This window comes from Pelecanus crispus, chromosome 5, assembly GCF_030463565.1.
Source record: "Pelecanus crispus isolate bPelCri1 chromosome 5, bPelCri1.pri, whole genome shotgun sequence".
Taxonomy (NCBI): domain Eukaryota; kingdom Metazoa; phylum Chordata; class Aves; order Pelecaniformes; family Pelecanidae; genus Pelecanus; species Pelecanus crispus.
In genome coordinates, this window is record NC_134647.1 from 32,426,728 (window position 1) to 32,498,816 (window position 72,089).

Consider the following 72,089-nt stretch of genomic DNA (forward strand, 5'->3'; position numbering starts at 1 on the left):
GCTGGTGGGTTCCTCCTGTGGGGGAGGGAGCAGTCTCAGACTCCCGAGTGTAAATGACCAACTGGAAAGTCAAGCAAGTCTGAGGAAGTGCTCTGGTTACAGTCCGTACTTGCATACATGACTGTACCAGGTGTTATTTTAGGGAATGGCAATATTTTCCATTAAACAGATTAAATAGAGGAGGGAAAAAGAATAAGAAAGACCAAAACCACTTTTGCAGGGTTTCCAGTGAAAGAAAAAGAGGTCCAGGGCAACCTTCAGGGAACTGGGGTTGTTTAGCCTGGAGAAGAGGAGGCTGAGGGGAGACCTTATCACTCTCTACAACTACCTAAAAGGAGGTTGTAGTGAGGTGGGGGTTGGTCTCTTCTCCCATGTAGTTAGCGATAGGATGAGAGGAAATGGGCTCAAGCTGCACCAGGGGAGGTTTAGGCTGGAAATTAGGAGAAATTTCTTCACGGAAAGGGTGGTCAAGCATTGGAACATGCTGCCCAGAGAGGTGGTGGAGTCACCATCCCTGCAAGTGTTCAAAAAACGGGTAGATGTGGCACTTCGGGACATGGTTTAGTCTAGTCTACCCTTGATTGGTTTAGTGTGGATTTGGTAGTGTAGGTTAATGGTTGGACTGGATGATCTTAAAGGTCTTTTCCAACCTAAACGATCCTATGATTCTATGATTCAGATGGATGTAAGTATGCCTGGGAGGGTGATGCTGTCCTTGTTGGCAAGTTGCAGGTGACAGGCGTCCCATAGCCCTTCCCCTCACCAGCTACCACTCCAAGTGAAGTACATTGCCTTTTTGGGGCAGATGTGCACACCACTGGGGCACGTGCAAGGATCAGTCCAGCAATTAAATGCAACAGCCTCTGTTGCATCCTGGTCAAAAGGCAGCATCTCCTACTGGCATTGAACCTGCTCCCCTTTCAGAGGGACCCGTATGCTTTGAAGAAAAATGTCTTTAATAAACCACAGGTTCTATTTAAATAAACCTTGCTTAGATTGTTATTTTTAACTGGGGGGAGGTGTGGGGCACAACAAAAACAACCTGACATAATACAAGTTAAAGGATTGGGCAAGCCCTGCTCTGAAGAAGGGGCACAGGGGAGGGAGGAAAGAAGTCCATGGTTTTGAAATCCAGCTTGCAATGCAGTGCTGGATGCAGAATGTAAATAGACTTTGTGTGGGTGCAGGCCTAATAGGAAATGGGTGTGCCTGCCCACACTTGGCTGCCTGGAGAGCGGTGGCTGTGCTGGGCTCACCCTGCCCCGGCTCGGCCACAGCTGCCTGATTGTACGTGGCATTTGGAGCTGAAGCTGCGCCTCAGGCTTCGACACTGCCCAAACATTTCTGCCTTTGCTTTCTGCTTCTCTTCTTTCAGGAGCCTGCAGGCTGCTTTGTTGCTCTTTTTCCTAGGCGGGGGGTTGGGGCTGCCAGCAGCATGGTTCAAACCTGTTTATTAACAGTGGAAGGAGAGTTGCGCTCCAGAGCGGCAGTAGCTTCTGCTCTTTTCTGATGACAGTATTTGCAGTCTAGGGCCATGCAGGGTCATATGGTATCACTTAACAGTACGCCTATATGGTTTTCAAGAGTATGCTCATGGTCTTATTTCCCGCACTCATTCTTTCGAAGATCAAGTAAGCTTAATTATCTCTTGGCACCTCTGCCCTTCCTGCCTTTAAAGCTAAATTGTGAGCCATTTTCATCTCCATGGGTGGATCTGACAACTTATCCTTCTATTTATCTGTTTTGATATTTTATGGAATCTGTTATGGTTAAATGTTATGGTTCATAAAACCAGTTTAAAAATAAAATATGGATTTGGTGATTCAAATACAGTCTGTTTTGTGCTTTAGAAATTCTTCTTGAAACAAGTCTCTTCCTCTCTCTGTCACTAGAGATCACGAGGATTTGTGGTCTAGAGTTCATTAATATTGCCCGCCCGTTTCCCCAAGCACTCAATCCTAACTGGTGGTAGAGGCTGCCTGCGGGGCAGAGAGGTTGCTTAGAAGAGAAAAATGAACAGAAACGCCTCCAAATATGAGCGGGCTGGGAGAGGTGTTCCCTTTCCCCATCACTGGCTGGGCCACTAGGTGTAGAGAGGTGCTGTGGGAAGGGAAAGGAGCTGGGTGCCTCAGGGGGGCGGATTTGGAGATTTGCAGATTTGCAGGGAAGACTTGGTGTGGACCTGGGGAGGGCCAGAACATGACTGGCCTGCGGTAGCATGGCTGCCTCTGAACTTCTTTTTACACCTCCCCTTTTGCAGGCACGATGCTGCCCAAAGAGACATTTTAGGTGGCTGTGCCCCGCATCCCAAGGCAGGGCCTGCAGTGATCCCTGCAGCCAGCTCCAGCGGTGGGAGGTTGGCGTGGGTCTTGTATCCCTCATGTCTTCCACAGCAGGTTAGCAGGATGGAGCCAAGAGGCAAGTGGACAGGCCCCAGCTGGCTTAGTCCGATACAGCTTGGAAAGGGATGAAACCAGCCTGGCTTGTGCTAAAGGAGTCACTGGCCTTGGGCCACGATTGTTTTGCTCTGATCTCTGAGTATAGATGGGCAGAACCTCCTTAAATTGATATGTAATTGGTCTCAATGTTAGTAAGCCAAACTCAAGAAATCATGATCTCTTCTTACTGGCCTTCAACTTATTTCTTTTGTTTTCAGCTAAGCGTTTCTTTGACGCTGCTTAAAAACAAGTGGGAACCGTTTTGTTCTACTTCTTCCCACCACCTTATAATTTACGCTTTAGCAGTGTTGTTCCTACCAGTCATTTTTTGAAAGATCTTTTTCTGTTAACTGTTGTTCTTTTTTGAGAAGAAAACTCATTGGGAGACTTCCCAAGCCCCATTTATTTAAATCACAAATCTTGGTCACTACTGGGAGCTGCATCTATTTCTTTGATGAAATGGTAAACTAGGATTGTAGCCAACACCTATAAAAGTGGCATTAGTAGAGTTGTAAGAGTCTAATGGCTGTGAGTTTAAACTCCACGTATAATGTAGTAAATTTTACAATCCACATTTTCAATGTAAAAATGGAAATGAGATACAATAAGCGGCTCCCCTGAGGTAGCAGTATAAAATCTACAGTAATTCTTACAGCACTAAAGAAAAAAAAGAATAATCACAGCTAGTTGCCAGCTACTGTAATAGGAGGAGTTTCCTGTTCACCTTACTCTCGGTTATCTCTGTGTATTTCTGGCCCTTCTGCTTTGTAGGTAGTTGTTAAACACAGCTTTGCTAGTTTTGCATAAAAATGCACAGTCCAGAAGCGTGTCTGCTCTGAAGAGCTGGCGTTGGGTCTTCCAGGCAGAAAGAGGAGGGGTGCTATGCAACAGAGCAGAGTAGAGAATCGCCCCTCAGCTTAGGCACCGACAGAGATGGTGTGAGTCAGTGATCCGAGCAATGACCTGCGGCGGTAGCTTTCGGGAGCTGTGTACCCCAGGGGAAGATGAGACTAGGCTTGGCCAAATGCTGTAAAAACAGTACTGGGAGATCCTGTTCTAGATTTGCCTTTGTGTGGCTACCCTTGCACAGGGGGAGTTTCTGTCTGTTTTGCTGAACTCACAAGTAAAACAGGCTAGTGTGGGTTGGTTTTTTTCTCTGCAAAATGGAAAGCTGTTTTTTCCTTAGAGATGGGGATGCTTTACTAGCTATATAGGAGGTAGTACTGTACTGATTGTCTGTTCAGAGAAGCCTTGTCTGGGAATGACAACCTGACTGTATTTGTGAACTAATGTGTTAAAATATTCTGCAGGAAAGTTAGCATGCTCTATTGGCAGCTCTAAAGGAAAGTTGATTCTGCTTGGTTTTGCCTCTGGGAAAGAAGTCATTCTGCATGGGATGCTTTTCCTTTGCACCTGCCCTGCCTGGCCCCCAGGGCTTCTGAGGAATTGCTTGTAGGTACGTAGACCTGAGAAGGACCCGTGTGGGTCTGTTCCCCACCCACCAAGAAGCGGGGACCCGGAGGCTGCAGGTGCCCCCTCTGCAGCCAGCATAGCCTTTGGTGCAGCCAGCTTTTCCCACCTGCTGCCCTGTCCCCCGCCAGGGTAGGGTAGCGCAAGGTGCCTGCCCAGACTGTCAGCAGAGATGTCCGTGCTTTCTGTGTCCCAGTCTTGCATGGGCATGACAGACAGTGCAACATCTACTCCCAAATAGCTAGATGAATGATTATTAAAAGTGCTATTTTTGAAGACATAGCAGTCGATTATGCATTTGACAGAAGGTTTTAGGAAATAGGCAATGTGGGATGTACTGGGAGGAAAAAAAAATCAATCTGTGTATTTGTCTTTTAACTAGTTGGAGACACATTGGCACATATTTTTGGCACGTTAATGAATTCTGCCTTATTTAATCTCTGCTACTCTTATAATATGAATTTGTGTTCCATTTGGGTGTTAAAAATCAGAAAGTCAGGGAGTTAAGTTTCCAGAGGAAGTTATAATCACTTCAAGCTCCTGAGCCGGAATGAGGCGGCAGCTATAGTTGCTCTAAGGAGAGCAACCAGACAAAAGGCTTCATAATGCAGTTCGTAGCACATCCCTATAGCTGTACATCGGTGAGAGGCAGGGCTCCGTGTAGCAGCGTGGCTCCCCGCAACCTCCTGGCAAACACCATCGCTCAGCCCGAGCTGCTGGCTGTGCTGGAGTGCACAGGGCAGGGAGTGCTGAAAGCCTCGGTGAGCACACTGCGGGCTGGAGGTTGCCCTTTTTCAGAATAAACTTTGCCAGTTTATTTGCATCTGACTCCATCCTGCTGTAAACTTGCAAGTGCTCGGTGCTTCTTATCAATGACTTATTTTCAGTAAATGTTATGTAATTCTTTTTCCTTCTTTCCTCATTTTACGCCCACTTAATTTTTTTTTTTTATTATTTGAATGAGTAGAGAACTGACATGTACAAAACGTCTTATAGTTTGGCAAAAAATGGCTTACCACTGTATCTTCTGTGGAATAAGGATCAGTTAGATTTTTTACTTCCTGCCCCGTGAATATTTAGGAAGACAAAAGGGGAAGATTTAGAGAACACAGCACTGTTTTGAGCACGAGGAACAGCATGGGAGCTGGCATCAACAGCAGTGGTATGAGCAGCAACGGAGAAGTTGGAGAACTAGCTCATTTGTACGGTGCTAAACTTGCTTCCGTGGTGTGTTGGGGAGCACAGCCGGGGTTGAAGCTGACTGCACTGGGCTAGCCTGGGGAGTAGAGGCTAGCGGCACATCTTGGAGTTTCAACTAGAGGTGGCCTACGTTTTTCCATAGCGCAGTTTCATTGAAATCAAAACATTTCACAAGAGCAGGTAAATTGTTGATATTTGTGAGATGAAAAAATGGTGATTTTTTTTTTCCCCCCATGCTTGACAAAACAATTTTGTTTTGACAGCGTCAAAATAACAGGCTTTCAGAGAATTGTTTAGAAAACTAAAAAAAGTGCTTTTGTCACAACCAATTTTTTCTGTGTGAAATTGTCACTTTGATTAAATGTTTGATCTAAAGTTTCTAGAAAAACTAGAGGTAGATGGAGTGTTTAATTCTGAATAATTTTGTCTGATTTCCAATATTCCTTGTATTGTTCTTTCATCTCACAACTCCCCTCCTCTACCTGTTCATCCTCAATAAGGTTGGCTCATAAAAGCACATTAAATTTATTTTACAGGAAACACTGAAAATTTGGTATTTATTTTGCCACTTTTGAGACAAAATATTTTGAAAACATCATCAACAGCAGTGTTAGACACAGGAATTGTTTTTATTTTTATATTTTATTTCTGACTGACAACAAAGCCAAATTCCAAAATCAGATCAAATTTTTCATGAAATGTAAATGTTGAGGTCTGGTCTGCCTTAGGGTTTTTGGGTTTTTTCCCCTATATTTCTGAAAGAAAGAGATATAGGAATATAGTTATGAATGATTTCATTAGTGCTAAGCTGAAGTGAAAATAGTTTTTAATCTACAAGAAAATCCAAATTTTTCTGAGGCTTGGAAGGGAGTAGAGGAAGGTGTGAATTCCAGTTCCCAGCTACATGCAGTGTCAAATACAGACATTCAGCTGATCCCCAGGCTGCACAGTTTTTCATGAATGAGGAGGAAGGAGGGGAGGAGACCAAGTTTACACCACAGAAGGTGGAAATGGGGAAAATTTAAATACTGTCCAGGCAGACGCTGAAGCCCCCGGAAGCACTCCCCTGGGTAGAGCAGAGCAGCTGGGGGTTTGCAGGTCTGATGTGAGAAGGGCTTGTGCTGCTCTCCCTGCCAAGTCACCTTGTCCACGGCAGGGTGGATCCATTTCTGGTCCAGCTATCGGGAGCCCGCGTGCCCCACTTGCAGCCTCACGCATAAGCACTTAGCGATTTCGTTTTATGTGAAGTCCAGCTGTCCTCATTCTTTGAAGTACCTTCTCTAGCATTAACAGATGTTCAGTATCACTTTGCTGCTGTAATCAGGATGTCCTTGATCTTCATTATGATTCACTGTACCTCTGCGAGCGACTCTGTGAGTGTGCGTCCGTGTGTGTATTTTCTCCCTGGTCCTCTGGAAGATCGCAGGTATGGAGGAAGCTCTCTCCAGGCCTGGGCAGATTCGGACATCTGAACACCGCGGTCAGCTGGGGCAGAACAGCAGGTGGCTGCTCAAGTTCACCACCAACGTACCCTAGACAAAAGTTAATTTTACTTGCAGAGCTATTTGGAAAAGCCTGAGTGTCTGTATGGGTTTGTTCCATCTGATGTCTGATTTGCTGTGCTTTCTGTTTCTCGCTGTTATGTCATTTAAATTCCTCCTTATTTTGTGATTTTGTTTTAAAGAAGGATTGATACTTCTGGAGGTTGGTGAAGTGGCACAGATCAGCTTGTTTTCAAGATGCTGGTTTTAATCTCTTCTAGGTCACCAGAAACAATCGTGCCATTTAATGACTATTCAGTGTATTTAAAATGAGCAAATACTCTCATCCCATTTCCCAGTGGAAAAGCATTTTATCAGAACTCCCTGGGAGGAAGCTCCACTCTGTAACAGCATCCTTTGGCAATGGGAGCAGTGCCTGCCTACCAGTGCTGTTGCCATCTCCACTGGCACCTTATTGACAGTCTAATCACTTCTGCACCTCAAGCGCCCTGTTCCTCCCGCAGCAGTAGTCTTCCCATTAAATGAGAGATGTACCTTTTGGCTTTTGTTTGCCTTTTCACTGACGTAGATTGTGCTACTACTAAATAATGATAGATGTCCTGCTGCTGATAATGATGGGGAGGGTAACGCTTTAGTGCAAACCTGGTAATAAGAAAACTATGTATTTAATTTACTGTAGTTTATTACCTATTAAACTAATGTCCCATGCATGTGGAACGTGGTAAGAGTTTGTCCGAGTTGCTTGGTAGGCAGGTTTTCCTGAGTTCACCTCCTATATCGCATTAGTTTAATATGGATAATGGACACTCTAACACCAGTGGAAGCTGTCCTTGTCTTCCTTCATTACTTCAGTTCTTTGTTACACCCTTTCCTACGTGGCAGCTGCTGTGATGGGTGCTGGAGGGGCCTGTGGTGGCTGCAGGCCTAACTCCTGGCACAGCCTCAGCCCTTTTCTGCATCAAACCAAGATGGTGAGCATTTGCTTTTTCTATGAAAATAGAGGCTTCTTCTAAATGTGCTGGTTTTTTTAGGATATAGGATGAATTTTGTGAGTTTTACAGGTGAATCTGTTAGGCTGTTAAAACCAATCAAAAATGTGTTCCTTGCTAAATCCCAGCCCATCATTCTGTTCTGGGTGACACTAGTGAACCAGAGCAAACACTTCAAACTATCTGTGTTGTCAGATGGCCAGTGTTGACTGTATTGAAGAAACTCATGGTGGTGGTATATTGATGACTGTTATCTAATTCCTACTACGTATTTGTTGAGGACAACAGTGTCCCTCCAAACTGTTTAGCTGTTGCCTGAAGGAGCTGTGGTACTGGGACTGCAGCAGCTATTGTCCCACCTAAGTTCAGGACTGGCACTGAGACAGAGGCACAAAGGGACATCATACCTCTATGAAGGGTTCCTGTCAGGAGATTTTTACCCAGCTCTTGTTCTTGAAATGCTCTGTGGCCTGCAGCTGCCAGCGTCTGGAAGATTTGCAGGGAAGCCACTTGCTTCCTTGGCACAGGGTAGGGCAAAGTATTGTGGGAAGAAGTGGGGTAGCCTTAAAGCTGCTGGTCGCTGAGATTTTGGCTGGTGTTCTCAACTTGGGCAATGCCAGCCTTGCTAATGCAACTTGGTAATGCAGCTTGTCAACAACAGGAAAAGAAGGGGCAAATCTGCTACTAGAGAAGCCATGACTTTTTGAATGTGTCCTTTGCCCTTGGCTAACAAGGCAAACCCACTCCGGCAAAAGAGCATTTAGATGCTATGCAGTGTGCTGCGCGTTAGGGTGACTAAGCCTGCGACCCAAGGCACACCAGTAAAATGAGGTCTCGCCCACAGCCATGGAAAGGGGACAGTTGCCTCACCTGGAAGCCTGGCTAGGCTGATGTTACCTTTTTGACTCATTTGGGTCTGGGATGAAGCTCTTGGTTCCAAGACAATTATGAAGAGAAGCCTGTCCAATTGCTAAGGTTTTTGGTAATTCCTTTGGAGATTAGTTATACATGGAAGACTCCATGTTCTTGCTCAGCGGGCATGAGCTGAGACTCCTACAGCCATGAGGTTACCTTTAGATTTGTGGTCTGAACAGGTATGTTGCTTGTTGTCGTCTTTTGCGGTTTCCCTCCCCTGCTTAAAATCTTTGCCATCTTTTTTGTGTAGAATTCAGGAATGTTTTCTGAGACACAGGAGCATGCAAATGAAGCAAATCTGGTTAATTCAGGGCAAAAAATGAAGGGGAGGATGGGATCAAGCAATAAAACCCCAATGAACACCAAGCTAATAGATCTTTAAAATCAATATTCATCTACTGAATGATCACAACTACTAATTGTGTGGTTATTGCTTGGCATGAGGACTGGACAGCTTTACAGTTCTGGGTTGGAGCAGGGTGTGCCCAGAGCTTTTGGAGACCCGCGTTACTTTCATTTGCCATTTTAACTCTGCGCTTGCTGAGTCTGTGAACTCCTGCAAGCAGTACGAAATGCTCATGTGTTCAGTTAATGCTCACATGCTCAGAGTTCTAAAATAATTGCTGGTGGGCCAGGACAGGATTTTTCACCTGGGTCAGATTTTCATTTTTTATACTCTCTGTAGAGTAGGACCTACGTTCATCCAGTACCCACATAGGGAACATCTTTAATTATTTTTCTCCCTCAGGGCTTGGTATAGTTAGGTGCTTTAGTCCTTTTGCTACATGATTTTAAGTTTGTTGCAGGGTGGTTTGCTGCCCACAGCAGGTGGGGACGTTGGAGAGTCCCTTGTAATAGCTATATAAAGAATAGCTGATGGAATAGGTGGCTGTAGTTGCCAATCTCCACAATGCTTTCTGGACTGACGTTCGTAACATCCTTGTAAGGTTTTTATCTGTATATTACTGATATGTACTTTCATTCTTCATTTCCAATGTATATATCATACATATCTATGTACGTGTAATGTCTTGAAGCATTTAAGGCACTTTGCTTGTTGATCAGGCATCAGAGATTTTCTTGTATCAAGGAATCGCCTCCAAAATAAAACATAGCTTTTAAAATACTTCCTCTGGGGCTTAATTATTCAGTTTTCATGCACGATTTGTGCTAATGTTGGTGGGAATTGCTATCATAGAATAATGAAAACCAAAACCATAGACCCTGAAGTAGGAAAATGGTTTGTCCTGTGCAAGATGTCAGTCAGAAAGGCTGTTCTTGCCTTATTTCACGGTGGTCAAAATGAAAACACTGGTCAGATTTTATGTGGGCTGCAAAAAATTATTAGTCACTCAAGTATAAGTCCAGCTTATCCTGGCAGCTGAGTTTGGTACAGTACCATTTCCCTGGGTACATTGAAGTCTTGGGGTGTCAGTGAAGGTGGGAGGGGGATTTGCTCCTTGTGCATTACTCCTCTAAACCATCATATCTGCGAGCTGCAGCTGTGAGAGAAACACAGACCCAGCTTCTGAAACTCTGGAATGGTGATCTCTTTGTGAGATGCAAGGTTTGTCCTCTGTCACTTTGCAATCTAACCCCAACAGTTGATTTAGAGAGTTGCTATATATTAATGTAGGTATGCATTTGTGGAGAGAGTGAATTTCAAAATAGGCAGCTTGGCCTGGTAAACGTAAAGAGCTGCCTCCGGTAGGCTGGAGCCTTGCTCTGGTAGCACAGCTTGTGCCGGGAATGGAGTTACTCATTTTTAAAAATAAAAATTCACATAAGAATATGCCATGTGGAGTCAGATCCATAACAGTGATGAGGAGCTATGGGGTGTGCTCATGCAGTGGTAAGAGGCCAGTGCTTGGGACTGGAAATGTATTTAGGCTCATCTCAAGTAGACCATTGTGTCAGTTCATGCTACAGCAATCTTTTAAACAGTTGTTACTTATTATTATTATCCAGATTGAATTAGATGCTGTACAAGCACAGAACATAAAGACAGGCCCTGCCCAGAAAAACTTAATATGGATGTGACTGCTTAAGCTATTTTTTTTTTTATTTGAAAATAAATACATAACAGCTGCTGCCATTCCAGAGGAAGTACTAAGCCTATGAAATATCTGGCTTATATAAAAGTTAACAGTTCTTTTAAGTTAGAGTCAAGTGATGGAGTGGGTGTGAAGGGGTGGGAAAGTACTCAAATTACCCACAACCCTGGATGAGCTGGGTTTTCCTGCTAATCAGATCAGCAGTGAAACTGTTAACAATGTTGACATTCACATTGTCATCATTAAACTGCAGCCTAAACACTCCTTTTTGATTAAAGGCAGCATCTTAAATCTCTCCTCACTATTGTTGGAGCATTCCAGTGCCTGGAGCCAGCAGTCTGGCCTTATGTCCCTGCTTGGAAGGTTTCCCCCATAACCAGAGGACTAAGAAACTTCACTGTCACTGAAAATAGCTGAGAACTTGCTTTCCTTTGTATGGGGCGGGGCACATCTTGCCAGCTGTACCTGCAATATTTTTTTCCTTCTGTTGAGAAAATGATGAGGATGTAGCTGCCTATTCTGTGACTTGGCTGCACAGAAAGGCAATGACAGACACAGGATACTTGACTTTTGCCCACAGTTCAAACGTGGGTTTTAAATTACAGGTGCAAGTTTTGTGGTTATAAATTGCTGTTGCAAAAAGGGGAGGTGGCCTTGGAATAAACTGTGCCATCCGCTTTAGCAGTGGGAAACTGAACATGCATAAGGGATGTTGCTGAAGAAAAGTTAGCATCTTGTAACCACCTGTCCCACTGTAGTGGGACCCCTGGAGATAATTAAAGACAAATACGTGTTCAAACAAAAGGCAGACGTTCTCCCTCTCCACTCGTTCCTCTTCATTTAATCAAAATAAGGCAATATGTTTTTGTTGGTGATTTTTTTTTTTTCCTTAAATAATGTGGAGGGAAGTGAATTTGCCCCACTGTGTGAAACAAAGCCCAGCTAAATTCAAAGCCATGTCCTGGGACACCCATCCAAAAAAGGGTTTGAATGGAAACATTGACATGGCCTGACCTGCAGTGGCACTGCCGTGCCTCATTACAATAATCGCAGAATGCACGAGAAGCTGGAGCGCAGCCCTGGGTGGGGTGCGGCAATGATAGGTTTTATAGGGTGCCACTGTATTGGAAACGTGGTCATAAATGTGCATAAAAATTATCGTCTTCAACTTAATAAAATGAGTCAGAGTAAATAGGGAAACGTGAAAATGCATTCTCTCCTTGTTTTATTGAATAGGGGTTTGGCTCTAGAGCTATAGTCATTCTTTTTGTGGAAGGCTTTTTCTTTCTTTTTCTCAGTATATGTGTGTGAGAGGGAGGATATGTTAAAAAAGACGAAGAAGGAAAAAAACCTCATTCCATTTATGTCCTTCCTAAACAGCTTAGCTTTATTGCTCTGTGGAGTCCTACAGAGCCTCCCTCTTCACTGGGCAAGAGTTTGCAAATGTTTTTCCCCTCTTGTAAGCTAATCTTCCTGCTTGGGGCAGCCAAGAGCCTCCTGCCAGGCTGCTCGCTGCGCGGTCACTTCTGGAAGGCTACGGATGTGGGTGGATGCAGCTCACATCTACCTGCAAAATCCTGTGCGGACGCATGGGCTTGGATGCTTGACAACGTTGGAGACAGTTTCTCTCTCCACTTAGTGCTGTGCTAAATCTGAGTGCCAGAGGAAAGGAAAGTAAGCATATTTAGAGAAAGTTAGAATGGAGAAAGTTAGAAAATCTTCATAGCAAACTGCTGGATCCACTCGCCTCACAGTATCTTGCTTGGTTGTGTGGAGGTGTCTCGGGCCTGCTGGCTACTAGCAGTCCCCAGAAGTTGTAAATGAGCTTCTGTGCACAGCAGTGCACGCTGTACTAGGGAAACGACAAGGGCCAAATCCTGGCCTCTGCAACCCCATGGTAGGTGGTGAGGGCTCTTCTCGGGCCAGGTGCTGGAGCCCTGGCGCTGTGACCGCACATGGTTCCCACGCTGGTTGTGCCCTCCTTTGCTCTTTGAAGCCCAAAATAACACCTTCTTCTAAGGGGAAAAATTGGGGAAACACTTTTTTTTTTATTTTTCCCTTTGTTCAAAAGTAGCATAGTCCCTGTGGTGTCCCGGGGAGGTTTGCCACTCCATATGCTACTCCTGCCTTCTGTGGTGTGACAGATGCAAAAGGTCCTTTCACGTTTACCATGGTGGCATGACAACAATGTGTGTCCCTGATTACTGGCAGCATGTCACTCCCAAGGTTATGGAGTGCAAATGATTCTGTAGCCATAAAAAATTAATCTCGATGTTCTCTGGTTTGTCAGTCTATACATAATTGGCCACATTCAAATTTCGGTCAGGCTGGTGAAAATTAAGAATAATCCAGCTGAGTTTATAATTGCTCAATCTGGTATAATGGTTAGCCAAATACAGTGTCTGCCTTTTTCTCTCTATGTACATATATATTTGTTTATACACATATATAAAAATAGATGTCTGTGTATATATATATATATATATATATATATAAATGTGTGTGTATGTATATATATGTGTGTGTGTATAAAAATGCTCTGTACTCCAAAACACCTTTTTTCAAAGATGGAAAGATACCAAGAGGATCATAGTGGAGGGGCAATAACCACAGCGGATGGGGGAGAAGAGGATTATTATGGACAGTATGGAAGGAAGGGGGGGATAAATAAGATTTTCATCTTTCTGATTCCAGTTTTTGTGTGTGCCTCTACCATTTTATTTGGAGTATATTGTCATGGCAGAAATAAAAGCAAAGTTCATTTACTCAGAGGAAATGAAATAAAACCATGAAGACTTAAACAAGTAAAATGTAAAACATGCTGGCGGCATTGACCTCCTCCTGCTTTACCTTGACAAAAAAATAAATAAAAAAGGTAATGTTCCTGGAAGGCAACTAGTGCTGTGACCTGCACTAATTAATCTGCCCATCAGATCCGATTAAGCACTTCCAAATTTGGCAAATTGCCACTCTTCTTGAGACACAAATGTAAATAAATATGAAGGTGGTAAATCACAGCCCTCCAGTGATGCCTCTGTCAGCAGCCACGAGCAAAGAGCAGCAGATATTGAGCCTCCAAACACTCTGTGCCTGATAATAAAAATGTTTTTGTGCGCAGGGACGAAGCAGAGCACATCACCATCTGCTCAAGCCTCTCTGACGTCGGGCAGCTTATGCACCTGCCGAAAGGCCGTCTCTCCTGGACGCGGCCCCAGTCAAGCAACAGGTACAGAGCCCGAGGGCAGGGCAGTGTCCGCCACGGGTGCAGGTTTTCCCACAGGTGTTAGCGCGGAGGTTTGAGACCCGCTTCGCAGACAGCGGTTGATTGCTGCTTGGACTCTGTCTCTGCTGGAAGAGCAGATGACCTGCAAAGCCACCCGAAGGGGCTATCCTTGCACTGGGAGGGGATCTGCAGGTGTTTTCCAGAGCTGCTTTCGCAGCTGACTGTCAGTTCCTTTGCACCGTTTGGTGAACGAGGGCAAATCCCTGCGAGGGCAGTGGCGGAGCTCCTTCCCCACGCTCGCAGCAGCGTGCTGCTGCTTCCCGTGCTCGGGCGGCTGGGCTGGCCCGTCCTGACCTGACCCTGCACCAACCCTGAGCCGGAGCTACGCTTCAGAACAAAGTGGTTACAGTGGCCCTAGTGTTACCGCTCGGTTTATGACCCCCTCCCTGCTTTGGGACTCTCTGGTGCAGCAAAGCCTTCTAAATAACATGTATTCAAATTGGTGAAATGCTTTGGTTTGATCCTTTGGTCTGAACCATAAAATTATTTGCCTGGATTGTTGGCCTTGGTGTGCCATTAAGCATTTAAGAGTTTGAATGTCTTTATGGGAAAGGACTGAAGTTATTCCGGGTAAGGTGGTATTACCTTCAGTTACCCACAGTGGACTGCAGGTGTTGATAGATCAGTCCCGCCTACTCTACTTGTGTACATACAATAAAAAAATAACAAAATACAGATGAAAGTGGGGTCTGACTGTTCAGGAGCTCTGACCATGCCTATAAAACAGTGGAGTCCTAAAAGTTTATAAATAACTTGAACCAGCTTTACTTTGGATCACTTTGTTAAGGACAGTTAATTATAACAAAGGGCTATAAAGTATGTAAAAAAGGAGAAGGTTAATGAAACTGAAGGGGGGGCAGCAGTATGTCGAAGGCCCCCTTTCTGAGTGTTCAGATTCCTGAAAGCCGTAACTTCCAGTGTCAGAGCTGTAAGATGGCTGTAAGTAACAGCAACCCCTGTAGCCCCTGGTGCAGTTGGTACAGTGAAAGCTGGCTGGCTCGTGCATAGATGGTGGGATTTCCCTTTTCGCAGGGAAGTCACACAGACTTTGAAAGGAAAGGTGATCTGGCGATGCTGAGAAGTGGTAGTCTTGGCCCACAGAGAGGCTAATACTGAAATCCAAGCTCTTTTTAAGGCATTTAGGTCACAGTTTTCTGAGACTTGAGTGAAACAGGTTGGGGGTGGTTTAAATAAAGATCTCATATCTTCATGTACCTGAGAAACAGTTTTCAGAGGTGCTGAACCCACACTTGACGAATGATTGATTGATATCTTTACAGAAATCGTTTTCTTTGTGTAACTGCCTCTGAAGTTTAATCCTGTGTTGTAGGTGGTGCGAAAGCCTGTTTAGGGGAAAAGAAAAAGTTTTTTTTTTTTCTCCCTCTGTATTATTCAATAGCATTGAAATTACTTTGAGAGAGAGAAGCGATTTACTGTTTTAAAAGACTATCCTAGTCTGGAGTACTTTTCTCTGCCCTGCTATCCACACGGAGCATTGCTGGTATGGAGGCAGGGGGTGCCCCACAGCTTGGGGGGGGCTCCCTGGGGTCAGCAGGACTCTGTGTTTCCTTGAGCATAGCCAGGCTTGCAGGTCTGTGTGTTTCTCTTCCCCCAAAAAGTCTGTCCTCCTGTAGGAAGGAGTCTGATTGCTGGGCACCCTGCTGCCATCGCATGGTCCTTTTTGCAGGCAATCTGTGCTTGTTACCATTCGCGTACGCATATGTTTTCTGCATCCCCTGTCACCAGAATAGAGATCACATGACCTGCTCTTCCTTCCACTGCCCCCTTTGAGCAAACAGCCGAAGACTAAAATAGGGCAGTGCTGAAATAGGGAGAGCTAAGAAGCTTACAGCAAATGTAGCTGGGTGAGCCTGCTGCAGTATTTTACCTGCACGTCTCGTTCAAGCCAACACAGTCCCTTACCCGTTTTAAGGCAGCAAGTGCAGACAGAGGCCACTGGAAGGAGGGAGGGGCAGTGTGCCTCCAGAGAAGTGGGTGGTTAGGCCATGAAGGGTGCCTTCTGCCGAGATGAGGCTGAATTGGGAAGTGTACTCCTGAGCCTCCATATGTGGTCGCCATGATCCATATCCCTGTGTGACTGCCAGCTGCAGGGTGAATGGAGTGCAGAGTCACAGGTGATGCACACACCTGGCAGATACCAAATTCATTTGTGGAAACAAGTCAGTTGAGATGATCTGCTCAGAGACATGCAGATCAGGTTTGGATGAAAGCTTGACAGTGCATTTTCTCCTAGACATTGCTGTCTCACCTGCAGGCTGCTGGGTTTCCAGGGAGTCAGCCCTGCTGTATAGGTCAGAGCAAAACCAGGTAACCACAGGGGCTTCCAATATCTGTGCCATGGTAGTAGAAGGGCTGGCAGCCTGGCATGATGTGCAGTTCAGCTTTCGTTAGTATGGTAGAGAGCCCTGAGGCTTAAGAACAGCACAGCATGAGGGATTTCGGACAAGAGCTACAAGCCCCGCCTTTGTGTCTCCCTACTCACCCAAGGCAAGTACAGCATGATGCAGCCATTAAACTGTTAATTCAAGGGCTTATGTTTCTAGGCTGAGTTTGATTCATAGAAGTAGAAAAGGCCTCTGTCCTTCAAACTACTCTGTGCTTTGCAAATGCTCCTGTTCTGCATTGCATTCTGTGTGGGAGATGACTTGAAGTGCACTGCAGGCTCCGAACCAATGACCTGTGAACTTGTCCATGCCGTGGCAAGTCTTTGGTCTGCTGATTGTCTGTTTTCATGAATCGTTGCAAAAGGATTCCTTGGCTAGTGCACCTCCTCCTCCCACAAGTCCACAATGCTCTGAGCAAATAATCTTTTCTTAAATACAACCAAACAATAGTATCTGACACAATAGGGACATGTTTGTTGATTCATTGATTCATGGGGAAAGCAAGCCTTGAATACGTCTTACATCCTCTTTATAAAATATGTGCTGTGGAATGCAGTCTCTGGCAAAATATGTTATAATCCATTAGCCTTGTAGGAATAATTTTAAAAAAAAAAAAAAATCCACACCAATCTCAGCCAAACCACATAAAACTGACACCTCATGTTTCATAGATGAATTAAGCATAGTAGAGCAATTGTCCTTGGCTGTAGGTCCATGTTCTTATGTGACAGTGCCTTCCACACAATTATTTCATCATAAAGGTGTTTACTAACATTATTTTCCTTGCAACAGTTTTTAATAACATTCTTTGGGGAACAGTTCCACTTAAGAGTCTTAAATTACTAGCTTTTTTCAGACACATACGTATTGGCACTTGTGTTTGTGAATGTATTTTACCATTTCTTTGTGACTGATACGTTGTGGATTAGTAAATTATGTGAGACTCAGAAGAGTATAAGTATGGGGTTTTTTCCTCTAGAGCTGATAGTAAATGAAAATCTATTTTCATGAATATCTACAATGGTTTTGAAGTTTTTTTTTTCTATGAAAGTTAAAAATGAACCAGTTCCCTGTCTGTTTGCCCTATTTGTTTTTAAATGATATGGATATGTTCAAGAATTTTCTCTGTCTTCCCCCAGTTTAACAAGTACTACTACAATGACAGTTTAAATAGCATTTTTGATTTATGAAAGGAAATGTTTCTTTTCACCCATGAAACCCACATTTTGGTGAAGTTCATCACCGTTTTGTGTAAAAGCTTTTTTTTTTTCCTAAAGGCTGTATTTAGTTAAAGGAAAAAACAGCTATAAATATGAAGGGTTCCACAGATTTCAAGAGAAGGGATGGGAAAGAGGAACAGAGGAGGAAACTAGGAACAGAGACCTCTCAACCTTTCTCCTAAACCTTAAGTGTTCCATAAATCATAGAATCATAGAATTGTTTAGGTTGGAAAAGACCTTTAAGATCATCCAGTCCAACCATTAACCTACCATTACCAAGTCCACCACTAAACCAGTTAAGTGTAGAGTAGCAATTGCTAACATACCTGGAAAAGGGGAGGGCAGAGTATCTGCTCTGCTACTAGGTTAGCTTCAGCCCGCTACCTGTAAGCTTTTGTGCAGCTACCTTGATGAGAAGTGCTGCTTCTTCTCCTACTCCTCCCTCTGTCGAGGCTGCTTCCTTAGGTTGGCAAGAGGGCTAGCACTGCCATGTCCATAAGTCACGCCAGTCTGCGTGTAGAATAATTTATTGCATTTACTCTTGCCTGAACCTAGCTCTTCCAGAGAGACAGAGAGCAATAGCTCAGCTTCAGCAGGGACAAACTTGAAGCTTTCATTGGCCCTTGAGAATTAATTTATTTTGTCTCAGGGCTAAGAAGAAATGCAGCAAGTGCCATTTGTGCATGTGCCCAAGTTGTCTTCCACAAATTTCCCACCTCCTGGGTTCAGCTCTCCAGAGAACACCACAGAGAATTTCATATTCAAGTGAGCAGACAACAGCATTTGTGTTTAATCTTGCTTGGAGTTGTCAGCTACCATTAAAATGTATTTTCTATCTCTTTCTTTGCTCTTTCTACTTCTCCTTTTATACCATCCTCACAAATTCACATTGTTACCAAAAAACTGGCACCAGGAAAAAACTATCCAGACTCAGTGCCAGTGATGTCAAAGTTAAAAAGGTATTTAAAAATCAAACAAAATATTACCAGTGGGTACAAATATTACGTTATAAAGCACAAAAAGCCATACTAGAGATCAATTATTAATTACAAAGTTTCAGCATATTATTTACCTAAGTCATTTGCATAGTGGTTGAATAAAGTTTTTTCCTCTCTCTAAATGTGTGTGTTCTTCTTGGTCTAAAACAACAACAAGAAAGCTTTAGGAACTAAAGAAATAAAAAGCAAGAGCTACACTCTCTTCTTGATTGCACCTGCCAAGCCACCCTGAAGTCAGCAAGCTGGTACAGGTGTAAACCCAGACAGAATGTCAATCTTTGCATTTTCTGCTGTAGAGCTCACACTTGGTGCTTAAGAGGTGGACTGATGGATCTTAAGCCACAAAAGTCTGAATCCAGATTTCTAGGTCTAAATGCTCTGGACTGTCAGACAAGGTGAGCACTTGGCAGGTCTGAGTTTGACGAGAGCCCCAGAACGTTTTGGAATTTAGAGAAGGATTTTGATGGCTAAATATTAATTTTGAGCCTAAAGTGTTCTTCTGCTTGTGTAGAACTTGGTCATATGCCCTCGATGTTTGGATAGCCATTTCTGATTTGTTGGCCCCTTATAAAATTAGAAATTGCTTGCCACTTTTGGATCTGGTTAGCAGATCAATTTCTAGCTGCCGTCCAAAAGATACGATCAGTTGTCTCTGGCTTCTTGAAAATTGTGACATTTGTCTAACAGGAAAAACCTTCTTCCCCCCACTGAGATGCACATGGAAGTTAAAGTCAGAGTTCATGCATGGCTACAGGCATGATTTGGTACTGTGCTTGGATGGTTCATAGTACAGGTCTGTGATGGATTTAGAATCATAGAATTGTTTAGGTTGGAAAAGACCTTTAAGATCATCAAGTCCAACCATTAACCTAACACTACCAAATCCACCACTAAACCAGTTAAGGGTAGAGTAATAATTTCATGTTTCCTGGCTTGGTGGCTGGATTATTTTTTAATGAAAGTAAAAACTAGGAATCATTAAGGTTGGAAAGGACCCCTAAGATCATCAGTCCAACCATCAACCCAACATCACTATGCCCACTAAACCATGTCCCAAAGTGCCACATCTACCCATTTTTTTGAACACTTCCAGGGATGGTGACTCCACCACCTCTCTGGGCAGACTGTTCCAATGCTTGACTACTCTTTCCATGAAGAAATTTCTCCTAATATCTAATCTAAACCTCCCCTGATGCAGCTTGAGCCCATTTCCTCTTGTCCTATTGCCAACTACTAGGGAGAAGAGCCCAATACCCACCTCACTACAACCTCCCTTCAGGTAGTTGTAGAGAGCGATAAGGTCTCCCCTCAGCCTCCTCTTCTCCAGGCTAAACAACCCCAGTTCCCTCAGCCGCTCCTCATAAGACTTGTGCTCTAGACCCTTCACCAGCTTCATTGTCCTTCTCTGGACACACTCCAGCACCTCAGTGTCCCTCTTGTAGTGAGGGACCCAAAACTGGACACAGTATTTGAGGTGCGGCCTCACCAGTGCCGCATTTGAAGAATGAAGGGAGTAATACTAGATGTTTGAGTCTGGAGCTCAAAAGATACGAAGATTTTTGTCCTGGTTTCAGCTGGGATAGAGTTAGTTTTCTTCCTAGTAGCTGGTATAGTGCTGTGTTTTGGATTTAGTTTGAGAATAATGTTGATAACACTGATGTTTTAGTTGTTGCTAAGTAGTGCTTACACTAGTCAAGGACTTTTCAGCTTCCCATGATCTGCAAGGTGCACGAGAAGCTGGGAGGGAACGTAGCTGGGGCAGCTGACCCAAACTGACCAAAGGGATATTCCATACCATATGATGCCATGCTCAGTATATAAATTTGGGGGGAGTTGGCTGGGGGGCAGTGATCACTGCTCGAGGACCGGCAGGGCATCGGTCGACAGGTGGTGAGCAATTGCATCCCTTTGTTTTCCTGGGTTTTGTTTCTCTCTCTTTCTCAGTTCTCCTCTTCATTAGAATGTTTTATTACTCATTATTATTATTTTATTCAATTATGAAACTGTTCTTATCTCAACCAATGAGTTTTCTCACTTTTATTCATCAGATTCTGTCTCTCATCCCACCGGGGGGTGGGGTGGTGGTGAGTGAGCAGCTGTGTGGTGCTTGGTTGCCGACTGGGGTGAAACCACAACAATTTTAATACAAAATCTCTTCTATTTCTTCTTGTCTATATGTTACCTTTTTCAGAAATCCTATGAGGAAGAAAATTGGTAGACTTCCCTACCTACAATTTCCGCTCTTTGCCTGAAGAAGGTTTCTAAACTTCAGCCAATCTCCTATAGTGCTTGGCCTTGAAAATACGTAGCACTTGGCACTTTTCATGTAGCAGTTTCTGGAAAACTTTTCAATATGACATTTCTGTTCCTTAAAGCCAAGGTAAGAGAACGCTTGTTTATGACCAAGTCATGTGATTCTCAGGTGGCATTAATGCCGGGTGAAAATAGAAGTGGAGGCAGAGAAGTGGCTTTTGTAAGTGCATTGATAGGAAGAACTGCCATATGCCTACGTCCTAACCCAGGGCTGGTTCCCATGCAGAGGCGACTCTCCTTCTTTCAGAAAATTACCCATGCAATAAACAGGGACATGCAAGGTGCTACTTGGTGTGACGTGAGGGCTGTCGGAGAGAGTTAATGGACTTGGTTGAACTGCTTAGCATGTATTATTCACTGCAGTCTAATGTTCAGTTTTGGCACCACAGTACAGTAGCAGCTTTTACACAGTGAACAAGAGAGAAAGAGTGTCTGAATTTTTCCATGAACAGTCAAAAACCTTTGTGTCTGATAAACTCATACCGAGATACTAATTCAGAAGAACTTTGGCATTGATTAAACAGGTCACATCTGATGTATTATGCATAAATGAGCCTAAAAAGAGCTAGTCTTCACAAATAAAGCAAATACGATGAGGTGATATATATTTCTTTCTGAAAACCAGCAGTCACTTGGACTCAACAAAGAGTAATTAATACAGTTTTAAAAGATATGCTGTATAATTCCATGAATACTTAAGGCTAGGATGAAATAATACCCTATATTGGTCTTGAACCACAATGAATAATATGATTATTTTTACTTTGCAAGAGGTCACAACAAATGTTTGAGATTTAAGCTGCCATAACTACAAATTTAGCAGAAAGTAGGCATTTAATGATAGATTTCATTGCTGTGGTTTAGGTTTTATTTTGAATGTTTGTTTTGTCTTAAAAACACTAATGCTAAAATGTTGTCTCAAATCTTTATTTTCAAATTACTTATTATATTGCCATAAATTACAGGGTGCAGTAAAAGCCGGATTTAAAAGGAGGCATACTTTACTTTCTCATCTTTCTAAAAATAGTGCAACGCTTATGAAACACAAATCATTAAAAAAGTTCTTTTTATACAACTGAAGTTGCTAGTGCTGAACTAGTGGCTTTCCTCCAAGTGGCACAATGGACTGCTCCAAATTTAGGTCTGTAATGGTAGAGGTTAACTTTAGGAAGTCCGAGTAAAACTGTAATCTATAATTCTACCACAATTACAATGTTTTCTCTCAAATGATAGTGAAGTCCCTGGGGTGAATGCTAGCAAATACCTTGTAAAGATGTTCTTATGGCTTTTATTGTTTTGATGCTTTTGCATTTTCAACACATGTTATTAGATTCGGCAAAAGACCTGGGCTGCGACCCAGGACAGTTTAGAGGCTGTGGGTTGCAGTCGGCTCTCAGCACTCAGCCAGACGCAAAGGGTGGAGCACGTAGTTGATAGCGAAGAGATGCATATGCCACGTTGACAAGATGATGGGTAAACAAAGCTTAAGGGACACTTGTTAAACTCGACATAGCCAAAAATGAATCTTTCCATGATATTTTTAGAAGGCTTCAGCCTAAGGAAAACATTCACCTGTGTGACCTGAGGAAAAGTCTAGAGAACTGGTTGCTATTTAGCCATCAAAAAAAACATATGTGCGTCTTTTTCAGATGCCCTCATCAGTTCTTTCCTTCCAGGCATATTTTTTGAAGACTTGCACGTCTTCCCCTGTGAATCACAGTATCCTGCTGGCTTGTCAGAGTGAGGTGGGACCAACACACGTCAACCCTGAACCTAAATCATATCTAGTATGTGTGACGTGAGGGCTGCCGGCAGCCAACACTCCTTTACCAGGCCACTGAAGAAACTCTGCATTACTGCTGCAAGTGCTGCTGCTTGTTCGCCCAGCTCATGGTATAGTCCCTGTAAGGGGGAACCTGAAGGATGTGGCCATAATGTCACCTCTGCCTGGGAGTGAAAAGAGCTGGGTGCCTGCCAGCATTTAAACAGAGAGTTCTGGTGCAAGCAGGATGACCCTGGACTAGGGGTATGTAGGTAGCAATCTGGATAGGACGCAGGGCAGCTGGGGGGCTGTCAGCCACCATTGGGGCTTGGCCTGGGTGGTATAAAAGTTCAGAATCAGTGGTATTGAAAGCAGGTGTGTTGTGGGTGGAAGGCTCTCTGGTCAGCACAAGGCAGTAATAGCCTGGCTGGGGAGAGCTGCAGAGAGACCAAACATGGGGTCCCTCGCCGGTGCAGGGGTGCAGAGGAACAGCTCCTGGTGAAATGGGATTTCTGAGCAGGCATTTAATAATGAGTTCTTTCAAGCATACCCTAAATAAATGAAAATGTAGTGGAAATCTTTCTTAGCTAACTTCACCAAAGCTTTTGGCCTAACATGCTGCAGGCGTTAGCGCAGCAAGTAGGTGGCCTGTGCTGCTGCCCATACTCTGTCAGGAAGACAAAGAATCCGGGAGAAGCATCAATCTGTTTCTCTTCACAGGGCTGTCTCTTCCCCCCTTTGTCAGTCAAAGGTGTCAATGTCTCTCCCCTCTATCCTCCCCCCTCCCCGAGTTGAGTAGTGTCAGTCATTCCTGTTTTTTTCTTTTTATTAATGATTTTGCAAGGCTATGTCATTACTGTGCTATACATTTTTATACAGATGGCACGACTGTGCATTTTAATGGCAAATCTGTTTCTCACATAACGCCTGAACTGCAAAAAGACTTTGACAGACTGGTTCAAGGAAAACAAACTGGTTTTAAATGTAGCAAAAACTAAAACAATGCCTTTTGGCTCTCCTAATCATCTGAACTCAAAGGATGATTTTATTTGGAAGTCAGAAATCTTAAGAAGAGTGGACCAAACTTGCGTTTCGAAAGAAAACCAGAGGAAAGAGATAGAGAGGTTTGTGATTCATGGGCTGTATGCTTTGTTCAGCAAGACACAGAGGATTCATCCTTGATCCTCAAACTAACAGTGTTTGAACAGAACCAAATTTGGCTGTGACTCCAGAGACTTTTGGACTCTGCAGGGTTTTGAATTTCAGGAGGAACTGAGGTATTAAGTTTATAAATGTGAAACGTAGAATGCGGGGGGGCGGGGGGAAACAACTAGAAAATGAGAAAGATGTATATGTTAAATACCATCAAAGGCAAAAAGCAGAATACATATTTGTCAATTTTTTGAGAAGCCTATTTCTTCTTTGATCATCTCCGTTGTATTTTATGTTCTTTTAAACCTATGCAAGTGCAAACAGTTCTCAGTGGTCCTATCATCACCGTTCTCTAAAGTCACACACCAGTTTCTGTTTATGTCGCTATCCATTTATCTGTTTAATATCTTTACCTTGCAATTGATATATGGACACAATTGACAGTAGCCCTGATGTTTCATTGGCTTCTACACTGTGTAGTTTGGTAGCTCAAATCAGAAATGTTAGTCCTCTCTATTTGCTCTGCTCCAGTGTATTGACTTACATGAATTGGCTGAGGTCAGTAGAGAGTTGCCAGTATTTTAAAGCCCTTGCATGTCTGAATTTTCACATCCTTGATGCCTTTGTATCCCAAATTCAAAGGACTTGACAACTCATTGCTTTGGCATTTAAATTCATAGTGAATAAAGCTCAGTGGCTATATTGGAAAGGATGACCAAGAGAAAGGGGAGGAGAAATTAATTTTTACTAGCATTGCAAACCCAGATATTCTCTGAGGGCCCCAAATAGCAGCAAATTCTGTTTGTTTGTATCGTTGGGTGTGTTCTTGTCTATGCTGGCTGCAGTGAAGGGTAAGAATAGTAATGTTCAGAGTCTAGAAATACTTGCTTTAACAACATTTGAGGACTTAGGGAAAATGAGTATGACATGGAAAGCATAGACAGACCTAGCTGCTGTTATTGACATCTCAGTCTCCTGAAGCAACCCGAAGGTGTCTCTGTAGGTAAGAGGGATCACTAGCTGCTAACGATGCTCTGAGGTGCTGGAAAGGCAATATAATGTACATGCATTCTCCTCTTGCTCCAAATTTTCAGCACAAATCAGCATTTTCTGCTGCTGCTCTTAATCTGCTGGACACCCACCAGTGTTCGGATTGGCTCCCAGAGTGTTTTCCTTTTTTGTAGCCTGGCTGACTGTAACCGTCTGATTTTTGGTAGGCCGGTACTTCAATAACATTGCAAAAATTGGCAGGGGGGAAGCACTTGTTGGAGTGTCTGCTCCCTCTTTCTTCTTCCAGTCTTAACGTTGAGCTAGCGTCAGACTGAAATCATGTGGTCGTTGACCACAGCTGCATTTTATATCCACTTCCGCAGCATGTGTGTAGGACTATAAACATAAATTACTGGCGAGTTGTTTCAAGAACAACAGTGTATATAATTAAAAAAGCATCATTTACAGCATTCTTTCATGACAAAGTGTTATGTCACTTTTGTTTCATCATAAATAAAAGGGGCGTTGGATAAACTCTTGGCATGATGGGAAAGCTGCCAAGCATGAATGTGGCTTGAATTTATCGGAAATCATTATTATTTTTATTCATCATGTTATATAGAAGGCATCCTTTCGTGTGGCGCAAGTAACAACTTCTCTCCACCCTAAATATGTGGCAGGTGAAAACCATTGTGCTGAGATATCACAATGGTAATTTTTTAAAAAGTTATTCCAAATTTTTTTCCCCTGAAATATTTTTCCTTCATGAAGAGTGTTCTCCAGTTCTAATGCCTGTTTTTTCTAATTTGAGTGCTCCAGCAGACTCCCAGGACTGTTTCAGGAAGGCTGGGAGGGGGCAGATGGCACAAGAATACAGAGCAGACAGAAATGGACCAGTGATGAAAAGATTGGGCTCTGTATGCGAAAAGCTTTACTGGTAGTGTGAACTCAGAATATTTCAAGTACAGTTGATGTTTTTGTTATGACCTAGTGGAATGAGGCTGTGTTTCTGCCTTTTTTTTAAGCTATCTAATTTTGGAAGCGGTTAGTAAGTAATAACATTTGATGTACAAAATCTAGCACGACTTTGAGTTTTCAGGTTGCAATTAGTAAGTAGCACATAAAGCCAGTCAGGTAGATCCTGGGCACTTCATTTGCAACACTGACCTGAACACCCTCAGCTGGGTACGATTGTTATTGTTCCCTGTGTCCAGTCGTTAACCTGTATGAATAAGATGATTGGTATCTACTTGAGATGGTGCAGAACTAAGGAAATACATGCAGGAACATTTCAGTGACATCCAGATGAAAAATCACTTCAGTCACGTCTGCAAATCTTTGACTGACCTTTTTACAAGCAGAATTTTGCTTATGTAAGTGATTGCAGAAAGCAGCTTTCAAGAATGTGGCCCTGAGAGCTTTTAGCATATGTGTCCTGTGAAAACAGAACCTACTGTTCTCAGGAAGGCTAACATTTTCTTGTTGTTTGGTTGTCCAGTCCATGAGAAAATAGAAGTAGTGATTTCATCTGAATCAGCAGCTGGTTAACTCAGACAAGGGTATAGGTAGATGTAGACACAGGTAAGCTTTTCAAATCCATCTTTAATGACTCTTAGCAACAGCACTACAGGCTTGTAAGAATTTAGCTAGTGTCTTGCTTTCTTTTGAAATTTTTACTCCTTATTCCATAGCTCTTGTGATCTGTACTTGTCCAGATGCTCACCCACGTGAATTTGTACTTGATGTAAAAGGATGAGCACAGGCTAGCACTTTTAGCCGTGGCAGCATGCTAATGACTGCCTTCTTGGCAACAAGGAGGCATATTAAAGAGTTAGATATATAGTACCTGCGGGGGCGGGGGTCAACTGGGTAACAGCCACTTAATTCTGTAGGGGGCTGAGAGAAGGTGGCAAGCAAAGCTCTGATTTGTGGTGGGCGTTTTAACAGGACTGTTTGGTACTAAAATACTTTAGTGTATGAACTGGAAAATTTGCAAGGGCTCCTGCCTTTATGGATGAGGACAGTAAGAGAGTCCAATCCGTCCCCCACCTTTGCCCAGAAGGAAGTGGCATTTGAGGTGTAGAGTTTATTTATTGTCTATTAGCTGTTTCTCCAGCAGGTAACCACTTAACTCTGTGAAGTGTCCCTGAGCAGGTAGGTTGTGATGATTTGATGATGTTTTCTACACATTTTGTTGAGACTGTGGCTTGCTATTTGTTACTCAGTGGAAGTGGATGTAGTTTTGCTTACTGTGGGATCATCACAAGTCACCTGCTATTGGAAGTAAAGATAGGATTTCACTTCAATGATAAATTCCCCAGGGCAAATGCCTGTGAAAGTGTCCAGTCCAAAGGGAATCATAGTGGGACTTGTCACATCTGTCTCCTGAAACTGACTGTCTGTCTGAGCACCTACCCCGGGTGCGGCAGGGCTCCTTTCTAGCCCCAACCTTGGATTTTCTCTGTGTGGAAACCAGGCACAGAGCACTGGTGCATAATGAGTCCTCAGCCCAGGATGGAGGTGAAATGTGGCCAGGAGCTCCGCTCCAGGATGAACATAGCCATTGCTGCTCCCCACAAACGTGGCAATCAGATTGTCCTCCTGAAGGGAAAACCCGTGGAGGAGATCCACATTTTGGCCATGGAATTCATTCCCTGAGTAACACTCGTGGGATACCCTAGTTCCTATTACAAACAACAACAAACCTGTTGTTCACGAGATAAGTTGTGTTTCCCCCCCTTTTTAAGAGTGCATTAGGAAAACTAATTAGTGGCACCTTGGAGATTTCCCTGCTGGGAATCCAGGCTAATAAATACCTTCACTGCTCAGCAAGGAGCTCAGCAGAGTGGGACTGTATGGGGGATGCTACAGCTGGTTAAACAATGCAGCCTCTATGTGGGTGTGCCTGTTAGATTAAGAGAAGCTATAAAGCCATTTCACCGAAAAGTGGTTGTAATTTTTCATCAAAATATTTTTAATTGAAAAAAATGGCTTTGATTTGCTGGAAAAATTTATGTGGCGAGCTTCTGCATTGGTTTAATTTTTCCGTTTTCATTCTGTTAGAAAACCAAAATAATTTCACTTTTATCAGCAGAAAAAACAAAGGAATAGGAAGGATGCGGCTAGGAAGGGAATAGTGATCTTTGCGCTCTTGGGCTTCAGAAATTGTTCAGTAAAGATGCAAATAAGAAATTACAAACAAAGCCTTGGGCGTGTGTGTGGGTTTGGGAAGTTTCACAGTGACTGGTTTCAAACATATCTTATGAGGCTGATGGAAAGCATAGACCTTCCCCAAAAGGCGTTTCAGAGAGCGAGCCTGGCTTAGGCACTTTGCATTTCCATCTGATGGACCCCAGCTTCCCCATTGCCTGAAGGTGGAGCCTCGGCAAACTGGGTGCCTAATTTTAATTTTGGCAGCACAAACGTTGCCAAATGTTCATTTTGTGTGCATGCGTATGACTGTGAGTAAAACTTGAGTAATTTTTAACCAACTTCGTGCCTTAGTTGTATTGATAGAAACGTGGCTAGAAGTGAGTTTTGATCCTGACTGTTAATAAATGTTAAAATGAGAGAAATTCATAAAATGCTGTGACAAAAGTCCTGAAGAGGTGATGTCTATAAAATCATGACTGGCACTGGGAGGGTAGATCTGGACTGCTTGTGCATTGGGGTTTTTTTCTGTTGCAAGAGCTAGGGGACGTCATATGAAGGTGGCAGACAGTGTTTCCTCCCACCGTGTGCGGCACCCTGATGTGCTCACCTTCCCTTTGCATGGTGCCATTGGCAGCTGCGTGGCTGCCTGATCGGACACTACGCTTAGAGGAACACTTGATGTGACTGTGGGCAGTGAGCAGGAACACGGGACAGTGTGCAGCTTGTCTTCTGCTGCTCTGAGCATAGGGAGTTGGTGACATGCTATTTTTCCTCTCTTTTTACGTCTTCCCCCCCCGCCTCCTTTCTCGCCATTCACTTGTCCTCAGAGCACTGGGTGTTGCTTTGCGTGCTCCGTGGCTGCCCCAAGAGAGAGGCAGTTTGACACCGGGCATTGGCAGCCTTCGGAGGCTGGATGCTGCATTCAGACAGCCCCTGGGCTGTCCTCCATGGCAGCTCCTACCTGCCTGTGTCCAGCCTGCCTGTGTCCAGCCTGCCTGCTTATTTGACAAAGTTAACTTGATCCTTGTTGCAGGAAGTCAGGAGGTTGAGACGTGAGCTGTGTGTTAGTGCTGTGTTTGCAATTTCCTGCGCAGCATGACTGTGACTGAAATCAGCTCTGAGCGTTTTCACCATGCTTAGGAAAATTTGGAGCAGAAAGCCCTGCCCTGCCCTGGTGGGGCCACATCTCTGCCCGGCCCCACACTTCCCCCCGGGAACGTGCCCTTCCACCTTTTGGACAGTTTCACTGGAGTTGTGCTGCAGGGAAGCAGAAAGGGTGATTCCATAGGAAAAGTTGTGCAAGGCTCAGAGTCATTCCCGAGGTGGGGCTGTCAGGGCGTGAGGTAAGGAGTGCTCAGTAGCCCAAGCGGTTTGGCTTGGCGTGCATGTGTTTGGGTGGGAGCGTCAGGAGCAAATGGCACTATCGGGAGGTTGTGCTGAGAGAGGGATGGTGCAGGGATTTCTGCAGAAAGGGAGGACATTGCAGAAACTAGTAAGACGACTCTGGCTTCGAAGGGAGATGAAGAGAAAGAGAGCCTGGGACAGGGAGAGGGGTGGAAGAGAAGGTCCCTGTTCAAACTGATGGAAGAACTTCTGCTGACTTCCATGGAGCCTCTGGTTAATTACTGTCACGTGGGAAAGGATTGGAGAGGGGAAGTGGCCTCGTCACTGAGGGTGTATTTGGCTGCTCGGGCAGTCTGCGCTCAGGGTAGACACTTGCATGGTCAGCGCAGTTCCTCTTAGCCAGCAGAAAGCTCCAGTTTGTCGCTCTGACATTGCTTGCTAGCAGAAACGTACCTTGATGGGAAGCTGAGGACTTCAGATTACTTGAAACCAAAAGCTGCTCAGCAGTGGAAATGCAAAAAGTTTTAGGGAAAGGCTTAGCCTGTACTCAAATTTCCAGATTAGCAGTGTCTGTCTTTTAGCATCTCCAGACTTTTGTATCTTTGCAGCTAATGAAAAATACACAAGCTCATTATTTTAGAATAATTAGTAGAGTTCTAGAAACCTTCCTCTATTGTTGTTTGCAGAAGCACAAACTTCTTGGGTCAGGAGAACTGCAGAATCCAGAGAGAATAAACTGCATTAACATTTTAGCAGTTGTGTGACCCTCATGCACGCATGTTTGCTATTATTTCTGGGAGCTCCCTGGGTGATAAGCATGATATAAAAAATTTAACCACAAAGAAAAAAAATGTTTAAAGGACCGTTATGGGTCAGACTAATCCCAGAAAAGCAAGGAAGTTCAGGATTCAGCTGACTCCATGTGTAGTGCTGGTTGTGCTGGTTTTCATTAGTGAAATCAGAGTGTCAGATGATGCAATTCACCACCAGCTCTGTACTACCCAGAACTAGAACCTTTTTGCTGGTGGTTTTTAAAATCCTAGAAATGTAGGGCAGGAAGGACCTCGAGAGATCTTCTCATCCTCTGCAAGGACGTGGAATCAAACGTGTGTACACCATCACTGACAGGTGCTTATGAAGGTTTTTACAAAAATTTCTAGAAAAGTACGGCCTGCAGTTTTTCCCTCTCCAGTATTTCTTAAGCTGTGGCCAGAAACACAACTTGAATCATGTTTAGGTTTGAGGTGGTTCATTCTTCTTGCTTGCTGTGTTGGTTCCTGGGCCTTCGGGCTGGTTTTGAGTACTGTCTCATTTTCAGCATGAAAACACTGCACCTCTGATGTGCGAGGGAGGAGCGAGGTTCACCCAGGTCCCAGAGCAGAGAGGCAAGAAGGCAGTGGTGGCCCAACCGAGCAAAGGTTGGAGATGCTGTTGCTCGCATCAGGTCAGCTGAAATACTGTTTCTAGACTGGGCTTTGGGCAGAGTGATGTTTCATGTATGACCCATTAATTCAGATGGTGATCCTTGTGCTCTGAAAGTGCTGTCGGGCTCCCTCCTCCTCCTCCTCTTCCCTTCAGCTGGTGCTGGCTGCTCCAAGCAGTTTTACCTTCTTAGTGGAGAAAATGGAGCAGTTGCTGGCGAGCTGAGCAAATACTTCAGCATTGACAGTATAGTCAGCTGACTGCTACATGCATCTGAACAAAAAAAATTGGCTGTATTGGCCAAAGCTGTGCTCATTCCCCTTTTTGAATTTGCTTCCCACAGCAATTCTAGTGGACCAAGAATTATTCATAGATGTTTCCAAGAATAATGAATAAAACCAAATTGTAAGCTGCTTGCAGGCATAGTCAGAAGGAGATCTAATTTTCCAGATTACTCAATGTGAATTATTAATTCTGCTTGACTAACGTAGAGCAGTCTCCTGGTGTTTAAGAGGAAAGACAGTCTGCTTTATCAGTTCATTGCTGATACCTCCCTGTATTTTTCACATCGCATTATATTTAACTTTTTCTGCCTTCCTGAATCAAGTCTAGCACCAAGGGAGGGAGTAGAAGTGCTCTGGCTCAAACAGCTCTGCAAGACACGAGCGATTTGATAACTTGACTGTTCCTGAGTGCTCTTCAGTCCTCAGACACACATGAACATGTCCCTCATAGGGCAGTGGGAGTTGTGAGCCTGCATTAAAAAAAATAAAATAAAATAAAATTAAAAAAAAATTAAAAATCACTTGTAGCTTACAATAAAACCAACACAACAAAGGACACACCCCGCCCCACGTTCCTCAACTATAATTGTTTGTTGCCTTTTTGCTGTGTTCATTTCTAGCAAACTGTGCCAGAGAGGCTCAGTGCTCTGCTGCCTGTGAGTTGCTGGGTTTATGTGGGTAGCACACAGGTGGCTGCTCTAACTGATGGGCTGAGAAGGGACTGGGGCTTAGCTTGTCTGGAAGGAAAGCCTGTTGCAATTTCAGGGTCAAATCCTACATGTTGTATAATTTTGGAGTAATTTCAGTGACTTACTAGAGTTGCTTGGGATTTACTCTGGATTTACACCAGGATGAATTTCATCTGACAGATAAAATAGAGCTTAGAGCATCTGTGCCAAAATTGAACAAAATGTAAACACTTCAGTCCCTCGCGAACGCTCATCCCAAATGACAATCGAAAAAATAATGGAGCTTTGCATTCTGGCAGCTAACTCTCAAGAGCTAGTAAGCTGAAGTAGATGAGAGAAAAAAAAAAAAAAACCAAACAGCACAGTGAACCAAGCTATTGCAAGTCGTTTAGAACTGATCCGTTTAAAATGGTTTTTAAAAAAGGGTTAGAAAACTCGGCACTCGCTTTCCCTGGGAAGCCAGGAGGCAGTGAGATGCGGTGGCGGTACCTGTGTGCTGTAGGAGCAGGCAGGGCAAGGGGGTGCTCAGTCAGCTGCAAGGTGAGCTGCAGTGTGGGACCGTCCAGCTGCCACGTCTCCGCAGCCCGGTGCAGTAAGTGTTTTCCTATCTACTCTGATCTAGTTTGTGGTAAGGATGAGAAATGCCACAAAAATTAAGATCTCAACAATCACCCCTTGCTCGTTACACAGAAACATTCTCCTTCGTATAGCACAACATATTCTAGCTGAAAGCAGCTTTTTTTTCTGCCGCCTCCCTGTTCCTATGTACTACAGTATATAGCTGGGCTTCTGTGACTTGAGCTGATTTCTAGCCAAAGGACTATGCTCAAAGTAAAAGGATAAATCCAGGGAGGGTGCGTTTGTGGCACAACTGCAGGTGGTACAATGCGGCTGTCCCTGGTCTCCAGGTCAGTACCAGTGACTGAGTTATAACAAGAATTTGTTTTTCAAAAATAAATAAATAATATTTTAAAAAGACATTTTATCTCAAAAAGCTTGTTACTCATTTTCCTCCTCCCTGTCCTGCTTTGGTTTTTTGTTTTTTTTTTTGTCTAGCTACTTGATTTATAAGTTGCAGTTGATTAATGATGCAAAACTCATATCTCCTAAAACATTCTTCATGAATTGGACTCAAAATTTCTATAACTGCTTATTTCAGGTAGGTACCGTACACTTTGGAATGTGCAGCATCCCTCTTCTGTAAAATAGACAGACCCTTCCACTGCATTGTATTTTAGTCACCGGGTTTGGATATCCTTTATCAAAAGAGCCATTAACGAGACTTTCTAAATTCTCTTTCCACGGGCACATAATATGCTCTATGTCTTTAATTAGCACCTTCGTTCGTCTCCCCCTTCCCCCTCTCCCAGGAAAAAGCCAAACCTTCTTCACTACCAAAATGGCCTGTCAAAACCTGACAACTGAAGTTCTGCCTTGTCAATATAAAATTGTCTGTACCACTGTGCAAGCTGAATATTTGGGACTGGTGCAAAATAACGCACCAGCTGCATTGTCTGCTTTCCTACTTTATTCCATTTCTGCTTAATTTTTTCAGGGCTACTGAAGGATTTCTGGACTCCCCTGAGCATTTGCTATAGAAAACAGATCATGTTTCCTTAGGGGCTGCGTGGAGAATTGCTCTAAGAGACTATTTGTGGATGCATATGGAAATTGTACTCATGTATCCATTTCTATATGCTTTCCTGTGTATATTAGCATATTCAGAAGCGCTGAGAACTCTTCTGTCAAAGGGTACGTGAATTCAAGCATTGTTTTCCTCTCAGAAGTGGGATTTTACTGGGAATGCTGGCAGGCCCCTCACAACAGAAGGACGGGTGGGTGCTGCTACTGTATATATCTGTTGTTGTCACATTGGATTTTGTGCAATAAAAATAAAACCCTTGGTCAGAAGTGTCATAAAAGTTTGATTGACTTTCCTCTTTAATTGCTTATCATCCTTGAAGAGACTTCTTGGCATTTAGAAACCAGTGAATCTGTTTCCCATTTCTTTAGGCTTTATAAATACACCCTGTTTATATTAAAATGATAGACAAATATACATAAAGCTGGAAAACATGACCACAAACTCTTTTCCTCTCTCTATGCATTTAAAAAAAAAAAAACCCCTAAAGACACTTTTATTGTTGCTAAACTTTTGCCCTTGGCTGGTAGAGCCTTCTTTATGTTTTAACAGATCCAGACATCCTTTTCATGTGGTCCTTGGATGTTCTATATTTTATATCTCTTGTGGCTTTATAAAAAGGGAAGAATGAGCTTGCTGCACAAACATATCTGATGGTAATTTTTTTTGTTGTTTTTTGCAAGTCAGAAGTATTGTGACGTTTCCATTTTAAAAAGAAACTTGTTTCGCCCTGCTCTGGGAAGCTGCGTTAGAGGGTTTCAGTAAGCCAACGAAAACTGAGTAGATGGAGTATTTTGGAGGTGGGTGCTGGGGACAGCCAGGCAAGCACAGACACCTTCCCTTGCTTGTGCTGCCATCTCCCACCATCAGAGACGTGGCCTGTGCTGCCTGCAGCCTGGTGCAGGGAGAGCCATGAGCTTGCTGGGGCCATTAGCACTAAGGTAACGCTCAGCAAATGCTATTGCCACAAAGATCTAGCTCCTTTCACATGGGTTTTTCCCCTGTTGTGGCATGCTTCTTGCTGTAGGACAGCATCTTCCCCCAGATGTTCTCAAGTCCTGCAGAAATTGGATTCTAGGCTCTGCTCCAGAGGCAGACAGGGAAAGGGGCCTTGTCTACACTGTACCCCTGGCTTGGGGAGCTGGTAAATGAGGTGCCTTTCATTTGTTCGAAACAGTGGAATGTGATCCAAAAGAAAAATACGGAAGGAGTGGTCAGGCATTGGAACAGGCTGCCCAGAGAGGTGGTGGAGTCACCATCCCGGGAGGTGTTCAAAAAACAGGTAAACGTGGCACTTTGGGACGTGGTTTAGTAGGCATGGTGGCGTTGGGTTGACGGTTGGACTGATGATCTTAGAGGTCCTTTCCAACCTTAGTGATTCCTAGTTTTTACTTTCATTAAAAAATAATCCAGCCACCAAGCCAGGAAACATGAAAGTGCTACTCTACCCTTAATTGGTTTAGTGGTGGACTTGGTAGTGTTAGGATAATGGTTGGACTTGATGATCTTAAAGGTCTTTTCCAACCTAAACAATTCTATGAAAAGGGGAAAGAAAATGGAAATGAGGGACCAGTGGGGTGCTCCTTGGGGCACATGGCTCTGGCAAAGCTCTGGTCGGGCCTTTCACTGCCGAGGGGGATGGCGGGCAGGGAGAAGGGGTCGTGAGGAAGAGAGGAGGTCGCAGTCTGGATGAGGTGCTGTCAACCCCACTGTGACACTGGAGTGAGCAGAGAGCCCTGAGGCACGGAGGCTCTCAGTCCTTGTGCAGGGAGATGCTCTCAACATATTTAAAAGTGCCCAGATGTGACAACACTATTGGGCAGTTTTGTACCAGAAAAACTTTGGTTTAATAATACCAGTCTTCCATTCAGAGGAACAGAGGCCCCAGATGACTAAATACATCAAACCCCAAATATTTCTAGAGTAATAAAACCCCTGTTAAAGAGGATTTATTTATTTATTTATTTATTTATTTAATAAAACCCCTGTGCAACTCAGCCATGTAAAGATGTGGTAGTTGTAAAAACAGCCATATTAGAAAAAGGTTAACAGACAACTTTTTCAGATGTTTGCCAACTGTTTCCTTCTCATATAAAGCATGAGTTCAGCTCTGTGTCAGCACGGGGATGTGGCTGCTGTGGGCTCGGGGACGGGGCTGGAGAGGCTGGGGCAGAGAAGCAAACTTCCTGATTCTTTTTGAGGTGCTGCTTGCTTGTGTTATAGCTTCCAGGACCTGAGAAATTCACCCCTCAGAATGAAATGCTTAAATGCTGGCAGAAGGTGCCTCCTGTTAGTGAATTTAAAAATTTAAGCTTATTTAAACAGGCAGAGTAGCAAACCACATGCCCCAGAGGGCTAATTTTGCTCTTTCTTCTCTGTTCAGGGCTCCTATGTGTGTTTGCTAACCTTGTGGTCCGCGCTGCAGTAGTTCTCATGGAGCGTTAACTTCACTGTTTGTATAGTTAACTCTTCTTATACAGCTTTATAAAACAGCATATCTCTACGCATCTGTACTGCTCTCATAGACATGAAGGAAATTGTTCTGGGTCAGGACTTTCTGCTGTGCGTGACAGGCAGTGAAGTTCACAAGGTCGGTGATACACAAAACGCAAGGTTGAGTTTCTGTAGCAGAAAGATCACATCTTGGTGCCCGTGGCTGCGGTTAAATCTCCACCTGCAACCCTGCTCACATAACACCGCTGCTGCTGCTTCAGGAACTCATCTCGCCTTACTGCCCTGGCTCTTTTACAGAAAAGTAGTTCCTCCAGATTGAATCAGCAACTTTCTCACAGTTTGGCACTTAGATTGCCATTTAATTCTGAGATTAAAGGGATATGATATCTTTCATCATTCAAATGGCTACAGAAAACCTCAAATCCAAGCTGCAATACCATTCTGCAATCCAAGATCAGTGCTCTGAAAAACAAAGGTTGGTATTTGTTGCCAGTTACCAAATCAGCAGCTGATTGGCACCAAGCTACCTTGGGTATCTCAGAACTTTGCAGAAACAGGAAAATACATTTGGAGAACAGGAATGATTTGACTGTAAGACTGAGCAGTGAGGTACTCAGGTTTTACTCTGTTGCGGGATTTAAAAGGTATATTACAAGTCTTACATGTCACTTAAGGGAGATAAAAGTGATACACTAGACCAGGAGTAAATGTCCTCTCTGGGATGTTTCTGCCCAAAATTATCCTTAAGGTTTAACATTGGAAAAGGGTTTTCTGCTATGGGCTGACCCCAAGCTTTCTCCTTTCAAAGATGTTTCCTCATCTGCTTACTTGACCAAAACCACATTATTCTGCTACCTCAAGCCTACCTAGATACCAGGGATTCCCTGGTGTAGGGATTTCATCCTGGAAAGGGCCTCTCATTGCTTTTATACAAGGCTGCCGAGTGCCGCCTTTGACTACCCAGCAGCACCCGCTACCAAGGGCTGTACTAATGACTCGCAGGCCCAGCTGATGTAGCTCTGGCTCCTGCTGACTAGAAGATAAGGGGCCTCAGTGCGTCCATGTGTGCTATTAAAGGGTCTGGTATGCAAACCCAATACAAGCACCTAGGAAAAAGTCACACAGGTCCCTGTGTTCATCACATGTATGAAGCTAGGTGGATAGGTCACTTAGAAGCAGAAGATGGATTTTGTGGCTCTTGACTGTTCTATATCAGTATTTTTTTGCCTGTGGACAATATAAAGTTAGGGGATTTAAGCTGCAAGAACTGTTGGAGCATGTTTCTCTTCAGCCAAGGACACCCTGCATGTGGTAGGAGCATCGTAGGACAAAGCTGCTCTTTCCACTGTTTCCTTTCCTAGCGAGAAGGGAAGCTCAGATGTAGTTCATGGATCTGGCAGCCTTAGCAAGGCTGTTGATCCCACACTTTCTCTGGAAATTTTCTATGTGTTGATGTGATATCAAAGGGTTTGGGCGTTGGTTTTTTTTGTTGTTGTTGTTGTGAAGTTTGCGTAGGCTGTGGTGAGCCCTTTTGTGTCCAGCGGTGAACTACTAGGAGCAGCCCTGGTCTTTTTGACCATGAGACATGATTACTATAATTCCCTCTTTGCAGGGCGTTCAGTGCAGCATCTCACCAACTCGCAGTATGTTTGGTCTGTAAGTAACCCAGCTGTTTACTAACGAGGGCAGCAGTAGCCATCATTTTGTAACTATACTTCATCTTTGTGGCCTTACTTGCCTTTGCCTCTGGCATGCTCTCCATCAACTTTCTTTTGCTGATTGCCTGTTCAAGCCCTAAAAGTTGTCAAACCCAATGATAAAAGATTAATAGTAGGAAAGAATTTAAATCCATTTGTCGTCATGGAAGAAAGTATGAAAATAAGTTAACATCAGAGTGGAAACATTTTAGGTAGATTCTGGCAGCTCTCAGCCCTGTTACAATCTCACGGATAACACAAATGATGCGTGTCCCAAGTTGGCGCTGGCAGAGCAACACAGGGAAGCTCTGGGTAATATTAACCAAGGGGACACCAAGTGGGTTTTGTCAGCGAATAAATATTACAAGATCAAGTCAATTACTTTATTACGTAGAGCAATTTACAGTGAAACTTTGTTAGGGTTTTTTGGGTAGCTCTGTTCGACTGTGTGTTAGTACACTTTTGATTACCCTTCGTTTCTGTGCTGGAGCCATGAGAGGGCCTCTGTGTCCGAGCCTCGAACTTGATTTTCACTCTAGCCAGGCTGTAACTTGTTTTAGTCAGATCTTTGGGGGTTTTCTTTCAGTCTGTTGGTGTTTAATGGTGGCTTTTTTAAGAAAGATGAGAAAATCCTGAGAAACGCATACTTTGAAATCTATCTTTGTGAAGTGGCCTAGTCAAGAAGAGCCTACCTGGTTTGTTCTTTAAATCCAAAGCACTAAATGGAGACGTTCAAAAACATTTAGCACTGGGGTAACACAGTGCTTATTGACATTCGTTAGCACTGAGTCTGACTGGTAACAGATCATGTTTTATATCCTAGGAAATTTGCTGTTAAAATTAGACATAAATAGAGGTGGGGTATAATTAGTTATTCCTTCCAGATGGACTAGACTGTGCTATTCAGCCAGATGATCCCAAGCAGTGCAGTGTACAGCTGCCCTCCCCTCCCAATCCAAGCTACCCTCTCAGAGGAGCTCCCCTGGGCGACTGTCTCTGTATTGCCCTGATCCTAGCACTGGGACCTAGCAGGGTTCTTCACATTCCTCCATCGCCTGCACAATCCCACATGTAGAATGAAGAGATTTTCTTTGTTAGCCTCAAGAAAATGATTTAAACCTCACTGTAAGTCTGGGAGCACGCACACTCTCTTTCCTGCTATACCTTTACTCCCAGTAGAATCGCTTCCAGAGCTTCAAATGCTATCCATTAACTAATTTTTATTTCTGGGGAATTGCATGACTCCAGGATAGCAGGTTTAAGAGAAACGGGTGGTACAGTGAAACCATAGATGAAGTTGTGAGCATTTCCAGCTCTGTTTCTGGCCTTTCTGCTCTTGGAGACGTCCTACTGATGGGGCTGTGTGTAGGTAAGGACAGGGGAGAGGCTGTGTACCCTACGTGCACTGGTCCGCTCAAGCTCGGGGCGTTAAGCAGCTTGTAGGTACGTGGTTGCGCCATCTAGCTAACGCCTGCATCAGCCTGATTGAAAGCTCAGATGAATTTGTCACAAAAAATAAGTCTGGTTTTTGTTTGGTCTTTTGAACCTTTGAAACATTGAAGCCGTGCTGGCTGCCACGGATGCTGCCGTAACTCGCATTCTTCTCTTTGTCTTTGTTTTTTCACTCCCACTGATCTTTCCTTGTCTTCCTTTTCCGTAAAAGAGACAGAAAGTGTTGGCAGGACCCTTGAACCCTGTTAACAAGTATCAAATAGAATTAATTTTACCTGTGTCTTAAAATACCCATATTTAGCACCTTGATTGCACTGTGAGTGCTTTTATTTTCACAGTTATTTTAGAAAACATTTTTCCCATTGTAAATATAATTATTATATATGAAAATAAAAACTCTACTCAGCAAACAAAGGTTCATCTATGCGTTTCTTTAGTTCCAGTTTTTATTAGCAGCAGGAGAAGTATTTTTAAAGTGTTTATTTAATCCAGCTATTCAGTAGTCTCTAGAGTCCAGGCTTCTGCTTTAGTGCTGAATCAATGCTTGGTCAAGCCTTAAACTTTATGGGTTTTGGCACAGTGTTGAAACAGAAGCTTTGATGCTTGAGACTGCTGCCTGCACAGAGCAATTATAAATTTTGATCAGTACAGTAAGTGTTCACCATTTAAAATGTCAGTGGCCAGCCTCTAACAATCCCCTCGCCCTGGAGCTGTCGGGCTGGGTGGTGTGCCCGGGCCGAGGGCACAGGACGGTTAAAGGCTGCAGTGCGTTCCTGGGTGCTGCCTCAGCCCCAGCCCACGTCCCCTGTGTCAAAATAGCATTGTTGTCTGATGGCAGTTCAGGATGAAATTACTATTTCTAAATTCCTACCGGGCAGTTATTCTTGGTTTTGCAGTGGCTGAGGGTTGACGAAGCTGCCCTCCTCTCCAGAAGCTGTGGGTCAAGGTCAGGTCTGAGGAACTTTGTGCCATGACCCATGAGCCAAAGCTGTAACTCCTAATGTTATCATTCAGGTGTGCTTCAAGTCCATTGCAGTACAAGGAAGGCTTTGTTGTCTACAATCTGGGTTAATTCTGGTGGTTTTCCTTTAACATGTACCCGGATCTCATTTGGATAATGTATGTAGATAAGTCTCTGATGCAGAGGAAAGCCAAAATTTCATCCTTTCAGAGCTCTGTGGCTAAGACATATTTTTCACTTGGCGATCTCGGTGCATTCTTCAAGCTAACGTACAGTGGACAAAAGCTTAATTACAAAGACCACATTTCAGCCGCTCACCTCTGGCTCCCCGGCCTGGCTCTTTGGGAGACAGCCTGCGTACGCCAGCTGTCCTGCCCCTGCCCCGAGCCAGCACGACTGTATGCGACAGCAGCGCCGTGCGCCAAGCAGAGGCAGGCTGTGGACACCCACCCTCCAGTGCACGCGGGGACAGTGCCATCCTCCCTCCCCGCAACCTCGGCTTCTCTGACACGCAGATTGTGGCAGACGAGGAAGCACGGTCCCATGCGGTACCCTACAGTGGGGGGATCCCCGCTGCCTAGCACGCAGTGGTGGCTCTAATGTGCAAATTCCTCTCTCAGCTTCCCTTACACTGGAAATTCCTCCTTGTTCTTTTGGCTTGTATCTTCATCCCTTCCACCAGAGATGTGGTTGCAACCTGGGCTGTAAGTCCTGCAGTGCCAGTGCATGTTAGCAGCATATGATGGAGCAATATTGTTTCAGTGCTTTACTCCGTGACCCAAGGAATTCTGTTAACCTCTTCCCTTACGTGTTTGTATGCGGATATGCAAAGTGTATGGTGTGATTTGGTGCTGTAGAGATTTCACTGACATACAAGCACATTTTATCTCCTCCGTGTGAGGGTTTTATCTCTATCTGATGTTTCTTATTAATTTTTCTGGACAATTTGGAGCATGCGAGGGACCTGCCTGGGTCCCTGAGCACCCCTGGTTTGAGGCCTGCTTCTTTACCTCCTCCTGGCGCTTTGTGCCAGGGCTTCCCACCGTGGCAGAGCCTGTGCTGGGGGAAGCTGGCGTTGCTTCCCGGGTAATAACCAAAATGCCAAAGGTCATGCTAATGTAAGCGTGTGGCACTGCACAGGGGTTTTTTGGCACAGAGTCAGAGGCTGTGTGGCTTTGTGCTTTGGCCAGACATTTCCAGAAGGGGCTGAAAAGGCTGTCCAGTCGGAGGGTGGAGATTACCCCTGCTAGCTAGCAATGACTGAATGCTGCTGTGGAGAGCAAACACTTTCCTTTGTGGTAGTGTTTGATAGACAGTCATACAGCCATCTACTGAGAACTTTATTAGCATGCTTGACAGAGGCTGTGAAGTCTCAGAATTGACCACACAGGGAAAGGACCCCGTGCGATTTCACTGGAGTGGAGCGCTGGCTTCCTTGGCACATCCCGCAGAGCAGATCTGGGACTGGCAGCAAGGGCGCAACCAGGATGGAGAATTGCTGGAGGAGCTTGTCCTAATGTTGCAAATTAAACCGTGGTCTTCTCCTGATACGTTTCCAAGACTACATTTAAAAGAGAGAAATCAGAAAAGCAAAGTATGAGTTCTGGGAGCACCGTTAGGCTCCAGATACGCATTAAGAAAAACAGAAAGCTTTTCCAACTTAATTTAACAACACCAAGAATTTATGGCCTGTCTGTAAGCCCTTAACAAGGATGTTGGGGAAAAAGAGGGGCTCCTTTCCCCCTCCTGCAATAAAGGGATCTCAGGAGACTCTGTTGCCTTTCCTCAGCTGCACTGGCTCTCTGCACAGAGACACTGATAGATTTGGTGCTCTTCTCCCTCCGCTCCCTGCCATGTCTCTGTCGGGAGTACTTAAGGGTGGGGACCTGCCTGAATGGCAGCACAGGCAAGCCCTGATCTTAGCGGGCACCATTTGGCGCAGCTATGACACCAGTAGGCAACGATACCCGGAAACGCTCCCTATTATTTGTTCCATGAAGCTACCTTCTGCTCTCCCTGGGAATGGAAGTTGGACAACTGAGTAATCTGCTACAGCAGCATGTCACAGCTGGGTGCAAGAAAACCTGGGCAATGCCCCGAATGCCTTGGCTTGCTGGCAGGCGGTGCGCCTTTCCTCTCTGAAGTGCTGGCTGTCATGAGAGCAGTTACAGGTTTCGGAGTTTCAGAGCACGGCTGCAGCCGTGAAGGGGGTGGATCGGCACGCTGCATGCAGGAGCAGCTGAGGCGGCCGAGCCACGGTGTGCCCGCATCTGCATCCTGGGAAGTTGGCTGCGGATGAGTTCAGCTTTTGTGCCGGTGGGAGGCTGGGCAGGGCAGGGGCACAGGCAGGTGAGCTCCCTCCTTCCCTCGCCTCCACAGTTCCCCAAAGCTTCTTGTGATCTCTCTGCCTCCCGCCGCAGGAGGAGGGGGCAGATCATAGCACCCAACACTTCCAAAGCCTTGTCATTCAGATTAAAAAAAAAAAAAAGGAATTGCCATCTTGGTGACAACTTGCATCTGACCTGCTTTCGGTGGAGATAACCCTTCATTTTTATCATGTGTTATGTTGTCTAAATTAGGAAACTTTAATAATGTATGCAATTTATCATAAAGCTTATGTGATAATGGCAGAGACTGACATAAAATGGAGAATTTATAATGCTGGATTAGTCTTATGAAACAGTGGTGTACCTTCATAAAGAGTCCAAAGAGCAATTATTATGTGTGTTTGACTGGCACTGTAAAGTCGTTAGTTCAATCATCATTGACCAATTACTGCTTTATTGTATTTTCTTTTTATTTTTATGGTCAGAGAATGGCATTTTTCCCACAATCAGTCCTTGAACACAAAGACAATAACAATTAAAAGAAATATTTAAAATCTGCGTTTTATCTGCACAGAGGGACCCATCCGTCACTATAAAGATCAGTTTTGCATGCAGCTGTATTTCAATCCAATAGCCCCTAAATATCCATTTTTCCAGAATCAGAAGTTTTTATTTTAAACAGTCTTCAAAAAATGAGTAGTTTGCGTTTCACAAACTTGCTCAAAATATTAGAATTCCTTATGACCTTACACTTGTTTAAACACTGCATGTTTACAAAGATGTGTGCGTGATAAGGTTACATATGACACTGATTAGAGTCTAGATAAGAATGATTATTGTGGTCATTAGGGACAGACTTGGGCAGTATCCAGTATTATCAGCCAAAAGAAATAGAGAAATGTAATACTGTGTGAAAATGCTTATTTATCCTGACAGAGTACTGACCCGCAAATAGGGTTTTGGTCTGTAATTAAGCTGAAGGTATTACTTACAGTAGCTTAGTAATTGTACCTGTCCTGAGCCTGGGCTGCCTGATCTGAAACTCAGGAGTGCGGGAGCAGACTGGCCTGTGGTTTGGGGTGAGGTGACACGGTGACAGGCTGGGGGATGACCTTGACTTCAGCGCGGTTGAATCAGTGCGCACCGCCAAAGGACGTGGTTTTGGATCATGTTCAGAGCTGGGCGTACTGTGTGAAAACAAGCTTTTGACATCTAACGCAGCGTGTGTCCCCTTAATTGTGCCTGTGCGCTGTGTTGCCACCCGGGCACCCCGGGGATGCCTGGCTGAGGCTGCGCGGGTTTAGAGAGCAGCCGCGGGCACCCCCTTGCCGTGGCTTTCCCTGGGGCGGCCGGGTGCCCCGGGAAGCTCCAGGGAGAGCCAGGCTGTCTGCACATGAGTATGAGGTGCTTAGCGCAAGAGAGGCCCAGTGTTGTTTGGCAGCCCTAAATGAAAATAAAGCCAAGCCCAGCGTTTCTCTGCCCGGTCCTTCCCTGCACAGCTCCTAGCGCTGCCTGGAGAGGTGACTCCCCCTGCCATACTGTTCGTGCTCAGCCCTTCCCCTCTCCCGCGACGCCAGCTGTTTCCCCGCCATGCCTGGCGGTCCCTGGGCAGGAGCAGGTTTCCTCGGGTGTGCTGCCCTCCTTCCACCCTGCAAGGAGGAGCGGCACATGGCACCACAGCATCCTCAGGGTACGAACACGTGGCATGACATATACAGCTCGGTCTTGTGCTGTCTACCGGAGCCATCAGCTGTGCTCTGCATGGCAGCAGGTAAAACACCCACCTCTCCTTTTCAAAGCCCTTCCCAACCCAATGGGGAGTGGAGTAGTTAATGCACGTGTGGTGGTTGCCTCACAGCTGCGGCAGGTTTCCACAGGCTCTGCACTACCAGAGCTCTGAAACAGCTTATGGGAGTGAATTTGTAAGGAGCGAGGCCATCCCCCTTTGCTGGTGAGATGCAGGCAGTGGTGGCTCTGCTGGGCAAGGTGCTGAGCACCTGTGCCGGCGGTCCTGCGCAGGCTGCAGCTCCCAGACAGGACTGTGACCAGGGCTCGGCATCACTGGTCATCAGCTGAGCAGAGCTGCACAATTCTCGGGAGATACTAGTGAGTCTGCTTTGTCTTCTCTTGTTCTCCTTTGGAACATATTTATATTTTGGGCTTGGGGTTTGCTTTCAGATCAGGAGAAGTTTTTTAAAGTATTTAAGAAGCCATGTTGCAGGGGTGGGGAGAGGCAGGAAGAGGGAACAAGTCATGGAAATGGAAAAAGGGCTGCTGAAAAAGAGTACATTGTACAGAGGAGGTTCCTTCTTTTTGCTTATTTCAGTCCTGGTTTGGAAGTCATTCTTTTTCCCTTGCCTGGTGTACATCCAAAAATTTAATTTAGATGGGAATGGGAATTTCATTCCCAATTGGATGAAATATCTACAAGTCCCTGGTCACTACAATTAAGTATAATTCAATGGTGAAAAATTCAGATTAGCTGAAGAGGTCAGCCAGATCTTCAGCAACAAAACAGGTTTTTTCTCCTGTTTAGAAGTACACCAGGCAGGCTTACAACCAAATCCATAGGTGATTTGCCTTGAAGTCATTGAGCAAGTTCCTCAGTTCTCACAGTCCAGTTTTAAAATAACTTGATTTACCTAAATGTGGAAGCAATGAGATGTACCCTGTAAGTCTAAAAAGCCTGCAGAAAGCTGTTATTGTGTCCCCCCATCTGCTTTCAGCTGACTTTCTGTGCATAACCTCTGCACAGTCTCTGGCTACAGAGGCTGGAGTAATGAGGGCATCAGACAAGAGACGAAACGCATGTCATGACTCCTTCTGTGGGAGCCTCGATCACAAGCAGTGACACTGCTTACAGTGGGTGAGGAATTTCTCCTTGGCTCCAGTCCCTGCTGCATCCAACCTGGGGAGTTTGACAAGCTACAGCCATCTCCTTCCACTCCTTTCCCAGTGGTTTTATCCATGAGGGTGGTTTTACTAAGTCAGACCCTCCTTTCCCTCCCCCTCACTTTATTTTCTTAAGAGACTTAATCAAAGGTAATTTGAGTTCCCATTTCTCTATCAATGGTTGTATTTAAAAGGGGCTTATCTGATTTCCATCACCAATTATGGGCTCCCATTTCTTGTTTATATCCATCTCAAATCTGACAAGGTCCCTGTTTGATTTTGATAGGAAGTCAGGGCTTCGTACAAAGCTAAGGAGACTCTGAAGCACATTTGTTCGGGTAAAATAATATCTCGGGAATTACTTCACTTGTACTGCACGAGGAGGGGGTGGAGTAGGGTGGTCCCTGCCACTTCTGTTGAAAAATAAATTCTGAAGCCAAGATAGTAAATATTTCCCTGAGCCAACACGGTGGGAGGGAAATTACAGTGCCCAGGAATATTGCTATTAAGGAGACTCAAGGTCAGAGGTTAATGTAACAGGAGTTGGTCTAGCCAGAAAGGTCACGAAAGGTTGGCCTTGTAAGTACAGAGCTGTTTGATGACTTTTAACTATTTTGGGCAAGAAAAACATCTCTGCCCTTGTCTTTGGGAGATAGCTGGCAAAAATTGAGGTCTCTTAGGGAACTGCCTGCTAAAAATTGATGGGGCAAATTCATGCACAAAGTGAGGTGTCCCTGGACCATTAATGCTCTTTCAGCTTTGACACAGCTGCTTTTAACCCGCTCCAGTATTTTGCTGTGCTTTATTTTTAAAATTCATTTATGTGGAGCGTATGAATCTCTAGGATGCCACTGTAGCTCACTCAGAGCTTTGGTAGCACGCATCGAAGCACGTGGTGCCATTTCCCAGACCAATTCACCTAGCACACTCCTGGACGAGGCTGAAACCTGGAGCCGTTCCCAGCAGTGGCAGAGGGTGAGCAGGAGATCGCATGGTCAGGAGGCAGTTGCCACTACGTGGAGAGCTTTGTCTTTGCTCTTTGAAAAGCTGGTGGATATTTTTATTTGGTTTTGGTTTTCTTTTTTTAATTTATTTTTTATTTCCGATAGCATGAGGTCTGTAAAACCCTAGAAGGAGGCAGGCACTTCTAAGGTTTACCACAGGGTAGCTTGGCAAGGCTAACGTGAGCCTCCTTCCCCCTTGGGCTACCTCGCCAGGCCCCCGTGATGCCAGCCGGGGTGTTAAGGTGGGCCGCTGAAGCAGCTGCTGGCTCTTTGCATGCTGTCCCTGCTCACCAGGACTCCGGGAGCCCCACGGGCCTGGCACCCTGTCTCGCAGCTGGACGCACAAACTGGGCCTGAACTCAGCAGTGACCACACCAACACAGCTTCTGGTTGGGCTGGAGCAAGGATAGGGTGAGCTTATTCCTGCAACAAAAGACAGTCAGGGATTCTGCATGAAACGTCCATCTTTTCCTGGGAGGCAATGAACATCAGGGTGGTTTTCCCCTTTCCCAGGCTATAGGTATTCCTCAAATGCACATGACCCCCGCTGCGTGGCAGAGCGCGAGGCAGGGCGCCTGAAAGCTCAGCACCTTGCACAGCAGGCAGGCGGAGAAGCCACCCAGCCTGCTGCCCTCCATGTCCTCCAAAGGCTGCAGGATCCCCCTGACATAACATATGCAGGGGACAGCATGTGACCTGAGGGAAGCAACTGTGGGTTGGATGCCCCATAGACTCAGGAAGATTAATTAGTACTGTTCTTAACCTCATTAAGTCTTTTGCTGGGTCTTTTATCCCTGAGGGGAGTGGTGGAGTGAAGCCTAATGTGCTTTGGGAAAGGTGCATATTTGCTGTGTAATGAGGAGCTCAGTTGCCTGCAGGAGGAGTCAGGAGCACGTGGAACCAGGGATCCTTCAGGAAACTTGCAGAAGGCTCCCCGCAGTGCACAGGCTATGACGGCACATGCATACATGTCACTATGCAGAGCATCAGTGCAAGAGACCGTGCGCTGGGATTAACTGGTAATAGGCACAATTATGTGGCCTTTTGAAATGTCAGTTGTACCGAGCTGACACCAAAAAAAAGAAGTTCTTGGTCTGTCAGGCTGTATCTAGGTACTCTGTCGCTCTTTGCTGTCTCTTTGGGCTGGTTGAGTATTTCTTTCTCAAAAAAAAAAAAAAAATCTCCCAGTCTGTTTTCTGACTGAAGTGATTTCTTATCTTGTGCAGAGAAGAACCCTGAACTGAGTAAAAGCTAATGAGAAAGGAGGTTCATCCCAGCAAACCCTGCAAGCTTGTGCTGTCGTAAGCACTGAAGTATTTCAGAGGCAAGTTCATCTGAAAGTGGGTGATATGCATGTTTTGACACTCCTGTTATTTCTCTTTTGGGGGTAGTGTCATGCCTCTTTCTCAGCGGACATCAGCTTGGAAGTATGTCTAATTGTTTTGACTGGTATAAAATGTGGAAGAGGTGCCCTTGGAAAGCCAGTCTGCCCATGCCTTGATGTGAAAGCTTGTAGAACTCACAAAAGTTCAATATTAATCGCAATAACTGGTTGCAGACTCTTAATTCCTGTTGGCACCTGTCTCTCATTATGGAAGGAGAAGCCCCTCCACTGGAGCTTTTCGATGCTCTGTCTATTGCTGATTGCTTCTCCACAGTGATACATACTTTTCCAATGCAGCGGCCACATCACACGTAACGTGGGGTTAGCGTTGTTCCACATTTTCCTCTCTCTTCCTACGAGCTGCACGTTGGCCTCGTTCCATTCTGCCTACTATCGAAAAACTGAGCATACTTGATTTACTGTGTGCAACACGCATGTTGGTAGTCTCTTTCCTTTCCTGCAGCGGCATGTGTACTTCAGCTTTACAATAAAGGGTCTGTACAACACACAGCAGGGTAATCGGACAGATATTGGCAGGGCATCTCATCAGTGCCAAGCCAATTAAACCATTAAACCTGATACAGTAAGCTTGATTGCCACTGGCTGTCTGAGGTCCTCACCAAATATGCTTCCGAGAAGGGGGATATGAACAGAATGTGCAGAAGGGGGCCCTGCAGGAGGAGCTGGGAAGCTTTGACATCCATGCTTTTGAGTAATTACATCGGTTTGGACCGTGCTGCAGAAAAGATTTTTTTAGTGCGCGCATTAGAAAACAACTCAAATTCTTTATGATATGAGATTAAATGATTTCATCCCAGATAAAACTTAAGACCAGCAAAAATCCTAATGCTTGATTGCTCTTGAGGTAATATTTCAAGACTTGAATCATTCTGTTTTAAAATACCTCAAGTTTACAATGATAAATCTACGAAGCACTAAAAATCCTACTCAATCAACTCTGGTTCTTGAAATGGCATCTGCCTTTGAGCTATAAAAATAACAGATGATTTTTTGATAGCTTATCAGTTAACAGACTGCTTAGTTAGGATAGCACATTTTTATGCTAATCTTAGGGCTGTGATGAGCGAGAGAGAGAAAGAAAATCTATAGTATTATTTTGTATCTACTTTAAGTTCAGCCTAGCTTTTGGAAAAGATCTGTCCTCTTCTAGGAATTGCCAGCCACACGGGGGTTTCAACACTCATCTGAATGGAGGTGGAATTGATTTAAACATGTTAAAGTGGTAATATATGTGGCTGTTTAATGGTGTCTCTTCTGCACCACAGAGCAGACACATGAGGCAAGCGAGACAGGCACCGAGTGCTTCCCGGCATGGCTGCCGAAGCGTCTCTGTCAGCCCAGGAGAACAGGCGGCATCGCTGCCTCACCGAGGTTTCGGGTGCCCTCATCTCTGAGAGCTGGTGAGGCAGAGGGCAGAAGCAGAGACTTGCCAAGCCCGCGGTCCTGCTCCTCTGCGTGTCCTCTGAGAGAGGTGGGAGGAGGCATGCAGCCTGTGCTGGTGGGACGCTTTTGGGGAAGGAAGCAGAGGGGATGGCACAACGGGGCAGCACCTGGGCTCTTCTGTCCGACGTGTCAGAGGTGCATGCTGTGGTCTTGTCGTGGGTTTGCAGTGGAGAAAAAGTTCCTTCTGTTTATCCGATTTCTTGATTCCCAAAGACTGGGATTAGTTTGGCAAAAAATTATGTTGCAACAAATTTGAGGCTGATTTGGCATTTTGCTGGCATGGGTTAGAAGTGATGGTGTCTCAGTGGCCAGGCAGGGACAGGATTTGAATCCTCTTTTTGTTCACTCTGAAGAATTCTCATATTCTTTAAACAGAAGTGATACTATCTTGGTTTGGTATCCACTATCAGTTCCTCTGGGAGATGAAGTGACAACTTAGATGGACCTTGATTTGACCTACAGTGTCATTTTTGCATTCTTGTGTCTTTGATCTCTCATTTTTGACATATTCTTTTTCCAATTTCTGTTTTATGAAAAGCACGGGGTGGGGTTTTTAAATAATAAATTGAATCCACATTCAGACCTCATTTGCCTTGAATTCAGGGTGGGCAGGGGGAAGGTAATAGGTGGCTTGAATCTGATGCTCCTCAATGAGATTGTTTCCTACCCGATTCTGTATCTCTGGAGAGTAGAAGACTATTTTAACTGAAGGTCAGTATGAGCATTAAAAAATGTCCCATACAGTCAACTTCCCTTGTGTCTGTTCTCTGCTATGCTGATCATGACTTCTTTCTCGTCTCATGAAAAATTATTCTAAAACTGTATAAAACTGTCTCATGAAGCATGAGAGCTGCTCATGGAGGTAAAGGTGATTCCTTTTCTCTGACACAAACACGCCAACACCAGTCAGTCTCCTTGATGTCTCTGAAAGGGACAAGTGGAAAGTTAAGACTAAATGAGGAGGCATGTGAAATCTTTGTCTACAGTTGGTTCAGCCAGAGATTTGTACTTTAGAGCTGGGGTAAATCAAAGTGGCGCTCAGACCTCGACTGGCTAGTAGCAGCAGTTTGTCCATGGTCAAGTTGTCCTGACAGATCCAGAGAGGAATTTTGTCATCCACGTGCCAGAAGTGGGTCCTTTTGCTCTGGGTTTGATCCAAAGGCAAAACCATAGAGGATACCTGGAGATGAAAACTGAAACCTGAAAATATGCAAGGCTGTTAATTAGTATGCGTAGACTACAAAACTAGGGATTTTTTCCCCATTTGGGTCAAAGCCAAAGGAACATACTTGGTCCCCCAAGCTTGAGTACATGCAGGAAGGCAGGCTGCTGCCTTCCTTCCAGTTTGGAGACTTCCTCAGGCTCTGAGCTCCCTGCCCAAGAGCGGCTCCCATTTTCCCTTCAGACATGCCACTGCTCCAAGCATGGGAAGGAGGAGGGACAGTGTCTGCCTTGGTCTGCTGCAGATCTTTGTTCTGAGGAAATCAGCCAAGGTGCATTTGTAGGGGAACAAGCCAACCCCTTCCTCCTTTATCCATCTGAGTAGGTTGGAGTTTGTACACACAGTGTCTGAAATGCAGAACGACTTGAACCGTGCTTCCATGGGGTTGCGTCTCTTAAACTTGCCTATTTCTTTGCAGGAAAGTTTTGTTGAAGACTACCTTACACAGAAGGCATCCTTATCAGTCACACAAAATTGTTTAACAAGTTTCAATGTAGCCAAAATCACAAACAGTGCTGTGCTCCCACAGACCCCCAAAATCTGGGTAGGAGCATAAAAAGAAAATATGCTTCCTGTGACTATTCTAGATTTTTATACTCTTAGGTTAAGCCAAAAGCCTGAAGAGATCAACCTTTCAATTGTCTGCATCTTCATCCAGACATCAGATAAAAAAACTACTAAGGATAGGGGAGAGAAAGTTAAATGACTTTTCCCCTGTATAAACCAAAGTTCTGATTTTGGAGCTCATGGTTGGACAAGGCAGAGGAAAGGTTTCCTTCAGTAGTTCAGTTGCTGTGCTGGCTAACTTGCTAGTGGATTTCCATCCAGGCTAATCCTATTCCTCTGTTCTTCTGAACATTGCCTATTACTTGGTACAGAACTACCATGGCAGATTGGGAGATTAGCTCATCTGTATGCTCCCATCCTCTCTGCTTCCAGAGCAAGGTGCTCCCTTACTTATACACAGAAATTTACTTAGCCCTCTATACCAACAAGAGGACCTTGAGAAGGGTGAAATTTTAACAGAGCCTGCTCTTTAAAAGCATTTGCTGAAAGAAGTGTGAAAAAGAGTAATAGAAAATCTTTGTTTAAAACTGCAAACTCTGAAAGTGCTCAAGCAGATAGAAGCTGAAGGCAGAGGAGAGAGTTTCTTCATTTCTATTTCTGGAAGGAAGTCACTCAGGTTTCAAAATGTCTATAATACAGTGAGCCTGCATGGCAGAGACAAGTGCTCTCATTAAAATGAATTCACTACAAGAATGTACAGAACTTTTATATAGATTTCATGAAGTCTAATGCTGAAAATTTATGATAGCAAAATAACAAGGCTTTGATTAGGCTGCTGGGAATGAAAGCTGTTGGAGAGACTGGATTAAGACTGAACGGAAAGTAGCAGTACCTGCTAGAGAGAGCTGAGCTAAATACCATGATTCAGGGCTTGTGGTGACTTTGTCACATCTGGCTTGTTGGTTACTCGAGCTAGGTAAGTAAAACGCATGCTAGTCTAAGCTGCCCTCACAAGGTTTCCTGGCATGGTTAGACCTAGACATTTTACGATTGCTGTATGTCACTCTGGTTTATCATTCCCTAATGTTTCTAATATTTCTTTGGCTTAATTTCCTCCCCACCCGCCCACCCCGGACTGTGTGATACTGTGCAAAAGAGGCTGTGTGGGCTTGGGTTTTGTGCATGTGTGAGTGAGAGGGAAGAGAGAAGCATAACAGTGACTGATTTGGGTCCTGCCTCTGCCACGCACTAAGCTCTGGTGTTTACACACAATCCTGCTGCAGGCATGGTCTGAGGCATTGGCTGGGGCTGTGACGTCCAGCTAGCCCAGCTTTTCAACCAAGTTCATCTAATCAGGTGCAAATTCTCTGTGTAGGTAAGAGAGGTGCAGGACTTAGATCAGCTTACAGGAGGCTACGGATGAGCGTGGACAAGGAGAAGAGAACCACTCTCCTCCACTCTGTGCTGGGTGTGTAAAAAATATCCCAGGGAAGGAGAGCAGCCCAACCCATGCCACCTGTCTTGGACTTTTCCCAGCACCCTCAGCCAAACTATTTTGACTGATGGTGTTTTGGGAAGCATCAGTGGGCAGGAAGGAGAAGAGGTGGGAAGGTGTGGAAATCGCTCCTGACCAAAAACTCTCAGCACCTGGAAACAAAGCTTTGTTTGCTTTCCCTTTTTTGCTGGTTGGGCTCACATGTCCTCCTCTCAGTGGTCAGAGCAGACCCCCATCACCATCACCGCTGTTCAGGAGGCTCCTGGGTGCTGTTGCTATTCAGGGCAGAGGCTGGGCAATTTCTGCTCTCGTTTTGGCAAATACTTAATTCACTGACAAAAGACATTTCAGAAGGCCCGAAATTGCTCATAGATTTCACTTCAATTTCCTGACTGGATTCAGTTTTGAAAAATGATGGGATAATGTTCACAGGATTGAACAGAAAATCCAGTCTGGATTCCTACCTCCCTTGCCTGCTCCTTGTTTAAGGGACACCGCTCGGGGACAGGTAGCCTTCTCATTTAGGCAAAGAAAATGTGAATACTCGGGCCACCGCCCAAAGACCGGCATTCATTTTAGCATGAATGGCTTTTATTTTTTTCCTATTAAAACCTTTCCCTTTTCTGTGGCTTAGATCTTAATTATGTTAGGCAGATTACTTTTAAATGTGCAAGACTTACATTATTAGAGCAGCATCCTCAGCCCTGGCCTCTTACTTGCCTGGAATGTGCTCCACACTCTGTGGTATGGGACACCTAGAGTGGATGATTCTGTCTTTCCCATGCTGAAATTATCCTCTTCATATATAATATTTACTTTCACCTCAAATACATATCAAGAATGATGGTAAAGTTATCACTGGGTGATCAGTCATTCTCCTCTCTTTTGCTCCAATGAATATTGAAGTATGTTACAGAAAGCAGAACAAGTCCAAAAGGATTGAGCACCAGCAGTATGTCTGGGATACCCATACCTTCTTAGTTAGGAAACACCCCTGCGACTTCACCTCTGTGTAGGAAGATGGGCTCCCCTTGGACATCCCTCACCCTCACAGCAATCCATGAATCAGTACCTTAAAAAAATGAAAAATTAAATGTTTTCGGGCGCTTTTTTTGGCACAGTAAGTGAAGCTTAGGAAAATGACTTCCACATCAATGTGAATCTTTTTTGCTTTTTTTTTCCTGGTGTTGTAAGTCAAGCCACAGAGCTGATAAATGTGTTATTTTTGTGGTACTATTCAAAACCTTGTGATTCTGGGGCCAGGTTGTGGCCGTAGTATTTAGCCTGGATGTCAAAGTGTGGATCGCACCGAGGTGATTGCCAAATGCTTTGCACTGAGACATTTTGAGAGCAACGACATTTCGCTCTGCAGAAAGGCAAGAAAACAAGCCATTCCCCTCTCCCCCTGCTGCAACGGTTTTTATTTTACACCACCAAGAGATGACATACAATTTGATGAATTTCATCCCCTTTTTTTTTATACCCACTTGAACTACTATATAAATATTAATAGCTAAACACATTGCAAACAGGTGGGACCCGTTCTGCCTCTGGAGAGCTGCCACCGCTAAGTGATATCTCAGATGGGGTGACAGAACTTTCCCATGTGGGCGCTGTCTCTCCCTGCCAGCCCCTCGGACACGCCTGGAGCTGAGAGCTCTTTGTTTTTTTGGGCTTTTTTCTTTTTATGGTATCGCTATAACAGTTTTTCTTGGTCTTTTAACAGCTCATTCAGAAGGGGAAGGACAGGGAATTAAAAGGCCTTTTTTCATTACCTTTTCTAGTTAGTGGGGTATTTCAAAGGGGGTTTGTTCCCGATGACAACAGACCCCCCGTTTTGTGTTTGTGTCTGAGGGCAGCATCTTCAAAACAGTAATAAGGAAGTGTTCATCTGTGGGCCGTACGATAAATTCAGCTTTCTACCACCTTGCCTCTTCCTCTAACCCACTTTGCAGGTACTGTATAGGAACTGGTTGTGAGGGTCTACCCTGTGTGTGCAGCTGTGCAAGCAATGTCTACATCTGTGATTTGTTCCAGTGCCCCTGCTAACTGGGCTCTTTTGGGCAGGACTTTGGGCAGCAAAGGGAAAGGGGTGATTACAAGAAGCTGCAGGTCTGGAAGGAAGCCTGAGAGGTGATAGGGGATAGCGTGCACAGGGGGAATGCCTGGATTACCCAGTTACTCTTATTTATTCTATGATTATTTCCTCCACCCCTTCCTGATTATAGCATTCATCCCTCCTTCACTGTAAAATCTTAAAAAAGAAATAATGAGTAGAGTTTATTTCTCACAGATCGTGTTGGGGGTCAGCAGGCTGCAGTGGCTACCGCCAGCGTAATGGTGCTGTTGGAGCTATCGCTGCTGCCTTCCCAGGAGCTTGCTTCTTTTCACTGAAGAAGCAGTGGCCTCTTTCCTGAGCAAAATCATGAGTGGAGTTCCAAGGGGTTGTTTGGGTTTTGGGTTTTTTGCTCAAAATGATGTTTCCACAGAAGCCATCACCACATTTTGACTTTCAAACAATCACAAATCCAAAAATGTTGGGTTGTTTAAAAATAAAATTTTTTCTTAAAATATTCTTCGATGAAAAATATGCTATGTTCTTCATACCATTTACTTCTTTCCTATTAGAACTAGAGAGATGTAATGTAGCCCCAGCCAAATTTGGGAGTCTGGGAATCTGGGACTTGTGGGATACATTGTACTCAGAAGAGTTTCAAGTGAGATATTTCAATAATTTTTAATTTCTCTTTTTGTAAGATTCCAGAAGAGAAGCTTTTTTGGTTGTTGGTGGGTTTTTTTGTTTGGTTTAATTTTGGGGGCTTGGGGGGTTTTTTTGTTGTTTTTTTTTTTTCCCAAAAGCCCATACGAAAACCAAAGATTCAAATTTTCCTCAGGGGCAAGAACAGTAATATTAGTGATATGCCACTTGCTTGGTGGCACCATGGAGAGAATGGTACAGGCATGAATCAGGGACTGCTGGCAGAGTCACTTTCCAATATGTGCAAATAAAAATGCAGACCGCATATTACATCTGGGGTCTGAAGATTTACCAAGCTGCCATAAGGCCATAAGTTTGGTTGTTTGCAGTTTTGGGTTTTTTGAACCATCTAAACAGGCTGCATGAAATGATGCCTCCATTTTTTTATTAATACATTTTTAAAACTGATTCTAGCTGAGGAGACTCCAGCATTCCTATTTAATGTTCTGATTAATGAGCGTAAACAATGCTTTTAAGATATTTTTTACCTGTGTATAATCAAGCCATCTAGCCACCAGTAACTGCAAATGTCACAGATTTCAATGGTCTCTTTGGGACTTTTAATCTGTTTGCTTTTATAAAGGAGGTGATTTTATTTTTACATTAAGGAAGCATTAACATCATTAAATGGGCTCCCACTTTATGATAACTGCAAATGTCACATTGATCCAGAAAGATAAGAAAATGTGCTCGTCTTTGGAACAATATCCAACGCAAGAGCAGGCAACCCACACTATTTGCATTAAAAAACAAATTGTATAAATGCAGAAGATTGATGTGCCATCTGTTCATGTCCTTCACTTTTCTGGCTCTTCTGTGTTGAGATATTTTTATGGAATAGTTACGTTTATTATTTTGAAAATGACTCACAGGTTAAAAAAGTTTACGATGGGCAATATAAGTTGAAGATACTTGTTTACAGTATCTCAGGTATAAAAACTGGCATTAAAATCAAATTCCATGCCCACAAACAAACTACAGTATTCTGCAGTCTGTATTACCTAGATCCTAGGATCAGAGAAAAAGACTTTACCAGCAACACTAGCAGTTTATGAGGTGAATCCAAAATATCCAACTTGTACATTGTACTTCTCAAGTAATGGAAGGGCATTCAAGAAGGTATATGTCTAGAAAAAAGCTACTGGCTGGGCTTTGCAACAAGAAGGTAAATATGGGGTGGAACTTGTTTAAGATCAGGCTGTATGTTTTTGGTGAAACACTGGCATTAGCTGGGGTGGACATGGTGAGCAGAGTGCTGAATTGTCAGAATTTCTGTCAGAAGGCTAAACCCAAATCCCAGGCAGCGACTGCTGGTAAAACCTGCAAGCTCTAGAAGGATACCGTGAAGGAAACCTGTGTGCCTCACCACGATCCTTTGCTATCGCTTTCATACCCCTCCTGCTTGCCACGCCAAGCCTCCCGTTGCCTGCAGTAATGCCCATTGACACAGTCCTCTGCAGTACCAGTTTTTGTTTTGTACCAAGCTCCATTTGGAAACGATTTTTGTCCCCGTGTCCTCCCGAGCTGAGGGCAGGATGGCAGAAGGGCAGAGGAAGGCAGGAGCATTGCTCTGTTGCCTGAAGGCTGGGAGCAGGAACACGGGAGCTGCCATGTGTGGCGCAGCACATGGGGTGAAGGAGATTGAGGATCCTAAGGGCGAGGAACAGCTGGGAGGGAGGAGAGAACCCAGCTGCCAGGGCTGTTGAAAGCATCAGGTCTCCATATCTCCTGATAATGCAGCCCATACAAACCTTCAGAACAGCAGGCAGGAAATGGTAGCTGGGAGAAGGGGGCTGATGCTCGTTATACAGGGTCAGAGAAACCACCAGCCCTGCGAGGCCCTCCGCTTTTAGCAGGAGGAACATTAGCACAGAGGAGAGGATTTACTGTCATCAAATCCAGCCCGTTGCACGTCTCCAGATGTGAACTTTCTGAGGAAAGATTTTGACATTCCTCATTATTCAAGTATTCGTTCTTCTTGTTACTATTATTTTGCCACTGCTCCACTTCTTTCAGGACATGGTTTAGTAGGCATGGTGGTGTTGGGTTGACGGTTGGACTGATGATTGCAGCGGTCCTTTCCAACCTTAATGATTCTATTCTAGTTTTACTTTCACTAAAAAATAATCCAGCCACCAAGCCAGCAAACATGAAATTAATTATTACTTGACCCCTAATTGGTTTAGTGGTGGACTTGGTAGTGTTAGGTTAATGGCTGGGCTTGAAGATCTTAAAGGTCTTTTCGAACCTAAATGATTCTATTATTATTCTTGGGTCACTGCTGGTCTGAGGTGATTAGAGACCACAAGTGATGCAAAATATTGCAGAAGATGTTACAGATGTTCATGGGTGTCAAGAGAAGTCCTTGTTTATCTGCAGTAAATCACTGAAGACAACTGAAAGAAGGGATGTCCACCCAAAAGTTGAGATGAACAATAATTAAAAGGTATCTCAACTCCTGTATCAGAATTTCCCAATATACTTTTGTTACAGAAATGGACTAAGATACTGTTCTGTAAATCATGTAAATGGCTTTCTGAAAGAGGGTGAAAACAACTACTTCAGATTTAGATACATTACTTTGTTCTAGACTGCTTGCATGTCACCAAGGGACAACATGGGTTTGATTTCCTGATGAGAAACACTTTCCTTTCTGTCCCCAGCTCTTTGCTACTTTACCTCAGAGAGAGAAAACTGCATATGGCACTTGGTGCCCTTTGCAGAGATGAGATGGGGACTATGCCAGACTCAAGATTCAGACCTGGCTGCGTAAACCAAGATAAAAGCCCTGGGAATGCTGCTCACAATAGCCTTGGAAAAGGATAAAAATGGGGCAGGAGGACGTGATTCTGGCCCAGCCTCCGGCACTGTGTGGCTCGGAGACTTGCTGAATGAGGGGGGTCTCGCAAGTCAACAGAATTGTCCAATAGCTTTTTGAACCCATTTAACTTTTAACTTCCTCAGCATCCCGCAGCGAGGAGTTCCCAGGTTAGCTATGCTTTGTGCGCAGACATATTGTTGATGCTTTGCCTGCTTGGACCCTGCCACCTGTTTGGCTTATTTGATACTCTTCCCACCTCCAGTTCTCGGTTCGGAAAGAAACAGTGAGCCATTGGTTTCCTTGAATAATTTATCTTCTCCATATTTCCTTAGGTTTATCAATTGTTGATAATCTGTTAGTCATTAGTGGGATCAGACTTCCTATCAGAAAAACATGTTATGAGTTAGACTCGCATTTTTTAAACGCAGCTGAAAATACTGTGTTGGCATTAGTGTTGTGCTTGGTAGCTCCAGCTGAAATGAAGTTATTGTCCTACAGCCTGCGTTGGGTGGAGCCTGGATTTTCGTGGTCTTTTCTGAGAGTCACAGAGGATGAAATTAAGAAGAACAAATCTATTTTTGATTGGCATAAATCACTAGTAAGCAAGCCTGCACGTTCTCTACTGAACTTGTTTCAGTATTGGCCAATTGAAATACTTGAAAATCATTTCAGTGCAATACCAAGACATACTAAAAGTATCTCAGCTTGGAGATGTGCAGTCAAAACATGGTCAAGCAGGAAAATGGGAGCACAGGCAAAAGAAGTGATTGAATGTGCCCAGAAATAAAGTGAAGAGCTAATTACCCATACTCAGAATGGTTTTATAACTTATGTTCAGAGCCTGGCCCCTCATGCCACCTAATCATATCCATGGTTCAGGACTTGGTCAATGCAAAGTGCTTCCCGTCTTTTCAAGGTGTCTGCACTACCCTTTAAGCCAAACAGGTTTGCTGCTGCCTCAGAAAATGCTGCATTTTTACCTAGCAGTCAAGTCACACAGATCCCACGCTAGCTGTGATTCTGGCAGTTATGTTATATGATGGTTGTTTGAGTTTTTGTCTGTTTGTGTTGATTAGTATAACTTCTGTCATGTAGCCATACATGGGACCATGCTGGAGTCTCAGGGTGGCCATAGGTGAATCATATCTAAATGAGTACTGGATACATATTTTGGTTTGGAAACTTTTTGGTGCCATAAGGGATCTTAAAGTCCTTATTGCTGAGTCTAAGACTCCAGTCTGACTCACAAAAATCAGCTACAGAAATTGAAGATGGGGCAAAAGAAATCACACTAATTCAGAACAAAGTGGATTTTAGTTTTGCTGTTGGAATACCTTTTATCTTCTTAAAATCTTTTCTAGGAATGCCCATCTAAAAATTTGAGTAAATAAAATTGTGTATTAAACAAGGGAATATACAGCACACCTGCTACCTAGAAATGACACATTTTTTTCTTAAGTAGGTAAGCCCTGCCCTTAAAATTTTACATATTGTCCTTTAATAAAGAAGCTCACTTTTACATTGGAGAAGACAGAAGTCCATCTTCGTCTCTACAGAATCTGATGTTGCTGCTCTCAGGTCTACTGTCAGGAGGATCATACAATTATTTCAGTGAAGGATCTTTTCACATAACTTGTGTGCTGAATAAGTTCACCTTGAAAAAGACCCAGCGTTTACTTTTCACTTTGAGAGGAAGGCCAGCTTTGATGGAGCCTGCATGTCTTAGACTTTTCAAACAGTCTTTATCACATTGCTCCAGTTAACTATCTGCACAAAGTGAATCCCACCCTACAGATCAGTATGCTGTACAGCTAAAAAGAAAATAACGTTAAAAAGCTCCAGATGTTTCAACTGATGAAATGAAAGAAGGGAACAGCTCAGCACTGTACACACCAATCACTCATCATTTTTCTGTGCTCCCTCTTTCTGGGCTTGCTTCTGTCTTTCACTCAAGATTTACACTGAAACAGTCCAAAGCAAGGACAAGCTGCTGTGATGTTTCTGGGTGCAGACACCAGCAAACTGACCTGGGTCTTGACTTGCAGCCAAAGCTCCTAGAGCTGCTACTGCAGTTTAAACAATGGCTATTAATTCCAGGTGCTCCAGAAATAATTCTGGAACATCGTGATAAAACAGGGAGTGTCCTATTAAGGAAAGGTTTACTGCTGTTATCCATAATCTAAATTGTCACCCCCAGTTACTTGCAGCTTCTCGTTTACTTGGTTCTCATCTGAGCCTTCTGTAAACCCGGGAGTCACCAGTGCTAGCAAACCCAAAAGACATGTATTTGTTACGGAATGAAAGCAGTGACCCAGGTTCTGTGCAAGTTCATCCTCATTTGAGATGGACGCTATGTGAATGTAGCAGAGTAGGACTGCCCACAGTCAACACCGTTCAGGCTGCAATCGCCGTGAGTAGCTGCAGGTGGCAAGCCTGATAACTTCTGATGTGCTCAAGGCATTTGGGTACCTACCTCCTCTTTGGTTTCAGTGGGATTAGAACACCTGACTCTTTTTAAATTGTTTTGCTGATCCCCGCTGACAAAAACCATGCCAGGAAATTACAGAAAATTAACAAAAGCCCAGATAAACAACTGAAGCTATCGATCATTTTGTAGGCTATCCCCTGCATCCTTGTAAAACGCTCTGTGGTTGACTGTGCATCTTGCCAGATGTCAGATACAAAGCCCGTGACAGATTGCAGATAGTTTTACCCAAAGATTGTCAGTGTAATTTTCACACTTCTTCAGGAGTTTTGGGGGAAAGAAGCATCTACTTCTGTGCCCGCGGCAGTAGGAGAACAGGCCGTTGCAGGAAACCAGGCTGCCAAATTACCATAGAAGGCTGAATTCCCAGGTTAGTTTGGTCAGCTCTCCCTTTTCTTCTCTGTCTTGGCTTCTGTGCCTGTAGAAAGGCTGTGCTGATACTGACCCGAGTTGTGAAATGCTTAGCCTTTTATATCCCTCTGACTGCTATTGTTATTGTAACTCATAGCTTGGTTGTGTATGTTTTGTTCCCTTTCCAAGACCTGCTTGAAAGTTATCCTCAGTATGTCCCTGGCAGCAGCGCCATGGCTGTATGGAATTGCATCCAAGCATTTGTTGGTGTGATCTGCACGCCCTTCCGCACATGTGCTCCTCGTTGCTATCAAAGGTGTGACAGCACAGCTCAGGGCTAGGCAGGGAGGGCTTGGGCCTTGCTTCTTTATGAGTAAAAAGATGCAGACAGAAAGAGATTTACATCTCTGTGAGAATGGCTTGAATTGCCACTCAGTGGCTTTGGTGGATGACCTTCACACCAGGGAAGAGGCTGGTCTGCACTGAGTGCATTTTACTCCTGTTCATAGAAAAACCACATAATGTTTTAGCTGCATTTTGTCACAAAAAATAGGTTCCAGAAAGAAACAGGCCACTAAACTAGCTGCCTTAGAGAGGAAGAAAGGAGAGAAATTCAGCACTGGTTTATATATTTGTCTGTGGGAAACCTCTAGAGCTTTGCTTTTTGAGATGGCCAGGGTGTGGTGGTACGGTTTTGGGTTTTTTTTTTTTGTAATGGAAACCATTATTTACGCGACACTTAGACCACAATGCTCATTTCACTCTTTAACTCAGCAACATTAAGACTGCTCTCCAGACAATGGGAGTTAGATATTCAACATATTGTTATTGCCATTCCTATGCCATTTATGCAATGGAAGATGTTTGCATATTAAATTTGTCACAGACAAGTATGGGGTATCAGATGTAGTGGTATTATTTTAAAATAGAACTGTAAAATGCAACTAAATATGCTCAGCTGCAGAATGCTTTGGATTTTCTAAACTGAAAATTCCCATAATCTTATAAGAATGTGGTGCAATGTGAAAGTTAATGGCTCAGGGGACTGGTGAAGGGAAACAAGGTTTCTTAACTCTTGATAAATAACACAAATCAAACCCAGCTTGATCATGTCTGAAAGTCACTATTATTCTCAGATTTACTTGTATTTTGTTTTGTTTTGGTTGTGGTTGGACTATACAAATTTATGATCTAGTTTCCCAAATAAAAAGGTGACTCATTCTGATTTAAAAAAGAAATCAGAGTTGAAACTGAAGAGCAAACATTTTTTATATACTAACACAAAATGAGGGCTTGCTCACCCCCCCTCTTGGAATGAATGCTCCTAAAAGTATCCTCCCCAGGGGAAACCTTTCTGCCCTCCAGGATGAAGTGGCTGCGCTGGAAGTCAAATCTGCACTCATTTGCAGCTTGGGTGTGTTCGCAAAAGGTTTACTGCGCCTTTGGCATGAGAAGGGAGTATTGCTAACCTGCGGGGAATAGCTCAACGGGAACCTGGAGGGAAGGGAAGTGGTGGGTGAGTGATCCCGGGTTGCTCACATTGTCATAGCAGAAACTGAGCTAGCTCAGCCCCAGGGCCACATTGCATTTCAAAGCGGTAGATTTTGAGAAATTACATTTTATATGTTTTAATGAAGAGGATGGTGAATTAAAAAAAAAAAATCTGAGGAGGAGCAGTGGAAGGGTATGTAAAATTCCTCAAGTCTGGAAATGGAGCAGGTAATGCTAAAAGACAGTACGGCTGAGGTAAAATATACTGCAGTTTGGTTCTGCTATGTAAAATAAGCTTTTGATTTATGGAGTGTCAAAAATGTAGATCTCTACGCCTTTCACGATGAATTTTTTTGGCAAATTTTTGGATGAAAATGATTATGGGAAAAATGTTCAGAATATAATTATGGCTTTGCTGAAGAATTGAGGGCTCTTTAAAGATGTTTTCTGCTTGTAGCTGCCATTGCTGCTGTCAGAGTGCCTCACTGAACTACTGGGTGGCCCCAGCTGTTATATTTTACCCCCACCCCTCCTCTAGGGAGTAAAAGCACAATTTGGCCCAATACTTGCTAGAAATGAATTGATTCCACTGCAGACTCCATGCAGTACATGCTGAGATGACTAAGTAAAGACTATAAACTGTTGTCATAAAATGTCATGATTTGAAGTAGGGATAGTCATCTTTGTTTTGTGGTAGGACAGCACCTATGGGGTCCTGGCCCATAATGCCTATAAAAATGATAATACAGAACATCCTTCATGTGCCTTTGCTTCTTTTGGGAGGCAAAGTCCAGATGAAAGCATTTTGAATGCTGGTTATTTGAATGAAAGTATTTTTATTTCTAGCTTCTGCAATTAGAACAGTGAAATTTGAGTGGGAACATTTTTCTACCAGAGAAAAGCTTAGCCTACAATTTAGTCTCAACTTATTTGGTTAGAAGAGCTGAACAACAAGACTTTGGGGGCATCCACTGGTTACTAACCTCACTGTGAACCGTTTGCGGTGCATCTGTTTTTTTTTTTAGCACTTGGCACCCCTCTCGTAAATGTACTGTGGACCCCCTCAAAGGTCTTGCTGTTGCCTCCTCTGCTTTGGACACCAAGAGAGGAGGAACCTCACCCCATTCACGAAACTGATGCCACCTCACCTGAAGGCCCCATGCTGGTCATTCCTTCTGAGGACCTGGGTTTGGTACCAGTGTATCTGTGAGCACCAGGTGAATCCCTTCTCTTCAAATCTGACTTTCTTACCGTTTGAGTATTGCGTACCCTTCATTATTAACAACGGTGCATTTAAAACAGCCGTTTCTCTGTTGTCAGAAATTTATCTGTAGTTTCACAGGGGCCAAGGATGAATTAACATGAACCATAAATGCATTAAGGTTTGCATGCTTAGCTCTTCCTGGAGGCTATTGTGAAAGCCAACCGCAGGCTGAACAGGAACACACCAGTATTGCCTCTGTGAGGTGTGGGAGTGGGCAGTGGCTGTAATTGAGTCTATATGCAGTGTCTGGAAAGATTTTATGTCCAGCAAGCCACTTATTCTTATCTTGCCGTAGTATGTGACGATTAAAGACATTAATTAACACTTCCCTCAGCACTACATAAGGTCTGCATTATGGTGTGCATCTACAGCATGGGCTTCTGAGGGAGAAGACATTAGTGCCAGGATGCTCCTTGGTGACCTACAAGGAGAGTACCTTGTCTTCATTCTTTGTCAGCCAGTGAGCTTTTTTGCTTTATACAGCCTCTACAGATATGGGTCAGATCCTGATCTGGTAAAAATCTGTGTAGCGTGACTCTGGTTAACCCATTCCAGCTTACACAAGCCGGGGAGCTGGTCCTGTATGCTCTCTAGCTGCTCTGAGCTAACACTGCTGGCTGTCTTCAACGCTGTATTCTCTTCCTGCCATTAGTGGTACTATAATTAAGCTTCTGCCATCGTTTGCTGCCCTTTTCTACACATACACCCTCCTACATCTTTTGGAGGAATGTTCCCTTAGCAAAACAGTTTGCATGTCAATTGCTGATACAACATTGTGTTCTCGATGCCATGAGGTTATATTAGCACTTACATTTGTGTTCACAAGGGTTGCTTGCATACAGAAAGCCTGTGAGTGTTTCAGAATTGGGGCCATAGTATGCAGTGTTACTGGGCAATAATCTTATGATGTAACCATAAACCTCGATTGCCTGTTTAATATCTCAGATGTTTCAATTTGCATTTCGTTAAAACTTGGCAAAAGGTTATCAGCTCAGATCCAAAATTCTCACAAAAATTGTTCTAATATGTAAAGTAAGTTTTGATTTATGGAGTGACAAAAATGTAAATTTCTAAGCATTTCAGTTTATTTTTTTGCCAAACTTTAGACTAAAACGACTTTTTTAAAGTTAAATGATTCTGGATGTAGTTATTTTCATGATTGTGGAGTAAAAGCAGCTGAAGAAGTTAATTTAACTGCATTTACAAATAATTCTTCTAAAGAGCGTTGCTTCCCAGGAAATGAATACGACATCTCTAGTGAGCTTATTAAGAGGAAGATCTATAGACAGAATATGGTATTATTTTTGCAGAGAACCTGAGGATAAAATTATCTATAAATACATTTTATATTACTAAAAATATATATTCCTCTTGATCTCCTCATGAAAGCTGTTTACTCATTTCAGAGGAGTTCTGCATTATAAAGTATGACAAATCATTGTTGTGTAACACTTGTAAAAGAGCACAGTAAAAAAATGTAATATTTCAGAGGACACTTGCTTTGCAATAGAAATACTTTTGACCATTGAGGAAAAGATTGATTTCATGTTGTATTTACTGCTGGAATATCACTGAAATTAACACAGACTTCCAGTGTATATACATAGATAGATTTTACAGAAGAAATGTATAACAGCAGATTGCCTTTGATAGCATAAAATTTGAACATTGGGGTAGTCTCAGATTTGTACTAGTAGTTTGGAGAAGGAAAGAGTATCAACACCTCACATAAAAATCCTCAATTTAGATTCAGTTCTCAGCTTTTCCTTTAAGATACACAGAAACATGATATTTCTTTCATAAATCCCTACTTTGTTGTTGTTTTATACATAAAACAGGCAATGGGGTCTCTTGTGTTTAATCATTTTAATTAAAAGTGTGAATTTTGCCAGTTGCATCAGCTGGTCTATCATTTTCTATGGAAGGATTTCTGCTGTGAAATTGGTTTTAAATCTGGTTACCTTTTAATATTTGAAGTCCCAGAAAAGTGTTTGGATTCAAAGAGAAAAATATAACCCATTAACTTTGCTTTTAATATTGGAAAGCAATTATTTAAATTTGATATTTTCCAGCAAGTCTTCTAAATACTTGTGGGGTGGGGTGCAAGCAACCAAGCCTTACTCAGTGTACTTGTAGGCACAACTTCTCTAGATAAAGCTTGAAATATCTCATGCAAGAAATGTCAGCATTTCCAAATTCTTTTCCCCCAGTGAAGCAAATTAAAAAAAAAAAAAAAAAAAATCAGAAAAGGAACATTTTCACACAGCAGGGAAAGGATTCTGAGGAGTTTTGAATGGGAAATGTCAAAACAGAAAGTGTAACTGTTTCAGTTTTCCATTTCTTTTCATTTTGATTCAAGATGAGATTTTTCATTTTGATTATCTCCATCACAGAATGAAAGGCCTTTGTCAAAACTGCCATTTTCACATGAAAAAGTTTCAAGTTCTAAAAATCACCTTTTTCCGGTGAGAAATCTTGTTGACTGAGGCAGCTGGACCAGCTCTAACGTGATGCTGAACTGCAGCCAGCAACTGTCCGTGACTCACGTGAGGGTCTTGGGGAGGCTCCACTGGCCGTCCCCACCGGCTCTGCTCCTCAGCTGGGGCAGCCTCACAAGGGAGGTTTAGTCTGAGCCCAATGAGTTGGAGGGACCAGCTGGCTTTGGGTGGGTGTCAGGCGATGTCAGGTGGCAATGTGGCCCCGCAGCGTTTTGAGGGAGGACGCAGGCAAGGAGGGGGAGTGGGGCAAGGGAAGACATACGTCCCCAAGGTGTCCCCTTCATCAGGCCCTCCCAGAGGCAATGGGCAAGCAAGGCTTGACGTGCCAGATGTGCTCTCCATCCTGCGTCCACAAACCATCTCACTTGAAAGGGGTCCAGGATTGAAGACTCCCTGGAGACAGTTAATCAGAGAGTTTCTCACAGACTTGTATGTCTGAAATGTCAGGCGCTGTGCTGACGTTTTTGGGTTTGACGCTTTCATATGTTTCAGCCATGGAGCAGTCAGGGATGAAGGACAAATCTGTGGGTTCCTCCCTCGCTCCCTCTGTCCCTCGCCTGCCTGCACCCGGGTGGGCAGCAGGGCTGTCTCCTCCTCACCATGTTGTACGGGAAGCAACAACCCCATTTCTGGCAGAGCCAGGGCAGGCAGAGAAGTCTCGGGACAGACCCTGCAGCTTCATCCCCAGTGGGAAGGCTGGCATCCCTGCGTGGTCCCCAGACCACTTGCGCCCATCTTGTCCCCATCTGCCTGGAGAGGTCCCATGAGAAGGGGCATCAGTCCTCTGTATGCAGACAGCTGTGCGATGCCCCTCTGGGGATGCCAGCTGTATTTGGGGGTCTGAAGGGGTACTCTGGTGGTGACAACAGGACACCCCAGGTTGCTTTCACCAGAAAGACTTGTTCCTTCTTCAAGGCTTTTAAAGCGCGCGCATGCATGCAATGCATTGCCCTGAAAGAGGGAAGATGTATCATAAGGAAACCAATTCCCTTGCTGTACAAGAACAGGATAGGGTCTTATAAACCCTAAAGACACAGAAGGTAGTACAATAAATAGCCATGTAGGCTCCTGATCCTTTAGTTATTTATGTGTTTAATGCTTCATTGATCTCATCAGGATGAGTGACATGATTTTAGTAAAATATGTGAGTGCAATTTGCAGGATGCTTTATAAAAGTGAAGTTCAACTTTTGGTGACAGAAACCACAGCTGGAATTTTTTTTGTGTGCAAGAGGGAAAAAAGCCTCTTAACCTCCCTCAATCTCAAACTGTATTCAATCTTCTCCTCATATAAATGGACCATTTTTAACTTTTCCTAATAAGGAAAATTTCCTATTCCTGATAACTGAACCTGTTACTGTATGCACTTTGTCACTGTGATCTGCTTAGGAAAGTAGTATATATTTGTAATATATTTTACATTTATATGTATATTATTTAAATGTGTACGTATATTTAAAAGTAAAAATCTGCTGTTTTTTCAATTGCCTTTAGTTACAGCATAGAGAAAACAAAACTTTGATTTTTAAATGCTTACAAGCCTTACTCTTAGATCTCATGGTAAAGCTTATTTTTCCATTGGAGTACATATGTGTGAAATTTCGTGCTAGTTGCTAATTTTGCAGAACTTTCATCCTGGCAGAGTTCACATGAGTTCACCAGGTCTCAGGAGTGTTCACCTAGGCTGTATTTATGCGGTTTTGAATATACCTAGGAAATCTCAGTCTAAACAATATCGTCATCATCATCTTCATTCAGCCCCCAAGCCTTTCCCTATTACAGTCCATGAGCCTTACCTCTTCTTTAATACATTGATTACAGTTGATAATGCTCCTGCTTACAACTGTCCAAGCCGATAACCTCTGAGTAGACATCTTTGTGTAATATCCAGCCATGCCTTTATAGGTCCTCAGCGCGTGTGGCACACCAAATTATTCTTTGCATTAGCATAAACAAAAGAAATCCAGTTTAAGAAACATTAGTATGTTTTCCCTATATTTGCGTTAATTATAAGTACACCATACCCAAGTACTGATATAACTTTATTGTATAGAAGCCTTCAAGTAAAACAGTATTTATTGTGAAAGATGATTGCAGTTTCAATAACAACTCCTTCTTATTACTTAAAAAACATATATTTAGCCAGATACCATGAACACTAAGTTTAGTTCACTTGGCAGCACTTTAACCAACGCTTTTATAATCTTTGTATTTAAAATCCCAAATAAGCCATAATTCACTGGCCATGCTGAGTAGTGACTGTATGTATCCTATGTTTTAGAATAAAAGTATAAAATTACAGAGATATGATCAATTATTTTAAAAAATGTAAATGTAGTGAAATGGTGTAGAAGAGAACCACATTGGTCTTCATTACTCTGAAAACAGAAATTGCTGGGAAGCAGGGGAAAAAGCAATCTGAAAAGAAATGGTTCCTGGGCAGAAATGGCTTTTCTACAAATGGCACTGAGTGAATTCAAAAGAAAGTGGCTAACAAGGCATTTCCTAATAACAAGCCAAGGGTGTTTCATACCCTTTCATCTTTAAAATTACAAATGTAAAGTAAATGCACTCTGTCTTATCACAGGATTACTCACTGGAGCCCATGTTTTTCTTTGGGACTGAGAGTAGTGTATAGTATAGTATAGTATCTTGTGGGAGAATCCCTCACTGCTGCAAGTGGCCATCTCTTCTGAACGACACGAAGGAACAATAGGCATCCACTTGCGTGAGAGACCTTCTTTCACCTTCATCTAAAACGTTGTCCTACAGCCAAGAGTTGGGAAGAGTTTGGGAAAACATGTTGCACCTTCTTGTTGAAATACAACCTTGAATTTTTTGGTTTCTTCCTTCTCAAAGGAAGGAAAGGACCTTTGAAGGTCCGTTGAAGGAGTTCCTGTAAAAAAGGGGATTTTACACACTGTGCTTGCAGGGTGGATGGCCCCTTGGATTCAAGTGGGAGGTGGGACAGGTTGTCCATGTGCTGGCAGTGCCCCCACTCATGCTGGTGGCCAAGGGCTGGCAAGAAGAGAGCAGAGAAGGGTCCTTTAAAGCATCCCCTCCAAGTTGTCCTGCTCAGTGCAGTTCATTCTGGAGCAGAACAGGGAAGGGTCCTACCTCCACTGAGGAGGGATAAACTCCCGCAGTTAAACACTTAATTGGTGTGAAGTCTCCCATAGAGCGTTTAATCTGGATTTGTATATCCTGACAGCACAGAGTGGATGAGTGAAACTTTTCAACTTACCTTGCTACAAATTTAAATAATTCATTTCAGAAAAGTGGCCATGTGGAATAAACTAAAAGTTTCCTCTAAGAGGGAAATAACAGTGGCCAAATGGTAGGAGATGCATGTGCATCTGATAAATGTAAGGTTTTATAAAAATGTATCATTTTGAAATTTTGGTGAATTTGGTGAGAATTAGGAACAACGTGAACAATTATAGATGATCTTTTGAGGGTTGGTTATAGGAATGAGCTAATATTTTAATATTTTGGGCTTATGATGTGTTTCTAAGATGGACAACACAGAAAGAAACTAAAAAGAAGTGGTGCTACCTAGTGGGTAAGGAAATAAACTCGATCCTCTCCTGACCGCTGAAGTCGCACGGTGTCTACCTCCTTTGTTCTTCAGCTTCCCACCTGTAAAGCAGCATAAAATTGCTGACGTCCAGAGGAGCTGGGGACCTCTTGAGGGAAGTGAACACTCAAGACAAAGGCATTTTGGAGACAGTGCCCCAGGGATGGTCTTCTAAATACATTTCCCTTAAGCCTTGTGTTGATGGTTTGATTTCTTTTTCATGTTGTTTTGGTTCTTCTGTTGGATGATTTGTTAAGGATATGAGATTGCTTAGTAATGTTGTTTTGTGTATTTTTTACCACATTCAAAGGCAGTGGAAGCTGTTGGCTGTCCTCAACCGAATTGGTTGGAGCAGTAGAGGCCTCAAGGATAATTAATTTCCTACAAGTTTTAGCAATGTATGTGGTTGGTTAGAGCAGAAAGGCTCTGTCCGTTTTGACAGATGGAAAGGATGTGGCATGAACACGCACGTTACCAGGCATCAGAGGATGAGCATGCCAGGAGAAGCCATGCTGTACAGCTCAGGTACCTGCAACACTTGGCTAGCAGCTCACAGCCCAAGGCCCTGAGAGCTCAGTCTTTGTTATTTCCAGTGCTATTGGAAATGCATGGTGATTTTACTCAGGTTGCACGTTTGCTGTCACTTTGCTGCCAGAAATGCTAGTCTTGCTGTCCATCCCAGTCCTGTCTTCCCAGTCCCACCCCAGTCATTGTGACAGCACCAATATGCACACTGTAGAGCAGACGAGTGACTAATTCTGCCCAAAACTGGATCTTTTGGCCAGGTTAGTCTGTAGCTTGATGAGATCCTTGATCTAGTCCCTGAGACAGTTGTGTCAATGTTGGTGCTGGCCCAAGGAATGAGCAGGAGCCTGTGCCAGGGGTGGGGCTGCCCCTTTTGGTACCTTCAGCTGATCATGACACCGAACTCTGGGGCTCCCAGTGCGCTATTTGTTGTGTGGTTGCCTTGGCTGCTTCTGCTCCCGTTTCAGGGTTCCTTGTGAGTTATCAGGAAAGTTGCCTGCATCTTTGTTGCAAGCCTTTTGGGTGAACAGCAGCAGCTTTACACTTGTGAATTTTCTTCTGTTCCTCCTAACCATATTCTAATTTGGAGTTTCTCATCTTTCTGTTTAACAGGAAAGATGCCTGCTCTAAAAATACAGAATATGGCTCCAGATCCCTGTTCTGAGAACAGCTGGTCACGTTCAAAATGAATGCCTAAAGAAAATAGCAAATTTGAAAAGAAATGTGAATTTCTGAATTCTGGCAAGTGAAAGGCTGGCCTGAGGTAAGCCAGCCAATTCCTGGATGACTCCAGCGCCAGTGTGAGCGCCAGCACTTTTGCCTTCTCTCTTTCGCTGCAGAGCTGGTGCTAAGGTTTCAGTTTCACGTAAACCATTCCCCAAATGGTTAGTTCTGGAAATAACAGCCCAGTTCCAATGATGACACAGGTGACATTTTCAAAATCAAAAACTGGGACAGTTCTGTAGTGACATTTTTAGGGTCTCAAAATATCCCTGCAAAAGACGAACGTATGCTAAAAAAAACATGCTGATGTCACTACTGCCAGTGTCTGCTTCAACAGCGATACATACCTACTTCCCTGAGCACAAGGTTTTTTCCAGTTGCTTTAATTCGAAGTAAATTGTGTCATGAAACACCAAAAGTGCTGCTAACATTCATTCTGGTCTTGTCTGAATCGTGAGGCTGAACCACTTTAACTTAAATTAGTTCAGTAAACCAGCGGAACAAGTATGTAGAGTCTCCTGGATTGTTTAAACTCATTATCTTTTAGCCCATACATCTGATTGGTATACGATAGCTGGCCACAGCTTGGGTTTTAAATGTCGTGTAGGCATTTACGGGCGAGGCTGCCGTGGTATGAAAACACACCACTGTACAAGCCGCCACGAGCATGCGAACGCTTGCATCGCGAGGGAGCCGTGCCGGGGACTGTGCTCAGCGGGCTGCCCTGCCCGCCCCGGCTCCCAGCGCGGGCTGTGCTCAAGTCTTTGCTTTCTGCAAACGTGCAGTCACTTTTGCTCATTTTGGAGGAATGTCTTGACCATGTGTTTTGCAGCTAGGAAGAAATCAAACGTTTTCCAGTTGAGATTGAAAGTGGAAAAACTTGTGCACCTCGGAGGTGCTGAAAGAAGCTCCTGGGTTGCTGAGATGACCTATGGGGCAAGGACAGTCTTGCTAAAATAAGTGTCATTACAATTAGAAACTAAAATATTTTTTCACACAAAGTCACAAGTCCCACTAATTAGAAGTGGAGCTTTCCTGTCTGTCATCAAAATACGGTAAACCCTGGAGGTTCTGTGAGGCATCCATGTTTGGGACAACATGTTGGAGATAAGGCATCTCTGCTAATGAAGTACGGAACACGTTCCCCTCGGGGACTGCAAGGCGCTCTGTGAGCAGAGATAATTGAATTGTTACAACAGCTTTGTGAAAAAGGTGGTTTTGCCCCAACTTGCAGATAACCTCTGAGCTCAAGATTCTTGATGTGAATTGCCCAGCGTGGTATGAGGCACGTGGGGGGGGACGGGAGCCAGCCCCAGTGCCCTGCCAAAGCCTCCGCCCTCCTTCCTTGGTGGGGCTGAGCACATGGAAGGGCCAGGGTGTGAGCAGCCAAGGAGGAGCCCACGCTGCTCAGCAGTGTGCTGGGAGGAGCTGCAGGGCTCCCAGGTGTCCGCAAACGTACCGAACTCATTTGTCCAGACCCCTTAGCTTAAGGACAACTGCTTAAAGTACTTTA